The sequence below is a fragment of the Sparus aurata genome, chromosome 1 (genome assembly GCF_900880675.1).
Source record: "Sparus aurata chromosome 1, fSpaAur1.1, whole genome shotgun sequence".
Lineage (NCBI taxonomy): Eukaryota > Metazoa > Chordata > Actinopteri > Spariformes > Sparidae > Sparus > Sparus aurata.
In genome coordinates this window covers 40,922,440-40,979,320 of record NC_044187.1, presented here as the reverse complement: position 1 = coordinate 40,979,320, position 56,881 = coordinate 40,922,440, and the positions used below count along the sequence as shown (strand labels likewise).

Here is a 56,881-nt window from a genome sequence, read left to right as displayed (position 1 = left end):
AATCATGCTGGAACCCTGGATGTATGTATGAGCAGGAGAGGCATGCATGATTCCTTTGTTCTTTGTGTGTCGGCATGCTTTTGGGAAAAAAAAAACATGAAAGTATCAAACAAATTTGTTAAAATATGCCCTTTATGTGCACAGAAAAGGTATTTCACCTCAACTCAGCTTCAACAACCCATTCCCTGTATTCCTGTGTTCCTGACTACACCAGTGTTAATTTTAAAGGAGCACTCTGTAGTTTTGTTGAAGAAATGTTAATGAGAAGATAAAGATCTTCATTGGCCTAAAGTAATAATCAAACTAATAAATAATCAAACTGTCTTTGTTTTCATGCCTGAATAAACAGAACAAACAAACTGAGCTTAAAGGAAAAAACAATGTATACTGTTACACTTTGTTTATAGGTGGCGGACCCTGCCACCTTTCTTAACTTTAATCAGTGTTCTGGGATCTTATATCCCTCTGAGAACAGTTTGTTGATTCACTTGTGGGAAAAATATGTATTATTACCTCATTGATATGTAAATATTAACATTCTGAGTTTGAATTTATTCTCCAAAACTACAGTGCCCCTTTAATTACAGACTGACTGATTGACTTAACATGTGGAGGTTTGCTTGTTTTCTGCTTCTGCACAACACAGCAAAAATCTACTATTATATAGCATGCATGTAACTAATTAACAAATTGTTATTTTTATAATACCATTACCATTTCAGTAGTATTATTCAAATACAAATAGCCTACAATAAGTATTAGCAAAATAATATTTTTGGTTATTAATCCTCCATTGAATAGATCTCAGGGCTACGGAAAGTGTTTTACAGACGATGTGGGAGGGACGAGGGGGAGGTTTATCGTCCTGCACTCGGTTGTCCTAATCCGTTCTTAGAGGATGAGGCTTAGTGGGACTTCAGGTCACAATACTGCCTCAGAGAGGAACATCCAAACAACCAGCACCTACTATTCATCTCTTGCTTTGATTCATTCCTTCCTCTAACTAACACCTTTATGTCTGCGGCTCTTCCTCTGGCTCTGACAGCTGTCTGCGGGTCACATCTCCTGGATTAATTGAAGGAGCAAGGCTAATCATTTACACTGGGCTAACTTAGAGGCCATTTAAGTAGTTGTTGTAGGCTAGATAAGACCCTGTTGTCCAGACCTGTGAGGTTGCCATCTATCTATCTATCTATCTATCTATCTATTACTTTTCAAGATGAAGGACCGCCTGGCACAGCTGAAGGAGGTAGGAGGTAGACTGTAGTCTGTTAGTAGTTTGTCTGTAGCACCTGTTGCTCACATAGGCCCTGAAGCACTGCTAGTAGCCTGTAATATGACTTTACTATCAGCAGTCTACTGTCTGTGTGTGTGAACACACTGTTCAGTCTGCGTGGAATCTTTCTGATGACAGTTAAAGATTAGCTCATTAATATCATCAAACTACAGCATATTTCAACAAGAAGGAGACTAACTTAAACCAAATATGAACTTCAGCTTATTACATAAGATTAACGCTATACTGGTCGAGTGTTTGACATATGTAGGGACAGATCTGACACAGAAGACTGTATTTTGACACATAAGCTTGTTCTATGACATTTTATGAATATATCTTACTTGTAAACATTTGAAAATGGACACTCATGCAGTCATCATCATATGATTCCGTATGATTCCGTGTCAGGCTCAGGACTGTTCATTCACTGTCTAGCTTCACGTGTGCCTGGGGAGGACAGGAGCGCGTGCGAAATACGCATTTATTGAACCTGCAGTCGGCCTCACGTGACCGTGGCACGCGCAAACCGTGCGCACCAACAACACGGAGATCTAGATGAGTATCTGTGTTGGAAATAACAGGAGGGAACGTTGTCGCCATAATTTTAAATTTGTGGTGGGAACAGGAGGTTATTATAAAGAGGAGACCTGTTTTACACTCCTGATAATGAGGACATGTTTTAACTAGAACTGCTTCCGGACAACTGTTAGTTTAAAGATGGAACTACTGGGGTATCGCTCTCTCTCTCTCTAGCTACACCACGGCTAGCTAAAGGCTAATGTACAGGAGACAGAGATAACGTGTTAGAAAATAAACACAATACACTGATATAAAAAACAAACTTATTTGACCGATGTATTCACTATACTGTACAACAACTTCAGCAGCAACAACAACATCAAGATTCCAAGACGTTAACTATACAGCTATATTAACCAGATTTCATGAGATTAAGGCCACATTTACACATAGCTGGGTATTTAGAGAAACAAATATTTCCCCCCCTCCGTTTTCAATAATAACATCGTGCACACAACATCGTTTTCAAAAAAGTTGTCATTTACATCAACCCGCATACATACGCCGTCGAGCAGCATTATAACTTTGCTAAACCTATGGGTGACAGTGTAGGGAAGAAGGATAAAGCCATGCAAGCCAATCAGAATCCTCAAAATCGACAACAACGAATAACACGAGCGACTTCCTGTTCCTTTCAAACAAACTGTAAACATAAGGCGCTCACATGACGTTAAGCATTTTCTGGCGCATAATGTGACGTTTGAGAACCTAAAAACTCAGTTTCTCCCAGTTGACACAGCAACACATAACCGGCATTTTCAGAGATCTCCACTTTGGCCGGAGTTTTTAGAAATAATCGTTGTCTGTGATAAAAACAGTGTTTCGTGTAAATGAGAGGCCAAACCGCAGGGAAATATCTGCGTCTTCCCTTGGTGTAAACGGGGCTTAAGTTTTTGCATTTGTGTGAGATGGGTACATGATTGGGCTGATTTTAACCATAACTTTATCTTGAATTGAAATCATTGAAGCTTCCAGACCTGTATTCACCTCCTCCTGAATTTGTGTGTGTGTTTAACAGAAGAGTGATGCTGGAGGTGATGATGTTGAGGTTCCTGTGGAGAATGAGGCATTCATGGATGATTTCTTTGCTCAGGTATTCTCTTTTGGTCTGTCCATCTGTCCATCTGTCTGTCTATTCCTCACATTTCTTATAAGACAATGTATTTTAAAAAATCATATAAAAGTACTTCTTGCTTGATCTGTGTGTGTTTGTGTGTATGCTTTTGTGTCTTTCAGATTGAAGATATCCGTACCAGCATTGACAAGATTGATGAGAGCGTCACAGAAATAAAAAAACTCTATTCCACCATCCTGTCGGCCCCCACATCTGACCAGAGTAAGGGTCTCTGACACACACACACACATATACACATATTCACAACTTTTTACTCTTTCTACTTGTTCATACTCTGCTCTCACTCTCTCAGAAACACAGGATGATGTTGAAGCCCTCACTAATGAGATCAAGAAGTCGGCCAACAATGCAAGAAACAAACTGAAGAGTCAGTATTTGTTCTTTTTCACTTTCTATTCAGGCTCACTTTTTGTTTGTTTGTTTGTTTTCTACGGATGCCAGCAAATTGTTCCCATTTAACACAAGATTAAGTATGGAGACAACGAGCAGGCGGAAGAGATTGTCAAGTGTAATTATTGTCTGTGAGTAGTCCAAAAAAATACATTTTATTCAACTTTATGTCGGGGTGACAGATGCTATCAGAGATAGCTTTCTGAAAACCTCTGCACAGTTAGGAAAATTATGGATGGAATAATATGTTTGTGTTTTGGCTGAAGTGACCCTTTGATGTGGGCCAATGTGCTACAAATGACAGCACTTTCAGTTGAGCAGCTGATGCTGCAGTTTGAGTGTCAATGTCTGTCACTCCTCCCTGGCTAAAAGCATGCCATGTCATGCTTGAGTAGATACATACTTAATGATAGTGTAATATTGATCCAGATTCTTTTCTGTTAGTGTAGTGAAAACTGATGTTGTGTCCGATGTGCACAGTTTTCTGAACAAGACAAACTGGAAGTCATCTCATCTTGTATCTGTGGATATCTCATTCAGTGTAACAGAAGAATGACATTAATATGTGTTCACTGTCTTTTGTCTCTCTTTATGTTTGTTTGTGTGTGTGTGTGTGTGTGTGTGTGTGTGTGTGTGCGTGCGTGCGTGCCTGTGCGCATGCACGCGCATCAGCTATTGAGCGCCAGCTTGAGTCAAACACAGATGAGAGAGCCTCAGCTGACCTCAGAATACGCAAATCACAGGTCAGAAAACATCACCAACATTAAATCAAACGATACTAAAAACTGGAGCTCAAAGTTTACACATTCTTACATTCTGTGAGGAGGTGGAAGTTCTCATTCTTCTTCCCAGTCATAGAAGGCTGAGAAACACCTGCTCCTAAAACTGCTAACTATTGTTGTACTTGTACTATGACCTCTGGTGCCCTCTGTGAATAGAAGAGGGTTTCACTTCTAATCCATATGCAAAATAATCTAAAAGGAGCAAACCAGAAGCTCTGACAGTGTATCATATCATACTTACATCTACTGACTTTAGTGTTTGTTTTTCAGAACTCTCTGGAAATGCTACCAAAATGCTAAACACTAACACTTTTTTTTTTTTCATTTTTCAATATTTAATACGAAATGTATATAATAACTCTTAACATTCATAAGAGCAGTGATAATCAGGAGTTCCTGATCTGGTTCAGACAGCAGGTCTGAGTGATTTCAAACAGATCAGTGCAAAGATGTATCACTGAAGACTTTGAGGGCTACTGTGTAGGATTTAGTAGAATCAAGGAGTGAGCGTATCGAGACCACTGAAACATGAAAAACATGAAAGACTATCTAGAGCCAGGGTTTAGATGATCCATTCTGGGCTACTGTAGAAACATGATGGTAAAACCTGGAGGCAAGCCCCCAGGAAGAGCGCCAGACTTTGAAAAAGGTTTGATTGTGAAAGAAGCATCTGTAAAATGCTGGGTATATTTTTTTTCTGCGTCACCAAAGTGCCTCCGAATTTTAGCCATTCTGGACAATGCAATTTGGAAAATCCAGAAGAGCTCCACAATTAAATCATTTTTATCTTTACTCAAGTTTAACCCGATGCTAAACCGGAACTTAGCTGCCTCACTCGGCAGAAGTCTCTAGTGCACACGCTCTATAGGCTACAAAACACAACACGGAAGATCTCCGGGTATGCTAGCGGAAGTCGAGCCATTTTGCCACTGAGCAGCTTTCATAGGAATTAATGGGGCTTTTCCTCCAATGCTATGTCTAGATTTGATGGAACGTCCTTGCATTGAAGCCAATATGACAAAGTGTCAAACCTTGTGATAACAACGTCATGTAATGCACACTGGGCCAAAAAGCCTTTTTCCATAAGCTTACATTGTGAAAGACGAGGCTGTAAAATAGTAGTTTTTTTGAGCACACCTGTCCTGACCTGTGGAAGTCTCTTGTGGGCACGGTCTATGGGCCGTACAATGTGGAGATTACGTCAAAGAGCTAGATAGTATTACATCCAGGAAGTCAAACTTCTTTGGCTTCATGTGCCACTGAGTAGCTCTCATAGGAATGAATGTAGCTCCTCCACCAATGCTGTATCAAGTATCAATGATTTTCCTACAGTTTTAGTGTTCTATAATAAAAATGATGGTTGATGAGGTTCTTACAACTTTACATGACTGAAAATTTGGAGGCAACACTCACATTTGCAATGGTTTTATGAAAGACGATGATATTATCCCTCAGCCTTCTCAAATCCTAGAGGCATTGTATGACTGTAAACTGGAAAATTGTTTCTTTTTTCAATGATATGCAGGGGAAACTCCAGTCTACATAATCACATCTTAAATATGACAGCAATTAAAGACTCTCTTACTTTTTAAAGTCAGTTAACATGTCATCTGCATTTTCCTTACCCCAGCATGCGATCCTGGCCAAGAAGTTTGTAGAGGTGATGACAAAATACAACGAGGCTCAAGTTGACTTCAGAGATAAGAGCAAAGGACGAATTGCCCGACAGCTGGAGATCAGTGAGTTTTTTATTACATGTAGTAACTAGAATGGTACTCGGTAGAGCGCACACCCCTTCAAAAGCCCAACAGTCCTTTTTTGCACTCACTCATCAACCCCTTTCACACGTGCACTCTAACTGTGGATTTATGAACTGGAGAGGTGAAGAGATCTGCAAACTTCTGGTGGTTCAGACCAGCGCCGAAATCGTCAGTCAGATCCAGGGAGAGACCTTGTCCATTTTTGCTTCATATCCTGCCTCTTGCATCTGACCTGTCTGACACAGACAACCTCTTGTTGTGATCTGCATGTGTGAAAAGGCAAATTTGGACAATATCCTGATGTTTCCTCTGGAAAAATGTAAAGCTGAATCAGGTAAACAAAAACAGACAGGCAACAAAAACAAACTGATAAGGCATGGGGAACACAGGCAGGAGCACAGGCAGCAAATGCAAAAAACTGAGAGCTGAAAAGGCTAAATACACAGGCTAATCAGGGAAAGGTGAAACTAATCAGGACAATCACAAAAAGCATGAAAGCATGACAGAATCCTGAAGTAAATCAATAGGACATGTGATGGCACGCATGGATCTTTCAAAATAAAACAGGAAATAACTTAACTAAATTTATGACACAGTGCAAAATGTCTCTTCTGTTCACAAGTCAGGGCACTGACAGTTTGATATGTCATTGTTTCTCTGTCAGTACCTTCTGTATTTATCAGTCCTGTCAGCTGTTAACATATATTTATGTAAAACACTTGTAAAACTGTTTCTTTCTGTCACAGCGGGGAAAGCAACGACTGACGAAGAGCTAGAAGAGATGTTGGAGGGAGGCAACTCAGCTGTCTTCACTGCTGGGGTAAGACCAGCAGTGTGTTGATCTGAAGTAATTGTCAAGCAAAAATACAACAATTCAATGGTTCCAGATCCCAAATAGTTTTTCTTTTTCTTGTCTTACATGAGTGTGTTTGCTTGTTAGACTGTAGGTCAGACCAAACAGGACATTAGAGGGAACTTTCAGACTGTGTGATGGACAATTCTCACTACCTTTTTCTTGTATTTCTGTCGGTTTTATGTATTAATGTGTAGAAGTCCTCATTTCTCTGCTGATTTTTTTCATCTCTTCAGTGGAGCAGAAGACTTAGTGGACGTTAGGGTCATATGCTTCATCTGTGTCATGATTTATTTGCTGAGTTTCCACTGCACATTGCCCCATTTTTATTTACTTCATTAAGTTTCATGTCCACTCAGCTACCACCTTTAGTCACTCAGGTAGATTCTACTCCGTATCATGCAAAGTGTACATATGTATTATGTGTGCATATGGTTGAATCACCAGCTCTCTGGCACAGTCTCAACTGAAACATGATGAGCTTTGCAGCTAATTTGCAGGACTTCAGTGTAGTTATTCAATATACTGTGCAGGCTTTGCCTTTGTTGACATTATCCGACACAAATATTTCACCAGATGTTTGAGTGTGTAAGTTATTATGTCATTCTGCTATTGTCGGAAGTAGTAAGACAAATAATTCTCACCTATTTTTGGTGAAATAACAACTTGTTCTTCTCTGATCTTCTCTTATCGTTCAATCATTTAGACCTGTTGTCATTCTTTTGCTGATCTAATTTTTCTCTGTCTTCGTTTCTGGCCTTCACAACAAACCCCCTCCCTGCGCAGATCATGGACTCTAAGATCAACCAGCAGGCCCTGAATGAGATTGAAGCTCGTCACAAAGACATCATGAGACTGGAAAGCAGCATCAAAGAGCTCCATGACATGTTTGTGGACATCGCCATGCTGGTTGAGAACCAGGTACACACACAACAATGGCACAAGATTAAAGTTTACTGTTTTGGGAGGTTCCAGCCACAGACCTCTGTTCCATGTCATACCCCTCTGATTCCCCTCTTCCTGTCTGCCTCTTCACTGTTATTATACAAAATAGTATTACAAAATACTTTGGGTAACTGCAAAATTATGGAAGATATGATTTGAAGGAAAAATGTAGGCCTCCCATTATAATAAAACTGGGTTTATGTTTTGTTTCACACCTGTTTTGTAATTTTAAACAAGAAAAGATCATGCCATTATCCCAAATTTTAGATACATGAATCTACATGTAAATTAATTGTTGATGAAAATGTAGGAAATCATACAAAATAGGTTTGGGAAACATTGTTTGTCCTCTACTTCATAAAGTAGTCAGACGCAAGTTATGGTGTTTGATGTTTTCAACGAAAATGTACTGCTTAACTGGCTCTAATTGCCCCAGTAGCCACAATCATTAATCATGTCAGAATACTGGTGTTAATAGCAAATACACTTTGAACAGTCAGAAGTCAAAGCAACAGCGCTCAGCTACTCACGCTGCCCACCCATTTGTTTCATTTCCTGGTTCTAAACTTCTGATTGTCATTGTAATGCAAGTCAAAAGACTCGTCCGTCCTGATCATTTCATGCAGGCTGCTTTATGTTTCTCAATGCCCACTTTTTTGAGGCGGTCATGAAACCTGACATGACCACATCCACCAATGCAGATCTCAGATTGAAGAGACTTTAATCATTGAAGCAAAGTAACCTACAGTGTGCTATCTTAACTAAAGTTAGTATGTTCTAGCTGCAGCTTGATGTTTCTGTGGGGAAGCATTTGAAGATCACTGACGCCAACCTATCAGTATGATGATGCAGAAACAATATTTACATTCTTTATGAAGAAACACTACAAAAGCTGATTTTCTATGTTGGTCTCAATCTGAATTACATCAAAAAGATGAATAAAAACACAACTTTTCATCCAACTATGTAACAGATAAATTCTGTATTGATAATATGATTTGAGGTAAATAAAAATAAGCCCAAGTAATGGGAAATTGGACTGCGTAATAGTGTAACTAACAGAAGGAGTCCCACTGTGACTGTATTTTGAATTAAGGGATATGATAGTTTAGATATTGAATCACTTGTATCAGATATTCTGTCAATGCAATTTGTAAACTGTGATTCTGTTGTTCTGTTCTGTATATGCAATATCTATTGCATGTCTGTCCATCCTGGGAAAGCAGTCCCTCTTCTGTGGCTCTTCCTGAGGCTTCTTCCATCTTTTTTGCTCCCCTATTAAAAAATGTCTCAATATGGCAAGTTTTCCTCACTTGAATCGAGGGTCTAAGGACAGAGGATGTTGATCACTGCACATATTGTAAAGCCCATTGAGGCAATGTGATTGTGATTTTGGGCTATATAAATAAAACATATTTAATTTGAGAACAGCTGCACTCAGACAACTTATCTTATGATATCATATGATTATAAGTACATGTTCGTAAAACGCAAACACCAACACATTCTGACCGTTGTATAACAGTAAGGGGAGCAGCAGGTCCCAGAGTCGGGCACCAGAGCTTATCTAATAATCAGTGTATGTTTAGTTGTACTGCATGAGAAGAAAGTCTCTCATTTTCTCCCAGCTCTGTCAGTCCTACATTCCGTATTTTAGACTGTCAAACTGCTCAGGTGTTTGATAAAATGCAGGTAAAGGTGATCACAACAGTAGATGTCCACCTTTACTACACCACATATTCCCACTTCCTGTGAAGACAGGAAGTTAAAGGACAAAACAAAGGATTTCGAGCACTTCCACATTTCCCAAATGCATTATGGTTAATATCACAGACACACCGTGCCACTTGTTATCTGTCAGTCTTTTTCATTAAGTCTTGTCCTGTCTTGTCTTGTCTCCCCCTCCCCCCAAGGGTGGCATGATTGACAGAATTGAGAGCAACATGGACCAATCAGTGGGCTTCGTAGAGAGGGCAGTGGCCGACACAAAGAAGGCAGCCAAATTTCAGCAGGAGGCGCGCAGGGTAAGATGAGACTGATTCAACAATGACATGGAGGAAATGTATCGCTAAAACATTTGTAATCATCTCTAGTCAGTGATTTGAGGGGGGATGTAGGAGGATGCCATACCACTTGTTAACCTGCCATCTCCCTGTCCACCCCCTTGTAGCAGAGACAGTGCAGAGTCTAGTCTGCCAGACTCACTGATTCTTTATCTGACTGATATTTCAGAGCCCGGCCGTGGCTCTGAAATATCAGTGCCGTAGGTCTATTAATCCATGGTGCTAAAGAAGCAAACAAAATAATAATTGCACCTTTTTTTCTAAGTCCACATTTAGATAAGTAAGTGAGTAAAATGTGGGTCATGTAACTCATGAGAAAACCCTGCCTGAAAAAAATCTGCTGCAAAAAAAATCAAATACCGGTGTATTTACTGATTAAATATACAATTACAAAAGGCAATTATTGTATGTAGAGCAGGGCTGCCCACACTTTTTTAGCTTGCAAGTTACTTTCAAAATGACCAGGTCAAAATGATCTACCTACATAAAAAATACTAAACATCTATTTATTTATACATGTACTGAGTATACTTTATATAACACAATGCATAACTGATATTGGGAGAGTAATGTAACCCTAAGTATTGCAAACAGTTGACAAACAGCCATCAATATTGCTCACAGTTTACACACCGGGAGCTGGTGGTTTTCTCCATAAAGTTTTTTTAAATGCCTGAAAAATGAACTCTCCCCGCGTGTGTTCTTTCATGGGCAGTTATGTTAACAGATCCTCTTTCGCAGTCATATCTGTAAACAACATCTGAATAAAAATGCACTGGGCTGTATCGCTGGTGTCCGTAGACTCGTCTAATTGCAGTGACAAACACTCGCAGTCTACAATGTCTCTCCGAAGCTGCTGTGTCAAATCCTCGGCCATTACTTCACAGCGCTGTGTAACAGTACGTCTTGATAGCTGAAGAGCTTTGATTGATGATAATATTTCTGGTTTGTTTCTAAAATCCCGAACAAGGAGTCAGCTGCCTCAACGAAGGCCTCTTTTATCATCTCTCCATCTTGGAAGGACTTCTTATGCTTAATTATAGAGTGACTCACCCGTAACAATGCTTCAGTGGCGGCCTGTGCTTGTAAATTTGACTGTGTGAAAAATGACGTTTGTCTGATTAACTGTGATTTTAGTTCCCTCACCTTTCTCTTTCTCAGCTCGCTTTTCGGAGGGAAGTCAGTGTCGTATTTTGAACAGTTTAAAAGTGCAATAGCAATGGTAGTTTGACAAATCAGACAAATGCACTTCGAAAAAAGTCATAGTGAAAAAAAGTCCTACTCCCATTCCGCGTGAAAGCGGTATGTTTTGGGTTTTTTACTTGGTCCAGCTGCCCCACTCATTTTTATTATGTTCCTTCTTGTGTTGATATCAATCGAAGCCGCTAACCAGGTCACTCACGTTGCTTGTGTTTTGCAGTAGCTAGTGCATTTGCGCATGCATGGTGACCAGTGACCCGTACAAGAAGAGATCTCAGACTGGCCGTCCTGTACGTCAGTCTGGTGGCATAAATTTGACTTGGCTTTTCAGGGATTCATTCATCATTCATTTTCCTGCCACTTAATCTAAAAAAAAAATTGGAATGTCACTTAAACTACCTTTGCAATCGACAGGTCGATTGCAACGTTTTGGGCACCCCTGATGTAGAGAATGGAGATAACTGGATACAATGGAATTAAAAATGTCACAGTTATGGTCAAGGCATCCTGTAACATTGTGCTGCGTACATGGGTGTGTGTGTTGATTTGTGGCCTGGGGGCAGGAGGTGCTCACCTTCAAAAAATAATGCAAATAGTATTCACCAACTGGTCATATCATACCCAACTCTTTCTGTAATGTTTCATACATAGCACAGCTGATGATAAATAATTTTTGCTGAATGTCATATCTTCAAAAGCAAATGCCCAAATGCAAGACCTGTTTCAAAATAGAGTCCCTTTTCCCCAGCTGAATTGTTTACAAGTAGAGCCATATTACTTCAACTCATTTCACTTTACAGTCTACCTGCTACTTCAGAATAAAACAAACCACTTGTGATCTGCTCTAACATGCTTCACTTCAGTGGAATGTCATGTGTAAGGCTGCATTATGTTAGAGAAAAATGACTTGGATCTGAAATTGTTGTTATTTTTATATGATTTATATTGCGATATTGAAAAATACACACATTTTCACCAGTGATTTTGTAGGGGAGTGCCTTTTATCAAACAACTAAAGTATACCCTGCCTGGTTTGGTAAATCGATCAAGAATGATCAATAAATGTTCACCGTGCGTGCACAGCCTGCGTGTCACTCACAAGCTACAAACTCACTTGTATACAAGAACCCAAATGGACAAAATGATGTAATATCAGACAGACTGCTCTTGGAGGTTAGTTATGTAAAATGAGAACATTGTGAGTTTTTCTTTTGCATTGAGTAGCAAAAAAGTTGTAGAAGGATGTGTTTGAGTCATTTGCATTGCAAGTCCTGTGATGGGACTATTACACATGTGCACTTTCTGATGTTGATGCTGACATAATATACTGTGCTGTTCTATATGTATATATATACTCATGAACACAGTAGAACCAAACCACAATATTTGTTCACAATGTTTGAAATTGTTGTTTACACATCTTGTGTATCAACATGTTCCTGTTCTGACCCAGGACCAGTCATGATTACTACGTTATTACATGAGTACTCAGTACTCGTGTGTTGGACCGCTACCCATCTTAGAACTCACCCTTCAATTTGATCTGAGCTACATACCTGTGAAGTTTCATTACTGCATATTTACACGGTTTAACTTGACTTGACTTGACTTCCAAACTTGTGGGAGAGGGGAATGTAACACATGTTCTTTTCTGTGTCTGTGTCTCTACTGTACTCCAGAAACAAATGATGATCTTCTGCTGCTGTGTGATCTTGGCCCTCATCCTCGGTTCATTTCTCTACAGCTTCATCAAATAGAAAACCTAAAGCCGCCAATCCACCTGCTGGTCCATACAGCTGTCTCTGCTGGTCACAATATAGAGCCTCCACTCACTTTATATTCATATCAACTCATTCAATTCAACATACTCATACATGATAACTTTGTTAACTTTCTCAGGATGATCCTCTTTCCAAGTGAAGCTCTGAACATTCACCCTACCATCGCAAAGGGTCTGAGAAGAGATCTTAATATAACTAACAATATAGGCTACATTAATGTGAGATGTATTGCAGAGCTGTTATATTATCAAAAATATTTTCCAGACACAATTACAAATTGATTGTATGAAATGCCGCTGACCTCAGTCTAATTGCAGTTGCATTATTCATATGAATTTGAATATTATTAGGTATAGGGTTTGTCAGTTATTGCTGGTTTATATGTGTAGAGATTGTAGGTCAGTTTAATCTGAAGAGCACAAAAATTGGCCAGATAGTGCATTAGATGAAAGGTCAAGGAGTCACCACGATATGTATGGTTCACTGTCTAGGGCCCATGAATAACTACAGCAAATTGCATGTTAATCTGGCTGCTCGCCATTTCTAGTATGGCATTACTTTGCATTTATTTATACCTGTATCCACCTTTTCGTATAAAAAAGAAGATTTCTTCAGTGTCTCAGCTTCATATTAAGTGAAAGGGACAGATCGCTTTAAGAGCATTCAAACCAGAAAGAAAGTTTCAAGTGAGCTTCAAAAAATGTGTATTGCTCCATGAACTACTATTTCAAATGATTTAAATAAAACACTGAAAAACTAAATGAGATGGAAATGTTGTCATATCCAAGAAAAAACTGAAAATGATCCATAGATGAATAGGGAATGAATAGCAGTGGCTGTTAACAGTTAAATGAAGTGAAAGTGAACTGACCTCAGACAGACATCCCTGTAGCTTGTCTGCATGTCCACCACACTGCCCATCATCATGATGTATATCTATGAAGTCAGTATCCTAAGTATTGAGACAGCTGTTGTTATGCTTTTGTACATTTGCCTGTTATTTGTGTTTTAATATGGAAACCACTGTGCCAGTACTTATGCTATCGACTGCATCAAATGATACAATTCATATCATGTTGTGGATAAGTACCTACTATGACTCCATAGTGGGCCTATTCTAATCAAATGAAATCGAATGAAAGAAGAAAATCACTCTCCTTAAAAAATTACATATAGGAGTGTTGATGCTGAACTGGTCAAAAAAGTAGTAGTAGTAGATGCTGTATGACTAGAAGTACATGCTGAGTGGGTTGGACTAGAAATGAAAATAAACATGGCCCTGCTTTATTTGATTACACTGACACTGCCTTGGGGGTGTTTTACTGCTTTAGGTATTTGTTGTTTGTGTATTTATTGTTAAGAATGCTTTCATTTTTAATATATGTATGTGTCTCCCCCCCCCCCCCCCCCCTTCTTTTTTAATGGACTACAGCTGTATTCATGTTGGTTTTACTCTGGTTGATAATTGACATTTGCATCTCTCCTCTTTGCTCTAGATCCACAATGACAGTGACACTCCAGCCCACTCTTTCTAGTGTCAGCCTTCTCTTAATGCATATATTTGGATTTTGTCTTTTGCAATTTCAGCCTTCTTGACATTAAAAATGGTCACTGGCTCATACATAGATCAGATGAATATCGAACATGTTTCTACAGTGTCACATTTTAATCATCCCCATGAAGAATTGGTTAATGAAGTATTGTACATAATTATCTTTTGGGGACAATACAAGCAGTTATCTCATATTTATGTTAGAATCAGGATACAACAGGAGCGTCTGCCATAAGTCTTTTAAACAATAAAAAAAAATAATAAACTGCAGACTACCTCTTATACTACATCTACTTGCTGAAGTAGATAAGATGTCCCAACTACAAGATAACATGATATCTTGGTAACACACACGGTCATCGGTTGTGCCGGTCATAAATTGTAAATTCAAACAAAGAAAATCCTAATAATCCTATTATTACGATTTTAAAAAATAAGTGAAAATCCTATGTCTGAAATGAGGGGGGAAAGCTAGAAATGTCTGGTCAACCACAGTTCAATCAGCACTCGCCATTCTGCACACCTTGATAGCTTGTGTGACACATGTAAGTTAACGTGATGTTGTGTATCCTTCCTTTCCTGCTTTTATTATTTAAGGCCTGAAACGTTGTAGCGATTTTTGTAGAAGTTAGTCTGTTGTAAAAAGCTAAGTATTTTGTAGTTCCGTCCCCTGTTGACGAAAATAAAATGAAACTATTATTTATATTTCCTGTTAGTAATTATTTTCATTATATTTCATTTGTATTGCGCGTCACAGTTTGGCATGTTCCTCTCGCTCGCCGTATCCTAGCAGTACGTGTTTGATGGACAAGTCATGGCGACCAATGACAAGAGCTCTGCAACATCTTACAGCCAATCGACAGTAGTTTGATCACAGTGGACTTCCATTTATGGACCTGCAAGCACTTCCTTGTTAAGGTGAAGGCTACAAAACGTGTCCCTCCGCTGCGGCCCTTTTGGACTGAAAATACGGGACAGAGAATACGTCACACATCTCGGATTACTGAAGGCGTGTGTAAGTGGACGGGCCTGTGTAAATATGGGGGTAAGCATTGTAAAACGTATTATTTTTTTAGCTAATTCTGTTTATCTATGAGTGATGACTAGCTATATTGGGAATGGGATGGTGGTTAGTGCGTTGTGGACTCGTGTGATTGGCCTCTTGTCATGACTGACTGTGAGTTTGCCCACTGATTAGCAATATTGGAATATATTGACCAATCAGGTATAACCTCATTTTTGAATCGTGCTTTTATTGGTGACTTACCCGCTGCTATATAAGTCTATTGGATCCTCTTGTCCAATCATAGTTTACAAATCGTTCTCATGAATGACACTGCTATAGTCCAATGAATGCCTCGCTGGCACGTCTGCGATTGGTCCAGTGTACCTTTGTGGGCGTGACTTGTGATGTTTTGTGATGGGATGGAAAATGGCGGCTGTTCGGAGACCGCATTAACTTGAAACCATACTAGTAATAACTACAGTAACCATAAACGACCTTATATTGCAGTGTATCAGAAAAATGTAAATGTTGTAATTTTAATCAGACTGATGAGTTTTCTATCGGTGTAAGCAAGGCGCCTTCCAAAAGGCTGACATTAGCTCGACACGACTTGGAATGGTTAAGGCAAGGAACAAAGCCCGATTATTCATGTAGGCTTGATTTTATGATAATGATATTTTGTATTTGTATACGGTTTCAATGCTATTTAGTGGAACATCAGTAAGTTGATACAGTTTCACTCTTTAGATAACTGGGGCTGCACATTAGGCTCCCCATGTCCAGCCGACGGTAACGTTAGTTCACCAAACCCAATGTTAAGTCCGTGAGTGTAACGTTTAGGAATCGTTAAAGAAGAAGCAATTAATATTAAGGTTAGATGAACACACCAGAAAAAATCATTTCCGCCACCCTGCCAAGACACTCGCATCGTGGTAGCCTAACTTTTTCTGTGGGAACTCAAGCCAAGTAAACTGAGTAGCATGCGACCCTTGTGAACACACGCCTTCCAGCCGCTTGTTTACTATCCGATGGAGCCCAGTGGCGCTCCGGTACTGCTCAGATTGGTTTTCTGATGGGGCCACGATAATAATTCTCCGTCGTTATATATCTGCATTTAGTTAGACAAAGCCTGGTATTCCAGTGATAATGGATGACTCGAAGCCACGGTACAGCAAAAGGCTGGTAAGTTTAAAGAGAATTTGGCCATATTTTCAACATTTTCTCTTGGTATGAAGTTATAGTTATGTTATTGGTCCTTTTCATAATTACCACTGTCGAAAGTGGTTAATATTGGTAGGATTTTTTGTTTGTGCATGTTTTCTGTTGGTTTGAATGCTTAATCGCACAAAGTAAAACCCCTGGCTGAGTATCAGTGGTTTCATACAATACAGTGCAAACTAATAGTACAGATTTGATTTTTATTTACATGCTGTCCAGCAGTAACCCGAAGGGCCATAGCCCCATGTGTACATGTAATGTCCTTTAAAGAGTGTGAAATTGAGCTGGAGATTCTATTATTATTATTATTATTATTATTATTATTATTATGATTAGTAGTAGTAGTAGTGCTGTTCAGATTGACATGGAAGTGAACAATTAAGTGTGAAATGTGATTCTATCAATTGTCAAATGATGATCCAAGAAAAAGCGATGGCTTTTTTGTTTTACTGTGTGGTTTGTCTCTTTTTTATAGGAAGGTGGAGAGTTAGATACCATAACTGTAAATAAAAAAGTGTACAAAAAGAATCATAACTATCAACTGTTCAAGTACTAGTGAAAAGACAACCAGATGAACTCCTAAACAAAAGATGCACAAGGCCCAACAACTTCACTAGATTGAATGGATGGATTATATGTGTTTTATTACCACAATGTTAAGGTTATCGTGAAATATTGTGACACCCCTAGTTAAGACACTGCCCTTATCAGTGTGCGATTACAACTAGAGGAAATGGCTATTAAATACACATGGAACAGTGTGAATAATTTTCCCCCTGTTAAAAGGTTGTTGTTTTTTTTCTCAATATGGCAAGTTTTTCCTCACTCGAATCAAGGGTGTAAGGACAGAGGATCTTGCTCACTGTACAGATTGTAAATTTGATTTTGGGCTATATTAATTCTAATGATTTGATTTGAATAAAGGTTTATCAAATCGTGCCCTTTGATCCGATCATTAGGGAACTGCTTCATTACAGAGTGGCCACCACTCCACGGGTGTAGTGAACACCTTTTCTTTTTTTATTCGTTCCCTAATACACTGTCAGTGTTTGGCATTATACAATTTTGATAGTTTGAAATCTGCATGGGTGAGAGCTGATATCTTTATGCATTATGACAGTTGAAATCCAAACTGACTGCTAAGCTGGCACTTAAGTACATTTGGGCAAATGTGACAGCAGTGTAATAAAAAAACAAGATAATAACTTAAGCCTATTGCATGGTTGAGTGCAGATGCAACTAAAGAGGTGGCAGAGATTATGGAGCACAGGGGGTTGGGGGCTCTGCCCGGGATTATCCCTGTGTCACCTGCCATCACCTGGGAACCCATTGAGGCAATGTTCTTTGGCCATCCATCTGATAGGAATTTTAAGATACTATGTCTATTTGATGGAGGGCACATTTTATGATGAATGAATGAATGAATTACTTTTATTATTGTGTCATGCATACATGTATGCCCAGCCCGCATGGGCTTATAGGACATCAAAAAAAAAAGAAAGAACCAAACCAGATCCAGAGCACAACTGGATCAGCACATCAAAATCAGCACGTCAAAAATGAATTAAACAAATGTACAAACAAATGTTCTTTTCCAGGCTTGAGAAACAAAACTAGCAGTTTTAAACACATTGAAATTAAACAACCACTCCAGCTTCTGTTCATCAGAGCACCAAAATATTTCAGGGTTTTGTTCATAGATTTCATGAAATAATACCTCTCTCAAATCGTCATACTTTGTACAGTATAAAAGGAAATGAGACTCACTCTCTACTTCATCTAGCTCACACATTTCACATATTCTATTCTCCTTGGGAATATTTTTAAATCAACCAACCTCAATGGCCAGAGGAAGAATACCAGATCTCAACTGTGCAACTAAAGTTCTTTGACTTATCTGTAAACGTGATGTAACATATAATTCAGGTCCTTAATTTTGGTTTTAATAGGACATTTTCAAATCATTTCTCTTCAAATTTCAATAGAAGCTTATTTTTAATGAAGTTAACGTTACAGCACAAGCTATTCCTGTAAATATACATCATATCCACCTCCTTTTGACCTGGTCAAATTTCTTTTGACCAGGGGGAACTATGCAATTTACTCCATATAAATACTTTTTTATTTATTCTATCCTTTGCCATTTTGTTTAGTCGATTCCATAGTCGAATCATTTCACATTTTCACTGTACACATCCTGGAATCCAGCCCATATCTCCTTCTGTTGCTGGAATTGGCGCAAATTTATTGACACCCAAAAAATATCTTATAGCTCTATTCTGTATAGTATCTATAACTTTGGACTCTTTAAATCCCCACACTCCTGCAGCATAATTCAGTATGGGAGAGACGCATGCATTATACAGTTGAGTATATGTAAAGTAACCCAAATCATTACAAACTTTCATTTTATTAATAACTGATCCCAAACCTCTCCCAGCTGAATCAGCAAGGCACCTAAAACCAGTTTCAAACGTCATAAAATAATCCAGAAGTAAACCTAAATATTTATATGAGCTAACATATTCCAAGGGAGCTGAATCAAAATAGAATTTTTGTTTACTTCTTTCCATGTCTTTGTTTCTAAAATGCATTATCTGTGTTTTGCTCTGATTTATCACCAATCTCCATTTATGACACCAGGAACTAACCAAATTTAGCATATTTTGTAAATCAGACTCAGATTCTGCCAGTAAAATAATATCATCTGTGTATAATAGAATACCTAAATAAGTGTCATCCAAACATACACCCAGATTATTTTTCTTAATCTGTAGAGTTAAATCATTCACAAACAATGCAAAAAGTGTTGGAGGAAGAATATCACCTTGTTTCATGCCAAAAGGGGTTTCAAACCAATCAGTATACATATCATTGATCTCAACACAAGCAACTGGGCTACCATACAGACTCTGAATAGCTTTTTAAAATCTACCATCCACCCCTACTTCCATCAGTTTAAAGGCAAGTAAATCTCTATTAATCCAATCGAATGCCTTTTGGAAATCAACAAAACATGAGAAAGTGGATTTACCTGTGGCGATTCTAGCTCTAATAATAGTTGACACTGAATGAATATGGTCAACACAAGCACGATACTTTCTAAACCCATTCTGCTCATCAACAAGACACTGTTTCATTTCCAAATATCGAATAAGCCTATAATTCAGTTTATTAGAATATACCTTATAAACTGTACTTAGGAGACTGATGCCTCTGTAATTAAGAGGTATTCTAGGATCATTCTTTACTGACTTTGGGATAGGTTTTATGATAGATTTATACCATGGTGATGGAATTATACCATACTCAAAACATGTCTGAAACAGGCAAAAGAGGCCTTCAAGGAGATATGGAGATTTCAGGGCTTCATTTGGGATGCCTTCTATGCCAGGTGTTTTCGTCAGTTTTACTTTGTCCAAAGCTTTTTTAACTTCTTCTATACTAATGTCCCGATTCAAAAATGTATTTACGCTATAACCTGGCATATCCATAGCCGACTCCATCATACATTTTGAATTACAAACATTACTTAAGAACAGGTCATCAAAACCTGGTGTAATAAGATGTCCTGAAAATGTATTTGCAAAATCTGTTTTCCATTTCTCAAGCACAAGCTCTTTTTTTTTTCAGTGTCACCATTATCTAATAAGATCTCCATTGGTATTTTCTTTAGTTTCTTAGGACCTAATTTATTAATTTCTTTCCAAAATTGTTGTGGATTGTTACTTTGCAATCGGTCTAGCTGTAATGCTTGTCCTCTTCTAAACTGTCTTTTATAAAATCTGACTCTCTTATCAAAGTTAGACTGAGTCTGCTTGTAGTGATCTTTAAGTTGCTTTCTAATAGCTGGATCTTTACAATTGAAAAATTCCCTCTCAGCCTGTCTCTTTTCATTCAGAAGTTTTTTGAGTTCTGCATTCCAATATTGTTTATTCCTACCCACTTTGAAATGTATTCCTCCCTGGCCAGATAAAGATTTTCTTGATAAGTTCGTATTAATTTCCCTATCCATTATATCACAAAATAATCCATACCAGTTATCAATATTACTTTGCGTTATCACACAACCTTCTAAATTACCAGTAAGTTCCAACAAAGCCATACAACACATATTAGATGAAAGAAAGTTGTCTGGAAATATTCTAGGTCATCTTTAAGATAAATTAATCCCAGAATCAGTTTCAGAAGAACAAAACTCAATAGCAATTTAAACATTAACAGAGAATGGTCCGGAAGCCTACTTTTTTCTCCAATAAGGTCAATACAAACAGGATTGTTGCTCAAAATCTCAGAGGGAGTTATCACTTTTAAATCAAAACAAGTGTCCAAACAATCATGAGGGGTTATTATATAGTCCACCACTGCTCTACCTCTTGATGATATAGATGTAAAATTGTCAGTATCAGGATTTTTTCTGCCATTTAGGATACAGCATTTACAATCCCTGAGAAATTCAAGGAGTGATTCCCCGTGACTATTTGTGCTTAGGTCTATGGCCACTCGAGGTGGGACATTATTAATATCCCCAATATAGTCATCTTTATTTGAAATACGACTGTTAAAGTCTCCGCATAAATAAATGACATCAGCTTCCAAGGAGTAAACCTGGGCCAGCAGATGAGTAAAAAAAGTAACTGAATCCCGTCCTCTTGTAGATCCCTCTGGTGGTAGATAGCAGGAAAAGATAACTAAACTATACTGCAGCTCCCGATGCTCCAAACGTACTCCAATTATATCGTCCATAGACTTGTCCACTACTTGTATTCTAAAATAATCCAGCAAATAGATCTTAACTAAAATGCCAAATCCTCCTGATGCTTTTTTATCTCTTTTATGCAACATCCTGTTGTGACCAAACCAGGAGTAACCTTCAAGGTCAATCTTATCATCCCGTCGTAAATGTGTTTCATTTAATGAAATAATATCAGGGTTTAGACACTGCAGTAATGATATCCCGAGTGTACAGTTCAAATTAGTCCAGACGTTAATATTCCAGTGAACTAGGGACAAACAAGGGGGGTCACCTGTGTTTACAGACTGGGCAGCTCCTCTTCAGCCTCTCCCACCTGTTGCCGGGTTACCCAGTATCACAATCGACACATCAGGGTCAAATTTATCAGAGGGCTTGGAGCTAGTTGTCTGTATTTTTTCTTCAATTGAATCCAGTCGCAACTTTAGGAAACCTATTTCCAGGTAGATATTTTCTTGTATCTCCTTAACGGACTTCTTCAGTTCGACTTTCATCATTTTTTCAATGGAACCATACACGCTGTCAACCTTGCTACTGAACTGTTTTTCAATATTATCCATCTTCGTACTTAACAATTTCATTTCCTTCAGCAACACGTTTGTTTCCTTATCTTTGTCTTTGTCTTTGTCCTGTGCTCGCCGCCCACGTCCATCCGCCATCTTGTCATCATCAGATGTCAAATAGATTTAAAATGTAAAATAATTGATTTACTTTGAGACATTTGAATCTAAGTAGTTATTTAGTTAAAGCGTTATTTAGAAAATGTATACTGTCTAAAGGTTTTAAGGCATTCCTGCTTAAACGGAATGTCCAGTTCAATGTAAATTGGTTCTGGTCCCAGTTTCATTGTCTCTTCCTTCGACCGTTTGTCCTTTCTCTATCATCTGTCTTGTCCGTGCCTAACCCATCCACTCTTTCTCCTTATCCCTAGCGGGCCGGCACCCGGCGCCGTTACCATGATGACGGCATCTCAGATGAAGAGATTGATGGACGGAGGATGTTTGATCTGGAGGAGAAAGTCAGCAGTCAGAGGTTCAGCTCTGACCGGGTCATTCGCATGGAGGGAAAAGGTAGGCAAGCACAGTCATTTCTCAGATCAGCATGACAGACAACAGCTTTTCATATACATTTACATTTTTTTCTTTTTTTTAAGACTTGACATATGAATACGTCCAGAGAGGTGGCCTGAGGGACCCCATCATCCTTGAGAAGCCTGATGGACTGGGACTGAAGTAAGCATCCTCTTTTTTCTTTCTTTTTTTCTTCTCATCTATGCTACAGCTACCTACTACTATTATTTAATCATAAGATTTTTGTGAACTTGCTTGTTCTTTCTTCTGCATTGGGGGGATGTATGCTGATGTATAAAGTGAATAAACAAGATGACACATGTAATATGTCACCTCTTGTTCTGTAGGATGCCTGATCCTGATTTCAGCGTCAATGACGTCAAGATGTTTGTTGGTAAGTCTTCAGACACAATGTTTTCTTCCTTTATTGAATAAGATGTGACTGTGACAAGTCTCGGGTTAAGTAATGACAGCAGCTGTCAGTCCTGTCAAAATGTCCTTGTATAAAGTAACTGGACTAACTTATGATCTTCAATTTTTAAATGATACTTTAATTTCTTGATAAATAATTTTGTCAATAGAATATAAGAAATTATTACAATAACTTATTTTGTTTGACTTGCAATCAATACATCTAAAACCATAATGTACTCAATTACAGTAATACATATGTTTTATGTTTTAACTTGATAAATTACTTCAGGATAAATTGATCATCAAAGTTGCCTATGTTAAATTTACTGTCAATCAACTAATCACTCAATTAACATATTTGCTCTTCTTAAAGGTGAGGTAAATTGTTTTACTTCCAGTGGGAACAGGCCCATGTACACTGTTTGATTTAGGACTGTTCAAAATGTTTCTTTTTAATGCCCTTTTTTATTTTACATGCACAATTTTAGTCTTACATTAAATGTGTATATATATATTGGAAGCTTTTAATGAGTGACATGTCAGCACGGCCAAGGACAGGAAGGCTTTTCAGCAGCTGATTCAAACCACCAGAACCTCACTGGTACCATCTACAGAGCATCAGTGACACCAGTGAAGTGCGATGTCTGCACAGAGCCCAAAGATACTAAAAGACAACACCCACCTAGACACAGTCTGTTCACCCAAAGATACAGAAGTATCTGCTGCCATCCCACCACACTACAGAGCTGCTTCATGCCTCAAACTGTGAGACTCCTGAACTCATCACCAATGCTCAATTGTCTAAAATTGATGTAGCACAAAAGACTCAAATATAACTTTGTCTTATTAAACCCTTGGGATTTTTTAAAAATGACAGTAAATTACTTTGTAATGTTTGTGACGAGGTGCAAGAGAAAGTTGCCGCATTAAAGTGAAACTCTCGCCAAAATGCAACCAAGGCTTTTTTTGTGATTGAATATGAGTCAGACCTTTGTGTAAAAGCATAATTACGACTCAAGATTTACCGTAGTTTTGTTTTCGGGCAAGCCCATGTGCAGGGGCACTCGCATCCAAATTGCTATTTTTAAATGAAACTTTGCTCGCAGTATCACCAGGGTCTCTACACATGAACATGAGCATTGAGAACATTGTTTGTGCCGAGAAGTTTCGATCTCCGAATGTGACGTAACCAGTGTTGGGAAGATTACTTTGGAAATGTAATTGGTTACAATTACAAGTTACCCTGTTGAAAATGTAATAGTAGTGTAACTATTTCAATTACTTTCTCAAAGTAATGTAACTAATTACATTTGATTACATTTTGATTACTTTTCTTAATTTAGAATTTTCACATTTTAAGACCTATAGTGTGATAAACCTTTCAGTTCAAAGGTTGAACCATATATTATGAGTCTGACCTTCGGCCTGTACTGAAGGAGGCTCACTTCCTCACTAAATGGAGCGACAACTGGCTGATTTCAGCCAAGAGGAGCAGGTTGTTTTAATGGAGAGAGTATGAGCGATATAAAAAGCCTGATCACAGCCTGAAGCAACAGTGTTGCTGCAAATATGACAAGAGGAGGCTGATTTTAATTTCTGACAGCTCTACATTGAGCTGCTTCTAAATATGAAGCTTTAGAGCAACAACAACTGTTGTTTTAAACTGTGTTTTAGATTGTTTTCATATATTTCACTGATCGCAATTATAAAATGCCAGTGTGTGTTTTATTGAAAGCGAGGCTGGGTGTGCATATGAAAATAGGTTACAGTGGGGTTTTTAGGTGCTGTAGCTACAAGCAAATCTCATGTTGTCTCTGTACAAAGACCTTTTTAAATGTGAGAAAACAGAGAAGACCTACTCAAGATTTACTGCGTTTGGGCAACACATAACAGGCGAAACTATTCATTTATTCATGGCCACATTAAGTTAAATTATCTGTCCTGCTGCGAGCGCACAACTTCTTTCAGTGGTGACTGACTGTATATAAAGTAAACAGGCTACAGCCTAATAAATGACCTCCTGACGCGAGTCGGATCATCAGCTGAGCAGCGTATCCCCTCAGCTGAAAATCTGTAGAGACGCTCAGAGAGAAAGTAAACAGCAGCGGGTCAGCGCGATCTCTCCCTCCGTACAAATGTTCTGATCCAGCTCCACTGGACTTTCAAAGGAAAGGTGACGCCAGCTGTAAATGAGTTAAATAGTGAAACAGCGGCGCTTTTAGAGCCGATTTTATGATTAAACTCTGAACAGAACCTGGTCGGGACCAGGTTATGAGCTAAGCATAAGTTACCATGGTGATCTAGCCGGGTTAACAGAGAGCCACCTTTGTATACAGGGAAGCCTGGCTTCTGTCTGTATGAAGTGTTTTCTGTGTTTCCAGCACAGGAACATCTTGTGCGCCGCCGACACTGTTGCTGCTGAGTCTGACTGCCGCCGTGCGGTTTGTCGGTTGAGTCGAATGGCACATGACCAGAGAGAGCCAATCACAAGCGTCAGTTTTGGAAGGAGGATATTGATATGAAAAAAACTCAAAACAAACATGAATCCAGAAGGGGCGAAAAACTGTGATTTTATTACATATTTTCTCCCAGTAATGTAACGGATTACAATTACGTACATTTTGTAATTAAATTACGTAACGTCGTTACATGTAATTCGTTACTCCCCAACACTGGACGTAACATGGAGGACAGTTAAGGTGGACCGCTCCTAAAGCTTAGTTCCATATAAATTCACGGATAATTTATTGTTTTGTCATTAACATAAAAGAATATTGACCTTGAAGTTGAAAAGGGAGCCTCATATAAGAAACAATACTAAAATCAAAAGCCGGAAAAGTCACATGAGATATCGCTGGATAGTTGTTGCCGGAAGACGGTAGCGGTCCACCTTAACTCTCCTCCAAGTTACCTCACATTCAGAAATTGACTGCTGCCATGACGACTGGGAGCAGAACAAGCTTCTGCTAAGGTGAGTTGTTAGAAAAACTTTCTTTTTAGTAAACTCTGTGTACACAAACAACGTTCTCAATGCTCGTGTTCATGTGTAGAGACCCTGGTCATACTACGAGCAAAGTTTCATGTTTAGGCGTGTGAGTGCCCCTGCACTCCGTTGAAAATGAGCTTGCCCAAAAATGAAACTACGGTAAATCTTAAAAGTGCCTCTTTCATTGTAATTTTGGTTTTAGACGAAGGTTTGACTCATATTCAATCACAGAAAAAAGCCTTGGTTGCATTTTGGCGAGAGTTTTGCTTTAAACGATAGAATAGAATAGAATAGTCTTTATTGTCATTGTACAGGAGAGTACAGTGAAATTGAGGGTTAGGGTTATGATGAAAATATGGATACTGCAGTAACAGGATTTATATTTCCCTTTCTCTTCCTGTGCACTGATTTGCTTAGTGGACAGCCAATGAGAGATATTATTTCACTGACGTGCTCCCCCTCTGATTCAACATGCTCAATTGGCCAAAAGCCGCAGACAAAAGCTGTCTTGTGCAAACTGTAACACTGATGGCCACAATATTGGCTGATAGCAGACCGCCGGCCTGGGGCGTCAGCGCCATTAGAGATGAGGGTGAGGAGCCAAGAGCCAAGACACCCCTAAACCAATCCCAGATAAGCGGAACTGAATAGATGGAAAACTGTGTCCCAGTGCTGCTTTGACAAGATAAATTTGGCATACTGTGACCAATCATTGCCAACAAACCTCTTTCAGGTAGCAGACGTATGATAGATGTGATGGACGTGAGCACTCAGAAAGGGACAGAGATGTCCATGGCTCAGTGGACACGTTACTACGAGACCCCTCCGTCTCAGAGAGAGAAGCTATATAATGTCATCAGCCTGGAGTTCAGCCACACCAAGCTGGAGAACCTTGTCAAGAGACCTACCACAGTACGTACACACTCCATGAAGGCCTCATGTTTGTTTGTATTATCAGAGAAACAGTAAATTAAGCTTCTCTCTTTCTCTCTGAGTAGGTAGATCTAATAGACTGGGTGGACAACATGTGGCCTCGTCACCTGAAAGAGAGACAGAGAGACTCCACCAACTCCATCAATGACATGCAGTACCCTAAAGTGCAGAAGTGAGTTGTCCCTGTTTTCTTTTCTTTGGAGTAAAATTTATATTCCATGTCAAAGTCAAAGTGAACTTTATTGTCAATCAGACCATGCAATTAGTGCAAGTAATTACACAGAGGATAGAAATTGTGTTTCTCCATGCTTCAAATGTGCAAGTAATATTTTAATACACAACATAAACATAATAGTGCACACAGATATAAACAAATAAACACAACATATACAAACATACAGTTGGTGTATACATTATCCAGAATAGAATATTCACAGTGTGCGAGAATTTGAGGTATGTTACTGAGGTGGAAAAAAAAAGGTGCAATATAGCAAAGTGCAGAATAGCAGCATGAAGGTATGTAAAATAAATGTTGCTGATGTCGGTGTGACTCTGCAGATACTGTCTGATGAGTGTCGAGGGCTGCTACACAGACTTTCACATTGACTTTGGAGGGACATCGGTGTGGTACCACATATTGAGAGGAAGCAAGGTGGGACAAGAAGTCTGTTTTATAGAATTGTCTCTTCTGTTACAGTCTCATAGCGTTTGACTCAGGGGTATTGGAACAATGGATTTTGAACCAAATACGTGATTGCTATTTTATATGTTGCAGAATACAAAATGATTAAAACATGCAGTCTAGAAGATGAGGGGGCACTTAGAATGATTTTTGTACTTCTCTAAAACAATTAGAAGGTGTCATGTTGTTAACCGTTGGAGAGAGCGGAGTGCGTTTTTGAATCGCAGTTGTGTGTTTTCAGGTGTTCTGGCTGATCCCTCCCACCCCTCAGAACCTGGAGCTGTATGAGAACTGGGTGCTGTCGGGGAAACAGGGAGACGTTTTCCTTGGAGACCGCGCATCTGAATGCCAGAGGATCGAATTGAAGCAGGGCTGCACCTTCATCATACCCTCAGGTACACAATTAAATGTCAGTCACTGTAAGATGAAGGATTTCATTGATGTGACAGAAAAACATCATTAATGTGTGTGTGTGACTCAGGTTGGATTCATGCCGTCTACACCCCGGTGGACTCTATGGTGTTTGGTGGAAACTTCCTGCACAGCTTCAACATCCCAATGCAACTTAACATTTGTAATATAGAGGACAGAACGCGGGTAGGTGCAAACACGCTCTCTTATAAGCTGCATGAGACGGCAAATGTTGGATAATGTGATGGTATGGTGACCTTTTTGCCTTCCCTGCAGGTTCCAGTAAAGTTTCGTTACCCCTTCTATTATGAGATGTGCTGGTACGTGTTGGAGCGCTACGTATTCAGCCTGACCAAGACCTCCTACCTAACACCAGAATTTCAGAAACACTCGCTTGGCATCGGTATGAACCCAGACAAAGGGAGAAGAACTTTTTAATGATTTCTTTTTACTGTCGTAGATTGCTTGTAAATGGAAGGTATGGCTCATTCTTTCTGTCAGGTCTGAAGAAGCCACCTGGCACTGAAGCAGCCAGTGAGCAGGTAAAGGAGGAGGAGGAGTCTCATGGCAGTGATGAAGAGGCTTCAGAGCAGCAGAGTCAAAAGCCTGCAGTTAAAGTTCATCTGACTCCCCTTGAGGTAGAGGGAATGTGGAACCTGTTGGGTAAACTTGAGGCTCTGCCCTCCAACAAGAAGTGTGTCCCAGCGGGGATACACAATGCCCCGGCCCTCATCACACACATCAAGGTATGACTTGTATGTCTGTATTTTGTCTTCCTCATACTTAATGCTGTCCAGTTAACAGTGTTTGCCGTTCCTCTGTTCTCTCACACCACTCGTGTCTCTTCTGCAGGCTTTACTAAAGGAGCACACCAGTGACAATCCCAAACTGTCCTACACAGGAAAACCCATCGTCAGATGGCCAAAGAGAGTAAGCATCTTCACTTTGAGACACGCAGCACATTAGTAATGATGATAATGGTGTGTCCAGGCAAGTCAGACACAGCTGGACTTGCTCAAGAAGTCCTTGACCTGGATGACTGAAAAACTTTACAGAATAATTGTTGAGTGATGGTCAGATGGAAGAAATAATACAAATGGTATTTTTGTTTCCTTTTAAAGGTAAAAGTGATGAATATGCTCATGTGGAGCAGCCTATCCTGTTTAATCAGCAAATACCATATGAAAAAACACATTTCACAACCAATATTGCTGTGAGAATACCATTTTTCTGCTTTCCTGCTGCTTCTATCATTTATGCAATATACTTTTTTAATGTATCTACTTGGACCTAGTGTTTCTATCAAATATTGGATGTTCTGGTATTCTGTTTTTCTCTTGTTCCCTTCGTCACTAGCCCTTTTTAAACAGCTACTCCACATTATCTCCGGTGGTTCGCCAATTCCCCGCCGATGGTGATTCACACAGAGAGCCTTCATGTGTGTAATTCACACAGAAAGCCGGCGCTGCGGCTCCTAAAGAGGCGTGACGGTACACGTCATGATGATAACGTCGCTCTGTTCCCCGGTGTCCCCCCTGTCAATCTTACTCTCTCACTCGTGGGACGAAGGCTGTTTTCTGGGGGAAAGTTCTCTGAAGTCTCGGTCCGGAGGGCTGTCCGTCACGGTGATTTATTTTCATCACTCGGTGAATTAAACTTTTTTGCCAGTGACAGACGCTGTTTTTCGGGCAGAGGAAGAGTCGGTAGGACAGAAGCTTCTCCACGAATATCTGCGGTATTTTTTTCCTCGTATACGTTGCCAAAGACAGTTACAGTCACTACATCACTTTTGTTCGGTCATGTAACGTTGCTTTGTATTAAATTTCTCTGTATTAAGTTGAGTGAAGGACCTGTGTAGTTAACGACGGTCCAATCGACACGCCCCCGATACGCGAAGCCGGCTTATCCGTTCACACTGGTTCGGTTCTCCAACAATACGGCCCTGATACTACCTCCAGAGGCGTATCGGGGCCGGAGTGAAAATTCACCCCTTGCCACCTCCGAGAGATTGACACTGAGACGGAGGCGGGGAATTGGCGTACTAAAGCCGCACCCAAAAGCCAGTGTGAATGGGGCTACTGGGATGGCTCATCAATAATGTGGCCCTGATACTACCTCCAGAGGCGGATCAGCGCCGGAGCCAAATTTCCCCCCTCTCCGCATCTGAAACTTTCACACAGAGGAGGGTGCGGAGAATTGGCGCAGGATCCCCGCATGAAACGGCAGTGTGAAAGAGGCTAGTGTCTCTTTTTCACCTTCTGCTTCTCCCCACCAGCCCTCATGGTACCAGCCTCCTCCTCCTCCACCGCCTCCGCCTCGCCCTAAATTGGCCACCACTCCCATCATCCCACGACCACAGAAACCGGCTTCTTCCATGTCTGTGCTGAGACGGCGCAGGGTCAGGTAAAACAGTGTGTGTTTGTGTGCATGTGTGGGTTTTTGTACACCCGTGACAGGTTGTAGTTTGTTGTTGATGATTTTATTAGGTTGTAGGTTAGCTAACACCAATTATATTACCCCATTTTACGTTGTAATCTTATGTTTTCCTTCTCTGTAGGTGTAAGCGCTGTGAAGCCTGTATGAGACCAGAATGTGGAGACTGTAACTTCTGCAGAGACATGAAGAAGTTCGGAGGACCAGGGAAGCTTAAGCAGACCTGTGTGCTACGACAGTGTCTCTCTGTAAGCAGCTCTTATTCATTTCTTTAATTCTATATATTGGATGTGTCTGTTTTGTAACTCCCCCTCTGTCCCCTCCAGCCGGGACTTCCTCTGTCTGCAGTGTGTGAGGTCTGCAAGGAGCCCAACCAGGAGGAAAGTGGAGACTCCTCCCTCACTCTGATGGAGTGTTCCAACTGTGCACAGATAGTCCACCCTGCCTGCCTCACGGTAATACACATACACTCTTTTGCTGTGTTCGAAACTAGTCTCTGTTTACTATACAGTGCACTTTATTTCGCTGGATTTAATTTGACTGTCTGAATTCTGAGTGTAACATAGCTCTACACAGTGCCTTCACAAAATCCCACAGTGGAACTAAAAAGTTGTTCATTGGATATGATAAGACAAATCAGCTCCACTAAAACTAAAGCTCTTTCAGTAAAAGAACAAAGCAACTGCAGAAAAAACTACAGAACCGTGAAGTTCTTGTTTCACTTGGGCTCTTTCTAACTTAGACACAGTTGGGTTTTCATTATGGGAAATGTGGGATATAGTCTTTTCTTTGGGCCTTTCTGAGACAAAAAGGCAGGATATCTAAGCCTCTGCAGCTTGGATTGGGAGTTATGTGTTCATTCAGTGTTTCTCACCAGCAAGAATTTGTTAGACCTCAACAATACACACAGAATGTTGAATGCATTCCCTTCTGCATAAAACATTGGTCAAGATCATTTTCAAATATTTGAAACCCAGGATTGTTTCCATCCATATTTATGAGCCAGCAATGTTCTTCTTCCCGGCCTTTGTATGCTCATTGCGGCATATCTTAACTAGGTTATCGATTGATCTATCGATTATGTTTTGGATTAATCTTTGATTAATATAACAATGTTTTTTTTACCCAAAATTACTTTTTCAAACTTGTCATTTATATTTCAATATTTTATTCAATCATCAACAAACAGATATGACAAAGTATGCACTGCAGGGCATCATATGTAATTTATTACGTTTTGATGAGGACAAAAAGTTACTAGTCGTAGTAGTAACTAGTAACTAGTAACCAGCATTTAACCGGCTGTGGCAGAGGCATGACTGTAGATCATAAACGGAGTAGAACGGGTCAGTGCCAGGACATGCTAATAGCATGGATAAATACTACTGAGTGAGCACAACACAACATTTCTCTGTGTAGTGTTAAGTTTCACTTTCATCATCGTTTTGGTCTTGGTCCCCAGTTTAAAGCACAGCAACAACCTGCCTCTTCCTGGTTGTTATTGGTATCGCGCAAGGTGGTTTCTCAAATGAGTTGTGTTGCCTAAGTATTAGTATAAGTTGAGTTCCACACACCTTACAAACTGTGTCGGTCTTGTCAATTCTCCCCTCGACTTCATGAAACCCAAAATGCTCCCATACAGTAGCTTTCAAAGAAGTCGGTGCCGGTGTTATAGGCTTGGTGCTGGCCATTTCAGCCATTTTGTCGCCGCTCAGACATAAACAACGTGCACATGTGTTCGATGCGCATGCGTGTACAGCAGAGAATCAGCAGGTGTTTTCTGTCGAGCTCTGCAGCAGGCGAACTGAATGTTGCAGCGAGCAAACTATTATCAGTTTTAAAATTCCGATTATTAACTTATCTGCATCGAGACATAATCATTCCAGAGGGAATCGCGATGCATCAAAGAATCTGACATTTTTCCCATCCCTACTAAATGGCTGGAGTTATCTTTTTATACTAATTGGACTTAGTGTAGCACAAACTGCATGTATAGGTCTTATTACACTAATACAAGTGTGAATGCACTCATGCATGTCTCAGTCATTATCTAAATTAAAGTAGCAAGATATAAATGGTGTTAGTCTTCTTTTTATTTCCTCTTTACTCTTCGTCCTTCATTTCATCCATTTTCATCCCATTTTCTAATAACATGTCTCCATTTGTCTGTGCAGGTTCAGGGGGAAGGACTGGTGAATAAAGACCTGCCCAGCTGTTGGGAGTGTCCAAAGTGTGTCCAAGGGATCACTGACCCAGAGGTATGCACGCTCACATGCACACACAAACACATACGCTAGTGTTTCCCACTTCTTAATGTACTTATATTGAACACAGTGCACACAAACACACTTCTGAGTGTCCTTGCAAACACTTGCGCTGTCTCTTGAACTCAGTAACCAGGCAATCTCGCACACAAACACCCACACACTTGGTTGCAGTGTTAAAGCTAATGGGTAATGTGTATCTCCTGTGTGGTTTTTCATTATTTATTTATTTTTTGTTTTGGTTTTTTTGTTTTGTTTATTTTCTGTTTTCTTTGAATTTAATTTAACTCCGTCAGTCATCAGGCAGCGATGAATCGTTGGCTGCAGGCCACCAACAGCACATCCGTCCCCACGGCCCCCTGGTCCTCAGGCTGGGCCCTGGGCCCTCTGCTACCATAGGGGGTCCTTTGGGCTCCCAGCAGGATGGGGAGGTGGTCCACTGTGGTTTCTTCCCTCCTCCTCCTCCTCCTCCTGCTCCTGCTCCTCCTCCTCCTCCTCCTCCTCCTCTTCCTTGCTGCTCCTCCTCCTCAGCGTCACTTCTATTGGTGGCGGCCCCTCTGCCTTCTCAGCCAATCAGCTCGAGACTGGTGAGAGGTGCCGCCTATTCTGCGTACATTTACCCGTCTGTTGCGTGCACCCCACCCCCTTTTTCCTTTCCATCTTTTTCAAGAGAACAGACACAACTCTTGCTGTAAATAGGGATGCACCAATACCGATACTGGCATCGGGTATCGGGCCGATACAGCGCCCATATACTCATACATGTACTCTCGGGCACCTTGTCATTTCCTGTTTCGGAGGCACAGGTCACTGACATGCAGACTGCGTTCTGAGTCTGGACCCAGAAGCCGTACGGACCTGGACCTATAGTCAATAGATTATTGAAGTATTTCAAATTTTGACTGGTGCCGCTTTTTTAGACTCTACAGTACTGGTTTAGTAGATCAGGAAATCTACTGACCACTTACACGCGAGTTAAGCCATCCCACGTGATGTTACTCAGCCAATCAAATCTGTGCATTCCATGCGATAAACATTGCAACTCTTAATACAGACAGATGAAAGGGGTACAAGCGAGTCACAGACGGAAAGACAAGTTAGCGATACAGCTATACAAGACAGAGACGAGTGAGCCAGAGATGGAGAAAATTAACTCCATGTCGTATCTAAGAGCTAATGAATGTTCCTCCAGAATCACTTAGATTTTTGGTCAATGCAAAAAGCCATTTACTGATGGAGGGGTTGTCCAGGAGTGCATGAGTGCAATAGCTGAAACCTTACTGAGGAGAAATAGAAATTGTATTTTTCTAAAATTAAGTATTTCATTTCAATTTTTAATAAGCTATTTAATTTATTTTTACTATTTTATTTTTAAATGCAGCCCTTCTTTTCCATAAAGAGAGAAGAAAAAAATACATGTCTACAGTATTACATATCTGCATAATTAAATATTAAGTGACAATAAATATTGTATATGTTATGTTTTTTAAAATGCTCTTTCTTTATTTGATTTGCTTCCAGTTCTTGATTACATACAGGCGTTGATCTTATTCAATATATATCACACTGATTCAAATGTGGAGACTGTGCAATAGTTTAATTGATATATTAAGTTGACTGTGATAACTATGTAATAAGTTTCATATTTTATTTTGTCCAGTTTAATTTTGTCAAATATGAAGACAGTGCCAATGTGGAGGCTTTTTGTTGACACAGGAAATTATGATTATTTATATTTATTCATATTTTATTTATTATAAGTTGTTGTAACAAGCAGATAAAAAAATAAATCCTGTCTTCCAATTCAGTGCATCTGTAACCTAATACTTATTTTTGTGGTAGAAATATCTGTATCGGTACTCGGTATCGGCAAGTACACAAATAAAAATACTGATACTCGGTTTAAAAAAACTGGTGTTGGTGCAACCCTAGTTGTAAACTTAACTATTGGAATCATCTTGTCAGTGAAGGAGAATACTTTTTTAAGAGGTCTGTTTTTTTTTTGTTTTTTTTTACAGTTCCTACAAGAGTAGTGCCTCTTCTCTCAGACTGTTCTCTGTGACAGCTGTTTTCATTTTGGAGCTACCTTTAGCTTGACTGGTTTCTGTCCAGATTTCCCTTCTCCATACTCTGTAGATTATAATTTTAATGGCTAGCCTGGTTGACTCAGGTCAGCTGATACGCTGTTGTTTGACAAAAGCACAGTTTGGGTCACACTCAGAATTTTTGCTGAATTTAAAAAAAAAAAAAAAAAAAGTTGTTTTTTGTTGTTGTTTTTGAAAGTAGTGCACTGGATAAGATCTACCCTTCTTCAGTGGTAAAAAGGATGTTGGAGAAGCTGATATTGTTCAGTGGCCCACTACACTTTTCACTTGAATCCCTGGATGAACCACTTTTGTGACACTGTTTCTACCTCTTGTTCATGTTTTTTTGTTTTGTTTGTTTTTTCATCACTGCAGTAACTGACCGACTGAAAGAGCTTGTGTCAGTTGCTAACATGGAAAGGGTATGTGTGGAGAAAAGTGGTAGAATGATTACTGGTCATTAGGGTTTTCCCGGATGCAGTTGTTGAGCCAGAGTCAGTCCTAAATATTGAAATACACATATGGAAGGCTTTTTCTACGACTACAGCCATGTGCCGAAAATCAAATGCGATCGCTTGTTTCACATGTCCCAGTTTTATGCTATACAACAACAATATGTGAAAATGTCAATGATAGAAATATTAGGAATTTAAAAAGCTTCTTTTGTTTCAGGCTCCATCTTGTTATTTCCTTTCAAAAGTACTTAAATGTCAGGTTTTAGTTTTTATGATGCCTTTCAGATTCTGATGCTCATCATATGCAGATAAATAGTGACCATGTATCTGTAAGTCAGAACACGTTAATATAGGTTTGAAGGGGGCTGGAAATGAAATGAACTAAATCCATGTAGAATATATAGAAATAACCACTCAATTCATATACGGCATCAGTTAATATATAGTATATATATCATATAGTTAACATGGTTTAACTAAAAGTTAGACCAAAGATGCTCTGTGTCTTATCAGTCGACTTGTTTTAGTTTGGTGCATGGTTCCTGATGATGCACTATGAGGAGGATACAGTACATTACTTTATATTCACTCCCTTCACCTTGTTTTGTGATGCTCTATACAAAGCTTACCATGAGTCATGTTAGAACTATTCCTTTACTGATGTTTGTGAGTAGATGATAGCAAGGCCTTGAGATCTGGGTAAACTCTTCCTTCAATGAGACACAACCAAAAGTATTATCATGGCTTTCCATGGAGAAGTGTATACCGTGGCTTTTTCACTCTGGCAATGCAAATATTGACCCTTTTTTTGTTTCTCTTTCTGGATTACATATTGATTGTGCACTTTGTAATGATCACATTTGGCTATTGAACATCAGCATTACATAATGACAGTGTTTGTCCAAAAATATTACCATCCTCCAAAAACTTTTAACGCAAAGCCAAAAGAAGAACTGACAGGAAGCGTTCTTGAACTCTAGCAGTGAGTTTCTGATTTTTCCTCTTTCTCCCGCAGTTGAAAGGAGACAAAGTTGATGGCCTTCCAGTGGTGAGTATTCACTGTGGAGCCTCTACTTAAAGATGTTGGGTTGTGTTTCCGAATCCAAATTAAGGTTCAACAACTTCCCTCATGCATCTACATATCTCTCTAACCTCTCCTCCACTCTCGTTCCCACCTTTCCTGTTTCCCTGTATTTCTAGAAGCGGAAATCTTCCTCCCTGCTGGATGCTCGAATGGCTAAGATTTACCGGCGGCAGAGACACAGCCGAGATGGAGACGACTCTGCCAGTGATGATGATGATGATGATGATGATGAAGGTTGGTCTGTGCTGAAAGATTAACTTGAAGCATTTTGTCACTGCTTACTGCAAACCAATGACAACTTAGTTATTTATGACTCACAAAGCCACAGAATGAGAAAATGTCACTCCAAAAAACCCAAAACAATCAACTTGAAGTTTGACAGACGTCTTAAGTTTCGAATGTGATTGCTTCAATCTGTTCTAATCGTCACATTCATGTCCTCAGCCTCTCAGAGAAGAAAGATGGTGCTCCATGCACGAGGGGGGGGGCACTCTTCTAGGAGGGGCTTTGGTGCCAACAGGAGAGGCCTGCTGAGAGGGGGCTCGGCCCACCGAGGAAGCAGAGGAGGCCTCGTGACTCACGGCTCCTCCTCTGTCCTCAAGCTTAAGCGAGGGATGGGCATGAGAGAGAGTGGACGAAGGGGGCGAGGGGTGAGGCTGCGGGGAGGCTCCAGGATGCAGCGAAGAGGAGACGAGTCTGAAGAGTCAGACGATGATGATGACGATGACGACGACGACGACGACGACGACGATGAAGAAGAGGAGGACAGTGAAGAGGGAGGCAAAGATAGACGACTTCGTCGACGTAGGAGGAGGCGCAGGACTGATGAAGATGAAGATGAAGATGAAGACGAGGACAGTGAGGGTCAGGACTTTGACCCTGAAGAGGAGGAGATGGACACGCTGGAAGAAGACGAGGAGGAGGAGTTGGAGGAGGATGGAGGGCACTGGGATTCGGACCCGGAACCCCCAGTCCTCCTGGTGTCTGATCTGAGTGATGACCTGCTGAGTGGCTCCTATCTGACTGTCACTCTACAGCGCCCCCATAAGGCCAAGAGACAATATGGTAATACTTCAGATGCCAACAGTTGCACTGTAATTAATTTGAAAAGTAAAGGATATATTAAGTGTACAGGCAAAATGAACAGGCCAAATACTGACCGACTTGTGGTCACTATTCAGGCTCCATAGTTCCAAAGCTAGAGGCAGCGATGGGTCCCAGGACGGCTGCAGTGGGTGCTGGTGGTCAGCAGGGCTTCATTCAGAGAAAGACAGCTCTGTCCAAGCCTTCACGTCTCAAGAGTGCTGACGCCGCAGCTGACAGCATGACCCCGAGAGGACCTGGCAGGTAGAGCAACACACCTAGTTCAGTTTAGTACAGTGCTACTAATGACTTCAAATGCTATTTAAAATTAGGCCAACTGTGAGCTGAGAGACTTTGGATTATTTCGAAAAAATATAACGTAATGTAACTCTAGTCAGTCTGATAGAGACCAAAACAGCCAACAAACAGACTGGTCATAATGGAGGATGTTTTCGTATATTACTTCACAGAAAGGATGGGTTCAGGATGTCCACCTTTGTGTTTTTGTGATCACAGTCACATAGGTAAGCTTAAGGAAAGATGTCGGTACAGCTCCAGTTCAAAGTACAAAAAATATGCATATATCACTGGCTAAATATATATTAGTATGTCACCTGATAAATAAAACATTTTAATATGCCAAAGATAAGTTTGAGTTAGAGACTGCGTTTGAGCTTATTCCTAGCTGCTGGAATGAACAAATGACTGACTCTCCCAAAAGCTGTCTTTAAATATCTGTTCAATAAATGCTCTGCCCTTTGCTTCTTAACAAAGTGTACTGAGTAACCATGCCCTGTTCTACTGTGACTTTACACATTACACACTATGTATGTATGTATGTATGTATGTATGTGTGTATGTATGTATTTGACCTCATTAACCCAAACATGATCATTTTAATATTTTAGGCCACGTCTGCGGGGTAACCATGGCGACAGAGGCACTAGAGATCACTCTGCATCTTCCTCAGAGGAAGAGGAAGCTGCTGCTCCTTCTGCACCCTTCTCCCTGTCTCCCCCCTCCCTGCTGTCTCTGCCTTCTTTTAAGGATGTAGGCAATGAGAGAGGAGGAGAGAAGGAGGTCTGGGTGTCTGTGTTCACATACTTGAACAGAGCTGAGCTGCTGGCCTGCATGACTGTCTGTAAGGCCTGGTACAAGTGGTATGTCTCACACTTTATTCTACAAACAAAACACTCCTCAACATATAGTATGCGAACAGGAAGAAGAGCTCTAACAGTTATGTGTCACTGTCCTGTGCAGGAGCTGTGACAAGCGTCTGTGGAGCCATGTGGACGTGAGTCGCTGCAGTCCGCTCACTAACCAGGCACTGGCAGGCATCGTCAAACGCCAGCCCACCTCTCTGGATCTGTCCTGGACTCCTCTGGCCAAGAGACAACTCAACTGTCTGCTCACCAGGCTCCCAGGTACACACACACACACACACACACACACACACACACACACACACACAGATCCCCCTGTCCCTACATGTCTCATTACACCTCCCGTCCTGTCTTACTGTGTATCTCCAGGTCTGAGGGAATTGAGAGTGACTGGTCTGTCCTGGTCCTGTCTGTCGGCCCTGGTCTCCCCCACTCTGCCCTGCCTGCGGCTGCTGGATCTGCGCTGGTGTGAAGGCCTTAAAGACACCCAGATCAAAGAGATAATCAGCCCGCCTGGTCAGTAGCAGTAGACATCACACAAACTCTTTTAGTGATGTTTTCTTTGTCTTTCCACTTTAATTCTGACATTAATACTTACTGTAGGTTGCTTTGGACGAAAGCGTCTGCTAAACGCCCTAAATGTAAATGTAATGAGGGATTCTTACAGCTCTCCGATCTGAGATACTTAGCAGTTTACACTGAAAGCCCTTTCTTTATGCTGCTGACTCTCTCCAGCCACCTGAAGACGGCAGGTATCTATTCCGTTTGCTCACGTCCACTGGTTGAATTCTGTCCAAGTTGCAGCACACTCTTGTAAAATCTCCCCCATACACATGAAGCTACTGCTGCTGTAAAATCAAAAAAGACTTCTCTCTCTGATAATAACTTACTCATGATGGTCTGTTCCTGCCAGTCTCAAATACTGGGTAACCACGGTAACGCCCGGCCAAAGTATGACACTGTGGTGTTTAACTTCACGTGCTTATTGTTGTGATGGCAAATCAAACCGAGCAGTATTAGGCATTCCTCTGAGGGAAAACTTCACAAAAATCCCAAACTGTTGGTGCATCATGACAGGTAGAACCATGTATTTAAAGAAGATGAAAGTAGTGACTACAGTAAAAAAATCAATTTAGAAAAAATGTAAGTAATAAAAAGGCTTAAATGCCGTTTAACAAGACATTACATTTCATAGCTTGTTTTCTATATGTTTATGACTATCCAAATAGGTAAAGTTTGCCTGAATTTGAAAATGATGTGACCTTGAGTTGTTACCAGACATTTCCCCTCTTACCTCCTCATATGGTTTAATTTAAATGGATATCTGAGGCTCTAAAACTCAGATATATTTCACAGAGAAGCCAAGATTAAACTAAAGCTCAAGAAAAATAAGACACATTTTTGCAGCACACATTTTTCTAATTTTTTACCCCATTTACAATCTCAGCACCCCTCAGATAATTTGTGAACTTTTGGAGTGGCCCGACCCCCAGGTTAGGAACCACTGGATGAAACTACCTGATCATTTATTAATTAAGCTAGATAACATATTATTAGATCATTTATCATTTGATTATAAAAATTGCATCAAATCTATCAGTCACAGGCCCAATTTTTTAAAACAAGTTTTACTTTTGATACTTGATAATGCAGGATGTTTACCTGTTGTGGAGTTCTTTTACATTGTTTTATTGCTACTTTGACTTGAGTAACAGATTTGAATACTTGTCTCACCACTAGGTATTCGTGAGGGAGTTCCTACATGGAATGACCCCCCTGAAGTGACCAACGTTTTAAATATTTTATTTTTAGTATTGTCAATTGTTACAAAATACTGGTTTCATTGGGTTAGTCACTCAGTTCTTTCTCTTGCACTTTGTTCCCACTCCCCCATTTGAAAGACGTTGAATAATGTATTGATATGGGGTTACCACAAACTAAGAGTGTTTGGTTGTGCTATCTTATAATCAATATATAGTAAATGTAAGTTAAACTGTGTCGCTGATCTAACGGCTTAGAACTCGAGGCCTTTTAAATGTATGGACAAGGTCTTAAAAGTCTTAAAAGGTATTACATCTAACTTCACAGTTTTTAAATATATATCCTGGTGTGATGATATGTTGTCAGCATGTATCAAAGTGCCACTGTACACTAGACCACTGGTTCACTAAAATGAACCTCATAATCTCTGTATTAACTTTTCAAGTTCAACTGACCATTTCTGCCATCTGTCTCTCCCTGTAGGTTCTGAGTTGCCTCGCAGCAGACTGAGGAACATGGTGACGCTTCATCTGTCCGGCCTGGATGTTAGTGAGTCCACTCTGAGGCTACTGCAGCGCCACATGCCACAGCTGGAGAGGCTTGACCTGGCTCACTGCAAAGACATAACGGACTCGTCCATCGCCCTGCTGGCAGCAGCTGGGACCCACACCCGCAACAACCTCACTGAACTCACACTGGCAGGTGGGTATTAAAGCAAAATCAGGGTTCCACTGATGGATCACATTGCCTTTCATCTCGCTGGTTCTTTGTTAGAAGTTAAAAGAGTTTCTGCTTCTTTGCACAGGCTTTAACCTCCCACCTGGGCTTCTTTTCTCACATCAAAAGAGCTGCAACTTATGATGCAACTTAATGATCGATAGCCTATCAGTACCAACTAGTTGATGATTCATCAATATTACTGTTTATTTTGTCAATTAATGCAATAAAATTGCATTATATATTTAATAGCTTTCCAGAACAGCATTTTATGCTTTAATTCTTAAAGCAACAAAAAACTATTTTGTTGACATGGTAAGTTATTAGTTCCAGTTGATGAGAACCTTTTTAATACTGGGTATCTACTGATACCAAGTCTGATCCAATCCTTATATTTACACAGCAGCAGACAATGTCCAGAACTTTGAACTGAAAGGTACATTCTACTGACTTCATGAACTACTTTATCCACATTAAATTGACATGAAGCGATCCCCTTGAGAGATAACCCATTCATTCAGTTTAATTTGTTAGAACTAAAAAGTTGCTCACTCCATTCAAGGTTGTACAGCAGTGTACAGACACCAGCCAGCCACTGGCATAGAGTATTTTAACAAGACAACAGTAGAGTTTAATTCAGAATGAGAACATTTCCTGATGTCTGTCTGTCTGTCTGTCTGTCTAGGTTGCAGTGAGCTGACTGACGGCTGTCTGTCCTACCTGAAGCGTCTCTCGGCTCTAAATCTGCTGGACCTCAGAGGCTGTAAGAGCATCAGCAGACGAGCCTGTGATACCTTCATCTCTGACCTGTCCCACGTCACCCTCTTCTGTATGATGGAGGAGAAGCTCATCCAGCGCATAGACTAACACACAGCTTGAAACAGCTGTTAGAGAGGGGAATGTATTTTTTTATATGCTCAGCCGTTGTGTGTCGTTTTCTTCCAAATATGAAGAGAGTTAGCTGATAGAAACATTAAGCCTGACTAAACAGGTCCCTAAAGCAAATGGCTCCTAAAGTCTAATTTTCATCTGATTCAACATGTAAATAAAGACCTCTGAGGGGTTGTGGGAAGGTGTCATTTTTTCACTGATGATGGAGCCAGGCTAGCAGTATCCTCTTGTCTCAAGTTGAAATTTTTATAAATCTTTTCATTTGCAAGTCCACAAACATTTCTCTTAGAATATTCCTTCAGAGGTCTTAATCACATGGACTCCAAAGATTTTTGTGACCTCTCAGAGGTTTCCGTTCTCTTCGTATCTTGTCATTGCTAGAGTGAAAACACTTTTACTTTATACAGACACAGGATGGAGTTACTTGAAAATGAGGTCTCGTAATTGTCTTTGGGGGTAAAATGTTGGAAGAAAAAACAAGCTGTTTGTCCACTGAACTTGAACCAAGCAGGCATTGATCTACGTGGACATTGATGTTGATGCAGTGCTATTCTGTGTGTACAGTTTCCATATGTATGTGTTCATTTTTTTTATATTCCAAAACTGAATTGTTAAATGTTTTGTTTGCTAAAGCATTATGTTTACCACATAAAGTAATTTGAAATATAACAATGTGTGACTATCTTCTCAAAAGTAATTTAGTGTGTGAGCAGGAATTACCACCTATGATGGATGTACATGCCATGAGCTAACTGACTTCATAAAAGCTTGTCTGGTTCACAGTAGGATTAATTTAAGTACTCACATACTGTAAACGGAAGCTGTAAATTGTTGGCGAAATCACACTAATGCCAATGATGTCCATGTAGGATAATTGAGTGTGTGTCTCTATGATTTGGGTGGACTGATCCGTTATCAGCAGCATTACCGTTGTTTAGAAATCCTGACAAAGACGCAGATGTTCAAAACTCAACTTTTATTACAAACCAAAAATTCTTTTACATCTATAAAGAAACACAAGTGTACAGTGTGCCTGTGCTCATTTCATCAGCACAGTCTGTGTGTTTCTGTTGGTCTAGTAGCTCTTGGTGGTCTCATATGTATCTGGGAAAGGGAGGCTGACATGTCCACTTCCAGCCACCAGAGGCAGGATTCCAGCATTGGGAACGACATTCCATGACAGTGTCATAGTGATGTTCTTGTTGGCCCTGGACACAACACAGACATGACATTATCTAATCATATTATTAGCATGCTGTATTTTTGTGAGCTAACCTGGGTGTGGTACCCTCAACCAAAGGCTCATGGGATTAATAATCTCCATGTCAAACAAGTATATGATCCTAAAACATTTTGTTCGTCAAGATGATTGCCATAGATGAACTCAACTTCAAGGATTTTGAGGCATAAATGCAATCACCAGAAGTAAAAAGCTTATGTTAGGCTTTAAACATGATTGCTTGACTTAAACGTCACCACCGCCAAGTTTACTACTAAACTATACATATTTTACTATAAACTGCTCCATGTACAATTGTAAAGTCAGAGTTAGGATAGTTTGTAACTAAAGTGGGCCTGTAAAGATTTAATGTCCCTGACAACCTCTGTAGTCTCATTTAGACACTTGTTAGCAACCGCTAACTGTTTTTAAAACAATGAATGCTGTATAATTCACATGTTACTTATTGATTTATATTGTGGAACGACACATGGAAATCTCTTAAACTTGTATTCAAAAAATTGGATTATGGGAAATGAGGGATTCAGTACCCATACAAGGGACTAAAAATCAGAATATGTCAGCCTCTGTCCAGCCTTTTGATTGTTTTGTCAGATTTATAAACACAGTCTGGTTTTGCTAGCCTTAAGTATTCTGAGATGATATAAAAACATTCTGGATTATCCAGTAAACTCAAAATTTTCCTTTTCAATCAAGCATCACGGCCTATAACAGGCCATAATTAGGGACGAATCAAGAGTGTGTGAGTGCATGTGTCTTACCTTAGTCCGTTTCCATCATCAAAGAAAAAGTATTTGGATTTCATGTCTCTGAGGTTCAGTTTGGTGTTTTCACCTCGGAGGACAATCTTATCCCAAAGCACCACCTGGTTCAGAGCCTGACACACACACACACTTTACTGCAAGCATTACAATATTATTAAATATAGTAACTCATACACTCAGTGCCCACTTTATTAAGTACACCTGTAAAATCTAATGCAATCCAGTAAAGCAGCTTGATTTACACTAAGAGTTGTCAGGCTTCTCTAGGGTTTGCCCACACTACCAATACCTGTCTGTGTGTGTGTGAGTACTATGACTTACATTGCTCTTTGTCGCGTACTCAGCAGACAGATAGAGAAACAGCTGTTTAACGTTCCAGTCAAAAATTGGCTGCAAATGTGGGAAAAGTTGAGGAAAAACAAGAAAAAGAGACATTCCCCTGCAGGAAGCAGAGCTGCTGGGTGTGATTCTCATCACACAGAGATCATGTCAACGCCACACCACCAGAGTATAACCTCAGGATTAGAGAAGAACACAGAGACAGACACTTCTGCAAACAGAACTGACGCTAAAATACGATTTCTTTCCTCTTCTGCCACATACTGTAAACTACAGCACAACTCATTTTGATTAGCAATATTCTAAAGGATATCAGCTGAGAGGTCAAAGGTGATAAAGCCCAGATCACTGCGCTCTCTGGGTCCTGTGAAGTCATCAACGTTCTTCCTGTGAAACGGAGAAAGGAGGATGAAGCACACTTCACAATATATATCACGGAAAAGCAAAACATCCTTTTCTTCACTTTAATTCCAATACGGTGCAGCTCTAGTTATTATTACCATAACTGTGTACAATAAGGGGGAAACAGATAATAAAAAAACACCTTTAAAGCTTTAGACTGATAGATCGGTCATTGAGTTTGTTTCTATGCTCTCCACACTGATTTTATTTTCATTTGAGGTGCTGTGCTGTGTAAGTCTTGGTAAGGAATATCCAGCCTTACTCAGTTCATCTGTTGACATAAATTTCAGTAATTTTAGGTTAACCTTGCTTAGGTTAGCAAGAATCGATCTATTAGATTATTATTACTTGTATTATTATTTAATTTTGTTACTGTTCTCTGATATTGTTTCCATTTCATGAAAAAACTTTTTCTAACCGCTCATTTTACTATTTAACTTGTAAGACTTCTTCCTCTACATGAAACAGTGTACTTAGTTTCCTAGTTTTGGGTGAGTGTCATATATACAGATGTCAACATGATTTTACTAAATAAGGTTTGGTTTGCATCATGATTTTTGTACAAGTACATACAAGCTGTCATTAAAAAAAGGTTTACCTAAATAAAATATTGTGAAAAATGTACAACACAATTCTGGAAATGTATCATAACAAAGTACAGGAAGTAAACAAGAACGTTAGCGAGCATTCAGTGATAGTTGTCAGTACTGGATAGGCTGCTGTACTGATGGATTTCTGTATGTCATGAATTCATCAGCAGGGGTGAGATGGTCATTCAAGCAGTTCAACAATGTTTCTCACTTTACCAGCAACAGTTTCTCTGCCTTCACTCTACATCCATAATACAAACTGCTAAAACTGTCCGGTGGGTGTACTCTATAGAATTCCAACGTATCGAAAATATCAAACTGTTCCGTTGGCCCAAACACCGGCAGCAGGCCCTGCAACCTGCTCTCTGTAGTTACACGAGTAACGCTAGCATTTGAAAGCACCGAGCACCAGGAGTCTTTCAGCTGCTCCTTTACCGTTAACGTGTTATAAATGGATCACAGCTATAATGAAGTAAAGTTACATGCACAGCAGCACACTTAATGCTAACAGCTGTTGGACGACGTTGACACTTACAGCATGACTTTAGCGACGTGGATGTCCACAGGAACTCTTCTGTCTTTGAAAGCTGTCGTGATGAAACAGCCGAAAGTTAAGGCCGCCATTACGCTCAGAGAGAAGGCGAACAAAGAGTTAGCTCTGGAAAGTACCGTATTCATCTTTGACTACCAGCTACAGCGACGGGAATGATAAAATAACAGCAGTTCGATTGTACTGAACAGGCAGGACGCGGTAGCTAGCTGCTGGGTACAAACGGAAATGTCGAGTTTCTTAGGGTTAGGGTTACTTCCTGTTCAAGCGTTTCAAAATAAAACTCTAACAGATTTTGTGATTGGTAGAAATATAATGAACGAAAAAGAAAAGATTTTGTACATGAAGATGCACCTTAATCAGTCTGATTTTAGATGTTAACATTCAGACAGGCCAAGGGAAGATCGTTCCCTATCTAAGAAGCAAATGTCTGCCACAGAATTGTCAAACACCAGAGACTGACGCAGTGAAAATGTGCTGAAAGCACTGCAGTGTGTGTGTGTGTGTGTGCGTGTCACACACAGTGAACTTGACGCAACAGCAACCCTAAAGGAAATTTTAATACGAGCGATGAGTAGGCGGAAGCACAGACAGACGTGTATATACATATATGAACGTAGACGCGGCATTGACTCGCCGGATTGTACGCTGGTCGTACGTCGACGTCGCCGCCATATTGAATGTGGCAGGCTGGAAAGATGCCTCACTCATGTGCTGCTTGGGGCTGTACACACCGTTGCACTTTTCAAACCAGATCCCGGGGTATTACCTTTCACCGGTAAGACTAAAGAATTGTTTGTGGTTGTATTTCGCCATTATAACAGCATGTAAAACTAAATTTGCTAACGTTGAGGAGAATGCCATGAATTTCCGCGGACAAGCCAGCCTCCAGACAACATTTTGGCTAGACTTATTTGAGTGTTTTCAGAAGTAGTCTTCGCAGTCTATGAATTCTGAGATTTGATAAGAAATTAACCAAATTTAACTAAATTGTCCTAAACTAACTACTCTGAGTGTTCTCACACTTTGAAGGTTTCCCAAAGATGAAGAATTGAGGAAGCAGTGGGAAGTAGCTCTCAGAAGGGAAGGGTTTTGCGCCAGTCAGTCGTCCATGCTCTGCAGTGAGCACTTCAGACGGGAGGACTTTGACAGAACAGGTCAAACGGTCAGGATCAGAGATGGAGCCATTCCATCTGTCTTCAGTTCCCCAGCTCATCTCATAATGGTAGGTTTAACACAAGGTTGTACACTTAAAACTGTTCAAGTTGTTACTAATTGACTCAGTCAGAACTGAAGAAGCCTCTTGTATCAGAGGTAAAACGTCTTCGAGAAACTTAAACAAGTCCAGTTGCCTATTACCATACAGCACTACCATGACCAGGATGACTGAGAACCTTTATCAATATTAAGTATTTTATCTTTCACTTTAGCCAGTGGCAACCAGGACATCCCGGACCTCAAAGAAGGCCCAAGAGAGCCCGTCAGGGTACGGTTCCCAGCCCGTCCAAGAGACTGAACCTCCACCCGTGCCCAATGTTGTGAGTACTGAGTACTAGCTATGCCCCAAACGATTGTGAGCGTCACAACCCTGGTCATTATCACACCTCTGGTCAGATATGCAGGCCATATTATACTTGCAATGAATGGACTTGGCTGTGACTGTGAATGATGTGATATAAATATGACTCAAAATATTTTCATCCTTGTTGCTACTAGGACCACTCCTATGCACTGCCTACATCCCCCGATGATTTAAGGGCAAGACTGGATGAAGCTTTGGCTAGGGTGGAGAGTCTGGAAAGGGAGAAGAGGAATGCACAGGATCGAGAACGAAGGGCAAAGAGCACGTTGCGTGGTCTTCTGGATGATCTGAGGGGGAATAACCTCGTAAATGATAATTATACTGGTGTTTTTCATGTCATGTCCATGATTATTTGGAGCCGATCGGTATCGGACGATACTGCTTCCGGTGATCAGTGATCAGCCCCAAAAATCCTGATCAGGGCATCCGTATTAAATAACTGCTTTTTAATTTCACCAAGGTGGATGCCTTCTGTGGATGCCAAGCCTGGCCTCAACATGATGATGTTGGACATATTTGAAAGAAGACAAGAAGAAGACCCAATAATAAACACTAAACAATTCCTCATTATGCTTGGGGACCCCCTGGAACAACTTCAAGTATTTTAAACATGCTGACACTTTGTCTGTTACTGCATCAAGTGTATGTGCTTTTAATGTGGCAGCCTTTATGTCAGCTAAATTTCCCACAGGACAAATAAAGTAAAGTTGAATTTTTAATCAGTCTGTTAAGTATTAATTTCACTGGTACTTTTCATCCCATATCCTTTAACTTCTTTAACCAGTCAGTGTCTCAAGCACTTAGTCCTCATATGATATTGGTCAAACAAAATATGGCCGAGTGACTTGCATAATATATTGTGCATATTTATAATAGCAGCCTCCTGCAAGTTTACTTTTTAAAATGTTTTTTTTACCATGAATATTATTGTATGAAATAAAATAAGTGTCGGCTTCCGGTTCTGGCAACTGTCATGGTGGCTGCTTTCTGGTGAGGCAGCGATCTTCCCGACCTGAATCCGGGGGATAAAACGTGCACAGTATTGTCTGCCACCAACATCGGCGATGGCCCTTTGCTTTTAGTAAAAGGTTTTCCCTCAGAGCTGAATTTCACAGGCTCTATCAGGGTTATATTTCAGACCTGGTGTGTGGAGGCCTCAAAAGTTAAAATCGCAATGTTCATAGTTTACTGTTCATTTTGTTTGTCACAGTTCTTTGTTAAAGTGGAGGAATGGTCAGAAGTCTCAGGATACAGGGCGCCGTTTAGCTCAGTGGTGAGTGGGCGTCCCATGTGCTGAGGCTCTGCAGCGGAGCCGGGTTCGAGTTCCGGCCTGGGTCCCTTCGCTGCGTGTCACTCCCCCTCTCTCTCTCTCCCTGTTTCCTGTCACTCTCTTCAGCTGTATTATCAATAAAAGCCATACGAAAGGCCAAAAAAATGTGCACAATCCAATTAAAAGGGGGAAAATACTATCTAAACTTAAGAAAGAAAAAACACAAATTGCTTTTTTTACAAGAAACCCACTTGAATGAAACTGAACATATAAAACTAGGGAGATTGCGTTTTAAATACGTGTACTCGTCATGTCATTGGTCTGGCAACAAAATAGGTGTAGCAATTTTAATAAATGAAGTCTCGCTTATGAACATAAAATGGAGAAGAAAGACAGGGAGGGGAGATATAATAACAATAATAATAATAATGATAATAATAGTAATGCATTTTATTTGAGGGTGCCTTTCAAAGCACTCAAGGACACTGCACATAACAACAATAGTACAACAAAAGACAGTGCAAGTACAGGACAATTTAGTGCAAATAAATAGATAAGTAAGAGGATGCAATTACATGGTGCCGGCTTGGCACAGAATTCAGACCTCACCATACAGGAAGTCAATCGGGCCGGGTTAGGCAGGGCTGAGCTTCCGGGGTGAGAATAGTGCAATAGAAAAGAGTAGGGAAGAGTGTGTGCAGAATTCAGATTCCGCAGTCCTCACCACACAGGAAGTCGGCCGGGCCGGGTTAGGCAGAGCTGAGCTTCCGGGGTGAGAATAGTGCAATAGAAAAGAGTAGGGAAGAGTGTGTGCAGAATTCAGATTCCGCAGTCCTCACCACACAGGAAGTCGGCCGGGCCGGGTTAGGCAGGGCTGAGCTTCCGGGGTGAGAATAGTGCAATAGAAAAGAGTAGGGAAGAGTGTGTGCAGAATTCAGATTCCGCAGTCCTCACCACACAGGAAGTCGGCCGGGCTGGGTTAGGCAGAGCTGAGCTTCCGGGGTGAGAATAGTGCAATAGAAAAGAGTAGGGAAGAGTGTGTGCAGAATTCAGATTCCGCAGTCCTCACCACACAGGAAGTCGGCCGGGCCGGGTTAGGCAGGGCTGAGCTTCCGGGGTGAGAATAGTGCAATAGAGTGGAATAGAGAATGGGCAAGAGTGTGTGCAGGGTTCAGACTCTGCAGTCCTCACGATATAGGAAGTCAGAGTAGAGTGGAAGTAGGCTTGGTGGAGATATAAAGCTGTGTACTGTCAGCATAGCAGTGGAATTGAATATGGAATTTTCTAAGAATGTGTCCAAGGGGCAGAAGGTAAATAGTGAACAGGAGGGGGCCAAGGACAGAGCCCACGGGAACACCGCTGGAGACTGGAGAGGAGGAAGATCTTAATCTTGAGTTGGACAAATTGTGTGCGACCAGTGAGATAGGATTTCAGCCAAGCCAGAGGGATGTCAGTGATTCCAATGGAGGCCAGCCTGTCCAGGAGGATGTCATGAGAGACAGTGTCGAAGGCTGCGCTGAGGTCGAGGAGAACCAGGATGGAGAGTAAGTCACAGTCAGATGCCATCAAAAGGTCATTTGTGATTTTCACAAGGGCTGTCTCAGTGCTATGATGGGCACGAAAGCCAGACTGAAATTGTTCAAAAAGGTTGTATTGAGACAGATGGTTGTTTAGTTGAGCTGCAACAGTTCTTTCAAGTATTTTGGAGATAAATAGCATCTCATAGTACATATTATATACTCACTTTCTCTGCTTTTACATTGATGTTATTATTTTTTGTTATTATATATAATTTGTTACTATCAACTTATTACTTTATGTAGTTTTTATTTTTGTATTTTTTGTATGTTAATTTTGTGTTTCCTTATAATATTGTGAAATTTTAACATTATTTAGGTGGAGGCTTCAAATAAGCCCACTGGGTTTTCTGCCTCTTCCTGCACTGTATGTTATTTGTATTCTTTGTCAGTATTTGTGTATTTTTTTAAATTGTGCTACATAAATAAATAAAAAAGTTTGAGATGGGACGAAAGTTGTTCAAATCATTTGGGTCTGCACCAGGTATCTTGATAGTTGGAGTAATTGCAGCAGTCTTTAGTGATGATGGAACAACACCAGAAGTTGGTGAGGAATGAATGATATCAGTTATGAGAGAGGACAAGGCAGGCATGCAGCTTTTTACCAGGTAGGTGGGCAGGGGGTCTAACTGGCAGGTAGATGATTTGGATTTGAAGATGAGTCCGGTTATTTCCGAGACAGCTGGCAGTTTGAAACTGGCAAGTGGACAGCTGATGGAGAATGTGGGCAGAGAGTGTGTAGAGTTATTTGAAGCAGTCAGTGTCTGGTGGATGTTTTCAATTTTGGCATTGAAGAAGGTCATGAAGTTGTCACACTGTGCAGCTGTGAGTAGGTGAGGTGGTAGAGCATCCAGTGGTTTCAGGATATTGTTGATGGTTGAGAATAGGGCTCTAGTGTTCCCATCCTGATTAAGATTGAGTAGTATGTGGTTTTGGCTAGAGACATAGCATCTTTGTATTGGAGTATGTGATTATGATACATTTCTTTGTGCACTGCTAGGCCAGTTTTGACATAAAGGCGTTCCAGGCGACGGCCTTTGGTTTTGAGCTGGCGTAGCACTGGTGTAAAACAAGGAGCAGAGTGGGCAAAGGAAACAGACCTTGTTTTCAGAAGTGCAAGAGTATTTAGCAGTCTCTGAAGTCCGAGATTGTAGTAGGATACCAGTTCATCTGTGGTAGATAAATTCAGTCCAGTACAGTCTCTGCTGGGAAAATCATCAAATCCATTAGAGAGGGCTGACAAGTCAATATCTTTGACGTTTCGAAAAGAGATAGAGCGAGGCATGTTAGTCCTGGATAATCTTAGCATGACATCAAAGGATATTAGCTTGTGGTCTGAGATGGGCAAATCTGAGGCACAACAGTTTATGGGGGGTACACCAGAGCAGCAGATTAGGTCAAGAATGTGTCCTTTGCAGTGTGTTGGAAAATCAATATAATATATGTTGCTATAGTCCAAAGCTGTCAAGGCATGAGGTAAAGTCTTTCTTAAAAACGTTGTTGATGCTATCCCAGTGGATATTAAAATCACAGCAATATTAAGTTTAGGGACACAGAGCATAGGGTTGTTAGGAAGGCTGAGAATTCCTGTAGGAAGGTGTTATTCGGCTTGGGTGGTCGATATTGGCTATAGTGAGAGTTGGGCCCTTGATTTGTAGAGCAATGGATTTGAATGAGGGATATACAGGCGCTGTGATGGAGGACACTTTCCATATTTGATTGTATAGTATCGCCAGGCCACCCCCTCTGCCAGAGGTATGGGGTTGTGATGAGTAGACAAATCCACGAGGAATAGCTTGATTAAGGTGTGAAAAATCATTAGGCTGCTGCCATGTCTCACTCCGGCAAAAGAAATCAAACTTACGATCATTCAGTAGATCAAAGGGCAGAGGTCCCTTGTTGGTCAGTGAGCGGATGTTAAATATCCCAAAGGTTAGATTGCTGGCGTGAGGTCAATCATGCGGAGCAGCGGTCTGGATAGCATGCTGGATGTTAACTGCTAATACTGTGCTACCGGGACTGTTCGGGTGAAGTCCGTCGGTACGGAAAAGGGAAGGACGGTTCCAGAAGAGGTTGAAGTTGTCGATGAAACCAATGTTGTGGATTCTGCAGGTGGACTGAAGCCAGGTGTTAAGACTGAGGATTCTGGAGAAACGCCCAGGTCCACGGCCGAGAGTTGGGAGAGCTCCGCTGAGCCAGACATCTTTTCCACAGCTATTTAGGAAGCTCAAGAGGGCATTAACAATGCTAACTTAACACATTACCGAAAGTAAAGGAACGTATGTATGTTACGTTGTTGGGATGTAAGCATATTGACTGTAATTACACGTGGAACTCTTGCGATATCAGGGTTCTCCCCAGAAATTTTTAGTGATGCCGTTATGTGTCGGTGGAGTAACATCGGCATCATAGCAGCATACCACTCCGAGAATCTGTATGCCAGTCTGGGGATCGGTATATAACACTCGAGAATCTGTATGTCAGTCTTGGGATCGGTATATGCCGCTGAGCAGCAATCGACACACCTTAAGCCACTTTTGGATCTCGGCATCACTCCGAGCCGTGTCGTTGGATCAGACATGAACTATTACTCGGTTAATAGATGATGGGAAGATCATAGTAGGACGGGAAGCTTATCGAAGATAACCAACACTGTGGCTCCAGGAAAGCAGTGTGTGGCTGCGTTGAAAAAGCAAATTTTCCTTGTGATTGAGTCTCCAATGATGAGTGTGGTAGGAGCGAAGAGAAGACAAGGAGACGATGGCTGTGAGCTTTCAGTGCTCTGTGACCAAGCAGGGGAGTGCTGTGGCCGTGAAGTAGCTACGTCCCTCGGGATGGCATCAGTAGCTGGCTTGGTGTAAGGAAGAGCATCAGAGCACCGCATTACGGCATCTCTCAGGATCCAGCGCCGTGAGGAGGAGGTTTTGGACCAGGATGGGAGCCGCTGGTTCAGACCCAGGCGGGGAAAGTTATCTTGGTCGGCCAGCTTCACCACCGGGCGAGGAGGAGCAGCAGGCGTCATAATCATCATCGGGTGGAGAGGAGCTGCGGGCGTTGTCATCTGGGGAAGAGGAGCTGCGGGCGTCGTCGTGGTCATTGGGTGGAGAGGAGCTAAGGGCTTCGTTGTGGTCATCAAGTGGAGAGGAGCTGCGGGCGTCGTCGTGGTCATCGGGTGGAGAGGAGCTGCAGGCGTCCTCATCTGGGGAAGAGGAGCTGCGGGCGTCGCCACCAGGCGAGGAGGAGCGGCAGGGGGGGTCATCTGGATGAGCCGGGTTGTCATCTGACAGGGATTCAAAGCGGTTTGAGAGGTTCAGGCCGGGCGGAGAAGCAGACCCATTAGGGTCCCTCTTGCAACCGAGGACCAAGAACTCCGTCCACGGCAGCTGCTTGGGTGTTGAGCAGGAGGAGAGTTGTGGGCCAGTAGCTGGGTCCCAAGCAACCGTGTCCCGGAGGATTGCACTGAGCGAAGCGATCTCTTTGGGTTGTACGGATGCTACATCCATTAGGTTGGATAGCAGTGACTCTTTCTTCTGGAGTTCATCAGAGAGCCATTGGATATCATCCTTGAGGTCAGAGATCTTTTTGTTTGCTTGCTGTAGTAGGGCAGAGTCCACGCCGGGCATGGATAGCAATGTTGTTGTGGTTAGCTTAATTGTAATGAGAGAGACTGTATGTCTGCTCTATTATGTGGATGGCAATCTTAGCAAGACAAACTTCTCAGTACTTACGTGAGTACTTACAGAATGTCAATTGTACTGGCTGGAGACAGACTAGAACCAGGAGCTCAGGACAGAATTCAGATTCCGTGGTTCTCACTCGTACAGGAAGTCAACCAGTTTGATAGGCCAGTTTTGATGACACAGATGAATGACTGTCAAGTTGTTTCGAGATATGTGCTGGTTAAAGGCAAACTGGAAGGTACTATGGTTACTTTGCTAAATGTATATGCTCCCCCAAACAGTAAATGGGATTTTTATAAGCACATATTTGACATCATGGCCTCAGAGGCAGAGGGGACTCTAATTTGCAGTGGCGATTTTAATGTTCGGCTACATGAAAAACTTTACTCATCGAGACCAAGTACCAGACAAACAAAGATAATTAAGAAAATCAACACTGTTATGCAAGAGATGGGAATCATTTATGTTTGGAAGGACTTATACCCGTCAGGATGGGATTTTACTCATTTTTCTCATCCCTACTCTGTTTATACACAAATTGACTATTTCTTTATGTATAATACAGAGAGACATAGAATAACTTGCTTTGAAATAGGGAATATTGATATTTCAGATCATAGCCCTTTGTATCTAACTGTGGATTTGAACCAAACATTTACATTATGGAAGCTTAATTCAAGTATTCTTAACAGCCCACAGATTAAAAAGGCAATAGAGGAGGAAATAAAAGCATATCTGGACCTGAATGATACAGGAGAGGTGGAGCCCTCCATGCTGCGGGATGCGTTCAAGGCAGTCATGAGGGGAAATATTATTGCACATTCAGCCCGTATTAAAAAGATAAGGCAGGAAAGATTGAATAAACTGAATTTAAAATGAAAGGAGCTACAAAGACAACATAAATACGACATGAATTCAAATACTCAACAAGAAATCAAAAAGGTGAAAAAGGAAATTGATGAAATTTACATACAGGAAATACAAAAGAAACTTGTTTTCCTTAAACAGAAATATTGGACAGTAGGGGGCATAGCAACTAAACTGCTTGCTTACCAATTAGAGAAAAAACAGGTAGACAGTTCTCTTTACAAAATAAAAAACCCAGTGACGAAGGAGATTGAATATAAACAGGACAAAATCCAGCAGTATCTGGTTTTGTTCTACCAAAATTTGTACCCTCAAAAAGATTTAGACAATGACATACAGATAACGTTCTAAAATTGCTCCACCTACCAGAAGTTACAGAAACCCAAAATGACATTCTGAAGGCCAAAGTGACACCTGAAGAAATTGATTTGGCTTCACCACTGAATGGTACAAGGGGCTGAGAGATAAGCTGATGCCTATATTGCTTAGGGTTTATAATTGGGTACTTGGGTCTGAGACCCATAAGTGTTCTGAACGTGGACTATAGAGTGTTTACATCCATTATTGCAAGAAGACTCAAAAGATGCCTACCAGATCTTATCCACCTTGACCAGACTGGTTTTATTAAGCAGAGACAGATGCAGGATAATATTAGGAGAACATTACATATAATCTGACAGGTTACAGAGAACAAAAATTGGCATTATTTGCAGATGACATTTTTATATATTTGGAACAACCTGCTCAATCCCTGCCCGAACTGATGACTTGTCTCAAGGAATATGGTTCAATGTCAGGATATAAACTTAATGTATCAAAGACACAAGCCCTTGCTTTTGATTATGAACCTACTAAGGATATCATTGAAAAATACTGGCTGAAATGGTGTGCTGATTCGATAAAATATTTAGGTGTATACATATCAAAAAACTTAGCAAATCTATCTACCGTCAATTTTGGTCCTCTAACCTCCAAATTAAAGGCGGATATAAGAAGATGGAATCTTGTTCCATTTCTAACTGTGGGCTCAAGGGTAGAATCAGTCAAAATAGGGAGGTTCCGGTCTGCGCGAGCATAAAGTAGATGCACTTACTTCACGCTCCCACCTATTTTATAACTTCTAAGAATTTAGCCCTTTTTTCACAACTCTACGACCAGTAAACAATTGCTGTTAACTTCTAAAGACCGACTTCACAAGAAGCTGACCTCAAAAAATGCCAGAGGCACAAAAAAAGACAAAAACTACCAAAGACAATGCAGGTGCTGGCCGCATGGACATGGATGCCATAGCCACCATGCTAGAAGCACATCGAGCAGCCCTTTCAACTGACTTCAAATCTGCGTTCTCAGCCCTCAAGTCAAAGCTGGATACAATTCAATCTAAGGTAGAGGACCAGGATAGACGGGTGCTTTCACTTGAGTCCAATGCCAATGCAGTCAGCGACAGCCTTACGGCTCTGGAAACTAGCTGCTCAGCGCTAGCCGATGCCAATGCTAAGCTACAGGCTAAAGGCAGGAACACACCAGCCCAACCGTTGGACGTCTGAAGCGTTTGGAGAGGCTCGGACGAGGTCGGGAACTAATATGTTTGGTGTGTTCGGCTCTGTCGGAAGCTTTCAGAGCCGCGCGGACGTTGTCGGATCCGACTGTGCATGCGAAGTCTGAGGAGGAGGGCCGTCGGACGTCTGAGCCATTGGATCCTCTGATTGGTTGTGTGCCAGCTGAATGGCCGTTCTGATTGGCGGTGTGCTGGCGAATCAGCGCGGTGTGTGGGAGGGACGGAATACTGTGTGCGCTGTGTGTTTTTCTATGCACTCCGTTCCGTCATTCCCCGTTTTCATGTTTTGCAGTAGTGGCATCAGACTAGTTGTTACGTCCGTTCAGGACGAATTAATTTGCGTAAGTTTGGTAATGCCTCGCTGCATGTTTAGTATGCAGCTGTTTTTTTTTATCGGAAATAGTTAAGTTTCGTTTTGATTGAAAGTAAAGAGAGTTGCGTGCATAAAGGCCCCCACACACCGCCCAGACGTCCAACTGCCTTATCCGACCACTCTCCGACCACTCCGTTGCCTCTCGTCTGACCCGTTCGGCAGAAAAGTTGCATTGCATCCGAAAGCTTCCAACAGAGCCGAACACACCAAACAGAAATGTTCCCGACCTCGTCCGAGTCTCTCCAAACGCTTCAGACGTCCAACGGTTGGGCCAGTGTGTTTCTGCCTTTAGGTTCTCGTTTACAACTTACAACACAAGCGCCACCCTCTTATTGCATCTCGCGCAAGCGCATAACGTACAC

At 40.8% G+C, this 56,881-nt stretch overlaps 4 protein-coding genes across 9 annotated transcripts; 3 read left to right on the top strand and 1 right to left on the bottom strand.

Annotated features, from left to right (window-relative positions):
- Positions 1-909: 909 nt before the first annotated feature.
- Positions 910-15,024, top strand: stx3a (syntaxin 3a). Its single transcript, XM_030394763.1, has 10 exons — positions 910-1,249; positions 2,877-2,951; positions 3,095-3,194; positions 3,286-3,360; positions 4,056-4,126; positions 5,796-5,904; positions 6,672-6,745; positions 7,565-7,699; positions 9,637-9,747; positions 12,666-15,024. The coding sequence occupies exons 1-10, from the start codon at positions 1,220-1,222 to the stop codon at positions 12,741-12,743; spliced, it is 858 nt and encodes a 285-aa protein (XP_030250623.1). The 5' UTR covers positions 910-1,219; the 3' UTR covers positions 12,744-15,024.
- A 157-nt stretch (positions 15,025-15,181) lies between these two features.
- Positions 15,182-42,396, top strand: kdm2aa (lysine (K)-specific demethylase 2Aa). 5 transcript variants are annotated; one of them, XM_030394514.1, is made up of 26 exons: positions 15,182-15,334; positions 22,228-22,366; positions 22,450-22,528; positions 22,714-22,760; positions 26,500-26,678; positions 26,765-26,871; positions 27,258-27,351; positions 27,623-27,776; positions 27,863-27,978; positions 28,069-28,195; positions 28,294-28,538; positions 28,645-28,722; positions 30,068-30,195; positions 30,350-30,473; positions 30,552-30,680; positions 32,400-32,483; positions 32,786-33,076; positions 36,044-36,076; positions 36,229-36,346; positions 36,557-37,177; positions 37,294-37,459; positions 38,104-38,355; positions 38,456-38,619; positions 38,728-38,874; positions 40,603-40,821; positions 41,522-42,396. In XM_030394514.1, the coding sequence occupies exons 2-26, from the start codon at positions 22,294-22,296 to the stop codon at positions 41,701-41,703; spliced, it is 3,957 nt and encodes a 1,318-aa protein (XP_030250374.1). In that variant the 5' UTR covers positions 15,182-15,334; positions 22,228-22,293; the 3' UTR covers positions 41,704-42,396. The 5 variants fall into 5 exon arrangements, with proteins under 5 accessions (XP_030250374.1, XP_030250289.1, XP_030250209.1 ...); XM_030394429.1 differs by having other exon boundaries at positions 15,183-15,364; XM_030394349.1 differs by lacking the exon at positions 15,182-15,334 and adding an exon at positions 15,752-16,507.
- Positions 42,397-42,688: 292 nt separating this feature from the next.
- On the bottom strand, positions 42,689-45,873 carry spcs3 (signal peptidase complex subunit 3). The gene is made up of 5 exons (XM_030395086.1): positions 45,598-45,873; positions 44,384-44,457; positions 44,053-44,129; positions 43,729-43,844; positions 42,689-42,935 (listed from the first exon to the last, which is right to left on the bottom strand). The coding sequence occupies exons 1-5, from the start codon at positions 45,738-45,740 to the stop codon at positions 42,803-42,805; spliced, it is 543 nt and encodes a 180-aa protein (XP_030250946.1). The 5' UTR covers positions 45,741-45,873; the 3' UTR covers positions 42,689-42,802.
- Positions 45,874-46,168: 295 nt separating this feature from the next.
- Positions 46,169-47,916, top strand: LOC115567911 (THAP domain-containing protein 6-like). Of its 2 annotated transcripts, XM_030394966.1 has the most exons (5): positions 46,169-46,390; positions 46,645-46,837; positions 47,043-47,150; positions 47,329-47,499; positions 47,655-47,916. In XM_030394966.1, exons 1-5 carry the CDS (start codon positions 46,293-46,295, stop codon positions 47,712-47,714), a joined length of 630 nt encoding a protein of 209 aa, XP_030250826.1. In that variant the 5' UTR covers positions 46,169-46,292; the 3' UTR covers positions 47,715-47,916. The 2 variants fall into 2 exon arrangements, with proteins under 2 accessions (XP_030250826.1, XP_030250746.1); XM_030394886.1 differs by having other exon boundaries at positions 46,171-46,390; positions 47,329-47,916.
- The last annotated feature ends 8,965 nt before the right edge of the window (positions 47,917-56,881 follow it).

What these genes read in the sequence shown, in the direction of transcription:
- kdm2aa (XM_030394349.1), top strand. Translation starts at nt 16,472, where the DNA reads ATGGATGACTCGAAGCCACGGTACAGCAAAAGGCTG. An exon ending in CCTGATGGACTGGGACTGAA is followed by an intron (nt 22,529 to 22,713) that starts GTAAGCATCCTC and finishes CTTGTTCTGTAG; the next exon opens with GATGCCTGATCCTGATTTCA. An exon ending in AAGTTGATGGCCTTCCAGTG is followed by an intron (nt 36,077 to 36,228) that starts GTGAGTATTCAC and finishes CTGTATTTCTAG; the next exon opens with AAGCGGAAATCTTCCTCCCT.
- LOC115567911 (XM_030394886.1), top strand. Translation starts at nt 46,293, where the DNA reads ATGTGGCAGGCTGGAAAGATGCCTCACTCATGTGCTGCTTGGGGCTGT. An exon ending in CGGGGTATTACCTTTCACCG is followed by an intron (nt 46,391 to 46,644) that starts GTAAGACTAAAG and finishes CACACTTTGAAG; the next exon opens with GTTTCCCAAAGATGAAGAAT. An exon ending in CTCCACCCGTGCCCAATGTT is followed by an intron (nt 47,151 to 47,328) that starts GTGAGTACTGAG and finishes TGTTGCTACTAG; the next exon opens with GACCACTCCTATGCACTGCC.
- spcs3 (XM_030395086.1), bottom strand. Translation starts at nt 45,740, where the DNA reads ATGAATACGGTACTTTCCAGAGCTAACTCTTTGTTCGCCTTCTCTCTG. An exon ending in CACGTCGCTAAAGTCATGCT is followed by an intron (nt 44,458 to 45,597) that starts GTAAGTGTCAAC and finishes TCCGTTTCACAG; the next exon opens with GAAGAACGTTGATGACTTCA. An exon ending in GATGATGGAAACGGACTAAG is followed by an intron (nt 42,936 to 43,728) that starts GTAAGACACATG and finishes TGTTGTGTCCAG; the next exon opens with GGCCAACAAGAACATCACTA.
- stx3a (XM_030394763.1), top strand. Translation starts at nt 1,220, where the DNA reads ATGAAGGACCGCCTGGCACAGCTGAAGGAG. An exon ending in TGGATGATTTCTTTGCTCAG is followed by an intron (nt 2,952 to 3,094) that starts GTATTCTCTTTT and finishes TGTGTCTTTCAG; the next exon opens with ATTGAAGATATCCGTACCAG. An exon ending in TGCCCGACAGCTGGAGATCA is followed by an intron (nt 5,905 to 6,671) that starts GTGAGTTTTTTA and finishes TTTCTGTCACAG; the next exon opens with CGGGGAAAGCAACGACTGAC.